At 40.7% G+C, this 72089-nt stretch overlaps 3 protein-coding genes across 7 annotated transcripts; 2 read left to right on the top strand and 1 right to left on the bottom strand.

The window, feature by feature from the left end:
* Positions 1-23569: 23569 nt before the first annotated feature.
* On the bottom strand, positions 23570-29894 carry cmpk2 (cytidine monophosphate (UMP-CMP) kinase 2, mitochondrial). Its single transcript, XM_086127324.1, has 5 exons — positions 29287-29894; positions 28023-28143; positions 27538-27739; positions 26360-26593; positions 23570-24764 (listed from the first exon to the last, which is right to left on the bottom strand). The coding sequence occupies exons 1-5, from the start codon at positions 29866-29868 to the stop codon at positions 24644-24646; spliced, it is 1260 nt and encodes a 419-aa protein (XP_085983450.1). The 5' UTR covers positions 29869-29894; the 3' UTR covers positions 23570-24643.
* Positions 29728-34587, top strand: rsad2 (radical S-adenosyl methionine domain containing 2). 2 transcript variants are annotated; one of them, XM_086127326.1, is made up of 7 exons: positions 29728-29871; positions 30838-31064; positions 31141-31302; positions 33004-33233; positions 33313-33462; positions 33928-33960; positions 34106-34587. In XM_086127326.1, the coding sequence occupies exons 1-7, from the start codon at positions 29852-29854 to the stop codon at positions 34268-34270; spliced, it is 987 nt and encodes a 328-aa protein (XP_085983452.1). In that variant the 5' UTR covers positions 29728-29851; the 3' UTR covers positions 34271-34587. The 2 variants fall into 2 exon arrangements, with proteins under 2 accessions (XP_085983452.1, XP_085983451.1); XM_086127325.1 differs by lacking the exon at positions 29728-29871 and having other exon boundaries at positions 29922-31064.
* Positions 34588-35129: 542 nt separating this feature from the next.
* Positions 35130-64169, top strand: rnf144aa (ring finger protein 144aa). 4 transcript variants are annotated; one of them, XM_086127648.1, is made up of 10 exons: positions 35142-35258; positions 35336-35451; positions 35551-35716; positions 48909-49059; positions 49558-49662; positions 50493-50553; positions 52688-52904; positions 56546-56693; positions 57264-57353; positions 59884-64169. In XM_086127648.1, exons 4-10 carry the CDS (start codon positions 48925-48927, stop codon positions 60013-60015), a joined length of 888 nt encoding a protein of 295 aa, XP_085983774.1. In that variant the 5' UTR covers positions 35142-35258; positions 35336-35451; positions 35551-35716; positions 48909-48924; the 3' UTR covers positions 60016-64169. The 4 variants fall into 4 exon arrangements, with proteins under 4 accessions (XP_085983773.1, XP_085983771.1, XP_085983774.1 ...); XM_086127647.1 differs by having other exon boundaries at positions 35130-35451; XM_086127646.1 differs by having other exon boundaries at positions 35336-35716.
* Positions 64170-72089: the final 7920 nt, after the last annotated feature.

The raw sequence follows: 72089 nt of genomic DNA, 5'->3' as shown, positions 1-72089 counted from the left end.
CACTTTGTACAGTACATGCGCTGCTTGATCATCTGGCATCTTGAGTTTGTAGTTTGGGTTTGAAATTCATTGTTTGTGACACCAGTCCTGGAACCTCTGTGACAGAAGTGCCAAGAATGATGCACTACTGCAATCAGTAACCAGACCACCATCCCTCTGCTCCGCTCCGCACAACACACACACACACACACACACACACACACACAACAAAAGGATACTGAAAAGCAGGATGATTGGGTTCAGAAAAACTAACTTTAGAATGAAATGAGCATGAATTGACCCGAACCAAACTGTAGTGCTTTGTGATTGATTGATTAATCAATTAAATGGTCAATAACAAGAATTACCTTAAAGGTCGACAGCCAAGTTTTCACCAAGTTGTGTAGTTCAGTTTGATTCCCATAGAAAATGCAAAGACATTTAGTGCAGCCCCATCTCGACGAACGGCAGTACGGAGACGAAAAAGGTGTGTGAGATAATGTACGTTACTTTAGGATGTCACTGAGGATTGCACAAGAGCTCGTAAACAGTTGTTGTTTCAAGAAAGACGATGTGCACCTGTTCAGAAAATACACACGGTGCTTCTAATTTGATAAACATCTGTATACTGTTTGCTTCAGTAATTTGCAGGGTTGAAGTTTTGGACTACTTTTTCTTTTCAGTTTTGGCAGTGAGGTAACCGGTTTTCCCTTCTCGTTAATAAACTCAGCCGTATCAAACCCGCAAAGCCACTCTCATTGTTTTGCAGTATAGCCAGAAAGTGAAGCAAAAGCCTCGTTGCTGGCTATTGATTTACGTGTCGTAGTGATGGCTGAGTGATTGCCTACGCCTCCAAGTGATCCAGGAGCGAGTTCAGGATTAAGGAAGGCATGGATTGTTATCGATCAGATACAATCATTTCATTTGGACTCATCTCGTTCCTGGTGCAGTGTGAACCAATCCAGAGTGCAGATATCTTAATACCTCCCGCTCGTCTTCCCCTTTCTCCCCTTTTAGAGGCCACTCTACTAACAGGGTTAAAACCTCGTGTTGTTTTACCATTACAACCGAACATATCAATTAGGGCCAAGCAAAAGACTAACACCAAGGTTCCCTCAGCCTCCTGAGACATCAAAGATGAAATTAGGTCTCTCACACTGGACGAGCCACTAAGTCTGCTGGGTAATTCGACATGGTTCCACAGTGGCAGATTTGTGTGAATTGCAGGGTCATTGACCTGATTGATTGGTTTTAGACACAGAATGCTCCATTTTCTCCTGAAAATAAGGCCAATTTATTTAACAGTGTCTCACGGGTGTCTGTTTTTAATCTGCTGTCTCTGATGATGAAATGAATCTCTGCTACTGGATTTATGTCCTCAGCTCATCTCACACATATACTGTAGCTAGAGCACATGAAGATCACAGAGCATACTCTGACAGATGTGAAATGAAAATGACGTGTGATGTACTGCGCCATAAAAATATCATTTATTGGGCAATAAAAAAATAGGAATTGATTTAGTTTTAATGTTTGATGGCATTAGGAAAGAACTAGAGCAATACATACTTTCATCATCAATATCATAAACTGCATGGTGAGATTATTATAATGGATACACTAAATAATTTTCTACCATTATTTTATGATAAAATTAAATTGAATATGTATCCATCAATCCATTTTTTTAACCGCGCTCATTCTCACTAGGGCGAAGTGGAGCCTATTCCATTTGACTCTGGGTGAAGCGCACGATACACCCAATCACAGGTTAAACATATATTAGTATTTAATAATAAATAATTAAGTATTAATTTAATAATTTTTAAAAACATTATTTGAAATGTGAATACAACCATAGTGCATAATTTAGCGGAGCAAATTAAAATGTCATTTTAATATTTTTTATAATTAATAAAGTAATCAAAATTATATATATACTGTAGCTATTTAAACTGTCAATGTGGTTACAGTATTTAAAAAAATAATATTTATAGCAAAATATATTTTATTTTTTAGTTACATGTATACTTGCCTTACCTGTGTTCAGGCAAGATTGATTTCATCCAACTTCCAGAATGCAACTGTACTCCACAAACGTGAACTCGGAAAGAATGAACACAATTATTTTTGACAGAAAAAACAGGTCCCAAGACCAACAAAGCATATGAAAAGTCGCTGGTACAACACCAGAATAATGAGTGAAACAAAAACAATTACAAAGGCAAGAAACTAAATATTATCGAAATATTGTTTTATTATACAATTTATTTTTACACTTGTAATATAGTATAGAATGTTGGAGGTGTTTCTGCAATCATGGCCTGCACACTTAACAAAGGTTTAATGGTGTCAGTTACAAAAATGATTTAATTTTTTTTTTCAGCGCTAAAAAACAGCATCCCAGAATAGATCTTTGAAGTTTCATGTTTTTATTTGTATAAGTCTTACTTATGAGCATGATCTGTGCTGATGTATTTCCTCTCATGTTGTGTTTACCTTTTCTTCTTAGAGGTTCTAAAAATCACTCACACGGTATCATGCTCACACGGGGATGCTTGATGGAATGTTTGTCTCCCACTGTGTTCTTCAATTAGTTCAGTTTTTGCAGCAAGGCCCGGATTCACCTTCAAAAGCAGGGGTGCAAACAGCCAGGTTTCTATTGATTTTCTCCCCTGCTTTTTCCTCTCAGCCATTGATTAAATCTCTGCCATTATTTGCTGTACAAGCCAGGGGGTGGCTTTATTGCACTGGTTGGCTGTTGCGTGTCTCTTTCCTGCCTAGTTCTGTAGACTGAGAAATAAGGCCACCAGAGGTAGAGATGTGATGAAAAACCCACAAGGTAACCCCCAGCCCCATGCTTGACACTTCCTGCTGTTGTTTTTTTTTAATAACTCCAGAAACAGATTTTTCCCCTTAATAAAGGTGTCAGTGAGGTAACAAGAGTGGTCGAGTGGGGTCATCGAGGTTTCAGGAAACGCCCTCTTATCCTGAACCCACGTACCTCCTCAGCCGCTGGGGATGACAGTGCCCCAGTCCAAGAGTTTGACCCCACAGATTGATTTATCGTAATCAACTGTGGAGCAGAAGAATCCGGGGGATGCCTGTGTAGCGAGGAAAGGCACCTTGGGACCATCCAGACAATCATGAGACCCTTCATCAATTTACACATGACATGAAGCAAAGACAGAGATCTGCTGCTGGTAAAGGTGAGAGAGGGGAAGGCTTGAGGGGTGAGCAAGGTGGGGATGGTGAGATGAATGTGGATATTTGTGCGTGGGCGTGTGTGCGGGGGTGGGCAGCGATGGCAGGATATAGGATGGGGGGGGGGGGGGGTCCCCTACGGTGGAGACAGTTAATTAGCTTTGCAAGAAAACAATCACACTAACAAGCCAAACAAACATATTAGACTCCTTCCATTATCCTTGCTATCCTCCGAAGGCCACCCTGCCAAAGTGGCAGGCTGAGAGACGGCTTTGTGTCTTCCGCAGTTGCACATTAACGCTCTTTGCATGACAATTTTTTTGTGCAGGACTAAAGAAATTGCTGCCCTATAGAAAGCTTTTTGAATTACATTTCTTCCCACCCCCATTGTAAAACTACACCATAAATTAATAGAAATATCTGTGTGGTAAAGGTGATGCAGACAAATATGGAATACTGGACATTTGATGAATAATGTGTTTTGCGGGGGGAAAGAAAACAACAACAATCTTATCCCTTGATTGAAGTGCAGTTTGCTTTGAACGGCACTCGTACTATAAAGTATCACGATACAGGGTCAATTTGGACAAAGTCCATGATGTTATCAAAGTAATAGTTTCACAATGAAACCAATCACAATCCTTCAGCGAGCCATTTCATTTCTGGGTTGCATCATTCAGACCCACCAGCCATCTATTTTCTACCGCTTATGCTGTTCAGGGTCACAGAACCTCTTGAGAGACGCGCTGCCCACACGCGCCGGAATAATTTGGTGTTTTATATTTATTTTATTTTTAATAACCCAAGTCTTTTGTTTTCATCATGAGTGAATTTCATAATCTCAGTTTGTCTGCAGTTTATGTACTTGTATTACGACAACACAACCAAAAAAATGATGAGTGGGACTGGGAGCCTTCATTCTTCCTTTACAATGGTATTCAATCACTTTGTTTGGTTGTCCAATGAAATGATTATCTGTGAATGGGCCGTTCTGTAATCGAGAGGATGTTATGTAAATGTCCTGATGTACATTCTCTAAAAGAAGAGTTTCTGTCCTGCGAATACCCACTTCACCAAAAACCTACTGTAGAGCAACAAAACCACAACAAATGGCGAATGGATGAAGATGTATGATGTGACGATTTAAAATTCTGGGGTAGGAAACTATAAACTCTTCTCACGACATGTAAAAAAAGACAAACAAAAAAAAAAGCCATTATTTTTCTTAGTTTCTCTGTCCATATGTTAGTTAACGGGCTTCTTTCTGGGTCGTTGAGAAAGATGTAAGGTGATGAAACTGACAGGATGATAAAATTTTCATTCTGTGACAGGTGGGAACATTGTGTCACCCCTCCTGAGAATGTCATGAAAATTGTTTGTGTGGTTATTGCGCAATTCTATTTCTTCACAATGGAACAAATAAAAGCCAGTCAAATGTATACCTCCCGCAAATCATTTCACTCGTGTACTTGGGTGTTGACCTCAAAAGACTCGATGATGGAGGACGATACAAGCATAGTGTAAAAAATAAAAAACAACAATAAGATTTCATCAGACATTGACAATAGACTAAAACTATGAAGCACCCTTGATCAGTTCTCCTCACACTTTCCAGTTTACACATAACAGATTTTACAAGCTGGCAGTTGTTTGGGCTGGAAACGAGTTCCATTAATGGCAGATAGAAAGTGAAAATGATACCGCAACCCCATTCTCGCTTCCTTCAGGCATGACTGCACCACTAGCTTTATGTGGCCAGTGTAAGCTCCACGTTGGCGAAAAATGAGCTCGGTGCATAAAGCAGCATCTGCCCACGCAATCTGCACCCCTTGCGAGCGGACACTCTCATGCGGCGACTCCTACTAGCGCTCACGCAGATTAAACAAGGCTTGACATAAATTGCCAAAGCAGGGAGGTGATCGTCACACAGGAATCAAATTGCAGCAGATATTAAAATTTCGGCTGTTTCCTCGCTCACCTATACTGGATAGATCGAAAAAGCTAACATTGACAACTCACCTCATTCTCTTTCTCCCTCTGTGGGTTCAACATAAAACATTCATGTAAACAATGAGAGATGGGTTCATTTAAGTTTATTCCCCGTGTGAACCTCCACCGTCGCATGTTAAAACGCATGTAGTGTAGTCGCGCTGGCATATGGCCGCAAGGGAGGATGTGTCGGGCTGAACATAAAGGGGCCACAGTGGAGAGCGAGAGCAGATGCAGTCCTCCAGGGGTGAGCCTGGCACCAGGCTGCTTTCCTTGGCCAATGTCCATGCTCTCCCACTGCTACCCGACTGCAGGAGCTGCCTTTAATATGGCTTTAAGTCTCATTGAGCAGCGGGGAACCCAGGGATCCAATTTAATACCGGCCAGCTGCCCAAATCGCCTTCTCACAGTTTGCCATATGTAGGTCTTAGTGAAAATGAGTGGGAGCAAGTTGTAACACCACGCTTGCATGTGTGTTTTAATGATGCTCGAGTGCATAATGTTAAGGATGGCGGGAACGGTGGGGCGCACGGTGGGGTGGGGGGGATGATGCAAATGTGCACATAAGACTAACCGGTAAACAGCATAAGAAGAAAAATAACCTGAGGTTTTCCAAAAGGAGCTTGCAATTAGGGACCCTTCAAAATGCTTTAAGCCGGGAACAGGATATAATATTCTTGAATAAATAAACACAAATTTGGCAGTGACGGTGGAAGTGATGACATCGCACTGACAAAGTCCACACTGCTTGTTTTTTTTATGCTCTTTTCCACAGGGTTTCACAAGAGTAAGTTGCACAAACTGGCATGACATGATTGGAAGGTCCCCACAGCCAAAACTGCCCTGCTCCTTGTCCAACATAAATGTGAGTCTGCATGACAGTGGACCATTAGAGACCTGCTACCCTAACCTCAACCCCGACCCCTAATGCGCTGCAGACGTCCTTCACGACAAGCATGACGGTGACATTTATTGCACTGCGAACTAGATCAGCATGTTTGTACAAAGCGGAGTTTGTTTTCGCGAATGTCTCATGACACGCCTGTGACAATGACAAAGATTGATGACTTCCTGTAGTTGGGGAGTTGAAGCCTCTAAATTGCCTGTATATGTGAATGTGAGTGTAAATTGTCTGTCAAAAGTGTCTGCAGCCTTGCGCAAAGCCTATTGGGATAGGATCCAGCTCATCTGTGAACAGGAGAAGTGGTACAAAATGGATGCATGGATGAATGTTAGGTGAATGTTAGCATGTCGACCTCACAGTGCAGAGATGCAGGGTTCAATTCTGAATCTTTCTGTGTGGAGTTTGCATGCTCTCTCCTTGCCTGCGTGGGTTTTCTCTGGATACTCCGGTTTCCTCCCATATTCTAAAAACATACATGACAGCCTGATTTAACACTAAAGATTGCCCCTATGTGTGAGTGTGAGCATGGATGGTTGTTCGTCTATGTGTGCCCAGCGATTGGCTGGCAACCGGTTCAGGGTGTCCCCCGCCTACTGCCCAAAGACAGCTGGGATGGGCTCCAGCACGCCCCACGACCCTTGTGAGGATAAAGCCGATCAGAAAATGGATGGATGGATGGATGTTATCAAGCACACTGGATTTGCAACTTGAGATACTGTACATGAACTGTTTCCAACCACGCAGATTGGTAAGAAGGGGTTTTGTCCAAGAAAAAAATGTTTTAGCAAGAACCATGAAATACAGACATTTTCTTTGCTTTAGTGGGTCAGACAAATGTTGTGTCAGGCTTGATCCTGGATCCTACATGTAAGACATGGATCCTACATTCATACAAAACACAATATAATTTATAGACGCACAGCTACAAATGCCAGTATAGGTATCAATGTTGTTACGGTAAACAGGAATGGCAGCACTTTGATAGTTGACTGCAAAATTGTTGAACTCTGCTTAGACTGTGCCCAACCAGCCACTGTCCCGTCAGAAAGTCGCTGCGGTGCTTCCCTAATTTTGTGCGTCCCTAACATGACTGCCTGGCAATCAGTCCAGAGTGTAGTTTGCCTCTCACCCCAGCTCACCTGTGACCCTGAATAGGATAAGTGGCACAAAAATACGGAAAGTTTTATGACACATAGGAGAGTAATGCAATTTTCCTCACATGTAGTCTATCTGAGGCCTTGGAGTTACAATGTTTTCATATGTTAGATGGTTGGTTGAAGAGAGACATGTCCAAAGCTGATCATGTGGATGTTACAGAGGCATGTCAACCAGGACAGAACCTTTCGGAATTTCAGACAGATCTCATCCACCGCCGGGGCAGTGCCTCTGAGGAGCTCTTTACCCACAGGGATTGAATTATTCTCCTGAATGATTCACAATGTCTCGAGTCAAGGTCAGCACCGTCCCGACCACCACTATATACAGTGTTGGTGGTGTTGTGCTTCCCCCTTCTGAGACACCGGATGATCATTCTCCATGGCCTTGCTGAACTCATCCCACTGCCGAGTTTTTTTGCCTGAGTGACCACCGAAGCTGCGTTCTGCTTGGCCAGCTGGTACCCATGACTTATGTCTGGGGTCTCCCAGAGGCCAAAAAGGCCTCATAGGACACCTTCAGGTTGATGGCATCCCTCACTACAGGTGTCCTGACAGTCACTGCTTCGACCGGCTCCTTTGGACAGAAAAGTGATTGATTTTTGTTGTTGTTATTTCATTTTTGGTAACTATAATAACCACGGACCACACAGTGGACTTTTTTGCCCTCGCTCTTCTGCCTTTTTCTCTGACATGCACACACTCATCGGTGACAAGACGGCGGTTTCAAGCGGCCGTATGCACAAGAGGGAAGCCACAATTCACATGCTGACGGTTGAGTCAAACTTTTAAAAAATAAAATAAATAAATCTCCCGGTCCCTGTGTCACTATTCTGCCTTTGTCTGTCCGCATGATGTGTGTACACTCATGGCCAACCGCGAGGCGCTCTAAACCCAGCAGATTATCCAAAAGAAAAGATGCATTTTTGGAGTGTACACTTTGGATAATCGCTCATGCAACTGAAAGTACTCACGTTCTTACATAGTCGCAGAGGGACGACTCATGCTGCACGCCCACTTGGCCCAGTATTAACCATGCACACAAAATCCATTAAAAACAAAAACAAATTGCAATGTTGGAAAGCACGTTCACACAGCAGCGCCACAAATAAGTGCTACACATACAGTAGTTGTCAGTATTTTTGGATTTGGAAAAACAACTCTACGATTTCACTTTACAGGGTCTTTAGGGTGAACCTTACATGTTCATATTGGTGTAACTTCCTTCTCATGTATGTCTACAGACAGAAATCTTTCAATCCTGTGTGTGTGTGTGTGTGTGTGTGTGTGTGCGTGTGTGTGTGTGTGCGTGTGCATGCACACAAATGCATGCGTGTGTCTGTGTCTGTCTATGTGCACATGGTACACCCTTTGCCAAAAGGCATTTTCTAATTTATTACCTGGCAATCGTCAGTATGGAGGATGCACACCAGCTCGGGATCCATAAATCTCTGTAAGATTGAGGTTATTGCTCTTTTTATGTTGAAATTCTGCTTGCCTTCGATTGTTGCAAACAATGTTTGTTTTAACAACACAATCTGTTCCACACAACAACCATTTGTTTTATGGACTTGGTGCACGTTTGAACAATTACAATCACAAGTCAGAGACACCAAGAGATGAAGCTGAGCAAAACTGTCTCTTTCGCCCAATCTTCCACACGGATAAACTTGAGCACCAAATTCAAGTTAAAATATATATAAATACTATATCAATATTATTTAAAGGCTCAATAAGTATTTCATTTTTTATATTGCTGTGCTAAATCATTCCGAACAATGTTGAGGTTGAGGCTGGAACAAAGACGGTGTCATGAATATTTACATATGTGTAGATATTGCATCCTGCATTTGTTTGGGGCAGTCTTTGAATAAAACATAAGATCAACAAATTCTCTCCATATCAATCATTATCAGTTGAGTTTGCATGTAAAAATTAATAAAACACACTGAACATTGACATTATTTTAGGGACTTGATAAAGTGCCATTTTTCATTCTTCTAAATTAATGCTTGCTGATGAAAGATAACGCCCAGACAGACACAGGATTACATGTTGGGCTCTATTTTCATGCCCAGCACGAGTCTAGCGCAAAGTGATGACTGCATGTGCACAAGGGTAGTATTTTCTTTCTTTTGGTATTTTTGTAAATGGGCGCAGTGAGAAAAGAGCGAATGCTCTATTGGTGTTTTAGTAAATGGGCGCTGTGAGAAAGGATCGTATGCTCTGTTGTGGGAGTGAGTACAACCGACTAGCTTTTTGGCCAATGGAAAGGGCTCCTCTCATTCCCTTTAACCTTTCCTCCCATAAGGTGAACACCACAGCACTCTGCCAAAATTGCATCTGCGTTTAACTTCCCCATGGTGAATGTGAGGGTTCAACAAATATGTCAAATGGATACTTCTATTTCTCTAAGGCAGCTGTAGATACAGTAATTGTAGTCACAGTTGTGCTCTCAGGAGTGCTGCTTCGCTCTTTTCTGCTCTGTAGCCTCATGTTAATGGTGCCATGAACCGGCAATAGGTACTAGTGGGAGAAGACCAACATTAGCCAACTTGTGTTGAAGCTCCCCAAACCAAAAGCTGTAGCAATTTGTTTCTCTTTGCAATATTGGATGTTCAGCAACTAAAATCCACTTTCTGACACAAGAGTCACAGGAATTTGGAACTAAAAAAAAAGTTCAAGTAGAATTTCTCATTCTATACTTTTGACTGTATATGAAGGAATTATTCATATATTTCTTTTTTTTTTTTGGGTTGCCACATTGCTCGAAGGGGTGCATAGGCATCAAAACTTGGCTGGCCTCACAAGTGGAAGAAATGAGCACTTTAAACCCCCGGCCAGGTTCTGCCTGGAACAAGGCAATCTCCTTCGCTCGCAGAGCCTGCATTTTTAATGAGAACATCTGCTCCGGTGGCCCTCTGGTGGAAGCTAGGCTTGCTTAATCACACAGTCGAGCCCCTCAAGTCCCTCGCAGCGGGATTTGCCGAGTCCGGTGATCAGACGGAGCTGGCCACTTGGAGGATAAGGTTGATTGGGGGAGGGAGGGGCACGGATGTGAAAAATATTTTAAGAGTAAGAAAAGTCCCCGCAGAGTTGACAGAAGTTCTCAAAAGACGAAGAACGGTAAAGAGTACTTGAGCTGTAGTGGATGTCACCTGCTACAGGTGGTCTGATTTCTCTGATCTTGGTAAAATCACTTACTTACACTCTCAAATCAGGTGCATCAGGTGTTCAGTCTTCAGCCGAGTTTGGAAGATCACTGAGCTTTTACTTAAAAAAAAATTAGATGTACAGGTATATATACAGTATATATATACTGTATGTACACTATATTTTTTATCAAGTTTTCTGAATATATATATATATATATTGTCGTGAGACCATGAATAGGTCAAATGACAGATGAGACCACACAACTTACCATGTAAATATGTAAAGTGCATTTTGTTTAATTAATACAAGAGAAAGAAATCTCAAGTATATGCAATTTGTATTTCCTTATATTTAAGTCTTAATTTGCATGGATAAATACAAACGTGGGGTTTCCACCAGGAGATTAGATTACCCTTATTCAAACTCATGGTTGAAAAATAAATAAATTTGACTTTTGGAGTGTTTCACCTTGTAAACATTTTTTTCCTTTCATTGAGGATATGAGGAGATAATAGCTTTTATCTGATTAATAAATACGTTATGCCATCTTAAATCTCTTTTAAGTATCGATTCAAAATTTTCAATTATGGAAAATACGAAAGAAATTTGGTTTTCCACAAATATACCCATAATGGCATTTTATTATCCAATCCACAGCATATTTCGTGAAGGTAGTACAATTGTGTTCAGACTGAATGCCCATCCCTCTCTGCTGGTTATTTGCAAGTACTGTAGTGTATTCCATTGTACCTCATTTGCTTCAAGATGTAGATGATGGCACAACATAACCTTTACGCTAACACTTGATGAATACAATTCCACGCAATCAATCAATGAATTGATTCTTCCGCGGTCAGTCTGAGTTTTGGCCCTCTTCCAGCACAAGCACAGTGAAAGCAGCGATGCTGTGGAACTGGTTGAACCTGCGATGAGCCCCATCTGCTCCGACACAGGCGGCAATTAGACAGAAGCCATAATGCATCCAAAAAGATGCACTGAGCCAGGAAGCTTGACAAACATCACCCCACATACAACTCACTGATTTTTATTTTCTGATCTTCATTGCATTATTTTTTGAGTTGACAGATCTTCCTCCTCCTTCGAGATATAAAGCCATTTTGACAGTCATCACTCTCCCTCTCCTGACTACATTATCTTATCTGATTACTCTTTGTCGGGATGCACAGACATGGCGGAGACTACAGTGTAATATAACATGCCTCTATATGACTTGTGGTTGCTACATGAGATATGCCGCCCACACACATCATGCCAGCGGTAACATCAGCCCTGTCTGCCTGCCTCTGAGACCTGACAGCTTCATTGTTATGGAGCGTGTTCAAGAAGCAAGACAGCGTAGCATGTCAATGCTGCCCAAAAAAAAAAAAGGGGCGTAATTACTCAGTAAATCAAAGCAATCTCCGGCCAAGGCTCTGACCAATTTATCTACAGGCTGAGATTTAATGTGCCCAGGGAGGTTGCCGTGACTTCTGTTCACCTCATAACACAACAAGAAACTAGTGAAAGGCATTAGTGTACAGCAGTGAATAATGGCTGTACCTCATGCATTCTCCATCTTTGAGGCTGAAACGCAACCACTCCTAACCATCCTTCTAAAGTTGGGCTGAAATTGTATCCCTGCCATCAGTATACAGCGCTATTAAATAATCCTGTGTTTCTTAGTGGCCTGTAGGGATGACACAGAGGATGGTATAAACATCGGAGTGAGGAACAGCCCTCCAGTAAGCCTTTTGTTTGCCATGTGAGCAGGTGTGATCTCTGACGTGATGCTTTCAAACAAGTGTTGGAAGGAAGAAGAAACATGACGCTGAGAATTGTGCTACAGGCGGCCAACACATATTCTTCTTGAAGTGGTTCCAAATGATGGTTTTCTTTGAGCGCAGCTTGTGCGTATCAGACTATAAATACTGTCTGACTATTAAATTGTGTCAGCAACACTGAAGATCCTTCTTTGCGTGCACAGAAACGAGCTTCCGTATATCCAAATATTCCCTGCACCACCTTTTGTCATTTGGGTCTCAGGTGAGACGATGTTGGGTGAGACTTTAAACTACAGCCCAGAGAGTTTGCTAGTCAATCTCAACCACTAACGGTCACGTTTCAAACCTCTGGAAATTCAAGTCTTCTATGAACAAAAATACATGCTTTGCCTGTGTGACCAATTCGAAAGTTTCAAAGTATGTCGAACATGAAAACTCACAGGAAGGCCAACGCAGATTTTAAATCTTGAAACCCTGAAACGATGATGCAGATGTGCTACCAACTAAGCCTCTGTCCTACCAATATGTATGCTATTCCCCATGGGGTAATTGTTTGGACATACATACTTTATGTATACAGTGCATTACAAATGCAGCAGACGCACACGTATTGTATATTATACGATACAGAATATACTATCACATATATACGATCGTCATTTTTTTTGGGTGGCAAGGGATTACCATCCATCCAGCCATCCATTATCTGAACTGGTTTATTGTCTTTCATTATTCACGGGAAACATACATTTATATTTTATTTTCTGGAACATGACAAAAACAAAACAATCGACTGTTTATATTGCAAAATACTGTCAACGGTATGTATGATATGCATGATATTCATTGTGTCGGCATCTGTCTAACACAAAGACAAAAAGAACGGTTACTTTTCGCTCCAAAAAAACATCAAGCTAGTAGGTGTCTGCTCAACCAAACCTCTGCGGCAAAAGGCAAAATTTATTCGTACTCATTTGCTCCCAGCCTCCAACTCGCTCATCCAATCACAAATCCGATAGCCGCCATGTTGTATTTGGGACTCACAATCAGCAGGAGTGGATCGATGCTTTGTCTCATGATGGTATTGCCAAACTAGAACTAAACATGACAATCAAAATCAGTAAAACCCGTGACCACAACTCAACGGAAAACCAATTAAAGTATCTATGACTCCCATTATGTGTTGTCACAGCAAGGATTCAGCAGTTTCGGGTCAGACAACATGGAAGCGCCAACCGTTGCAGAGCCTACGAAGTAGTAGACCGTCATCAGAATTGGCACCATTGGCGCTTTGCTGTGCAGTGAAATGATGGTTTTATACCGGACTACACCGCTACAGTAATTCATTCATTCTCTATAGAATTCCCACACTTTGCACAGTTATTTATGTTAGTTGCAAAGATGTACAAAAAATATACTTGTCATTTGTGATAGAGTGTGGGTCTTTCTTTTTTTTTTCGCTATGATGGCGTGGCACTAGATAAATGCAATGGACCAGTGACTTCACAGGGTGATATTCATTAAGTTTCTTTGTTTAGGAAGTGTTGATTTGCACTTCCATGTTTAAAAAAAAAAAAGCACGGTGGTGAACAGATCAACTTTATTTTCACAGTTTCTGTCTCCCTTGTCTGTTTTCGCTCTGCCTGTAGTGCTTGTCAGTAAATGCCCCCCACGCCTCGTTACAAATGGCTGCTCATGTGCTCGTAGGCATGTCTGGCTGTGCAGGTGGAGGGCTGGAGGTGCAGGGATCAGGAGATCGTTCCAAACTTGTAACAGTATCACTGGCTTTTGTTGCTGTATGCGTCCTCTGGGGTAAGGCAGAGGTCACTTTTTGTCAGGTGATTTGGACATTCACCAGTTACGTTTTGCTTTGAGCGTTTTCGAGAAGGATGACTCTTCTGCTTTTGTACTCCCAGCACTCTACTTGTGCTCTTTTGCCTCTCCAGATTAGTTTATTCATTTTTTTGCGTTTCAAGTGACATAGATGCACACCGCAAAGGAGCAGTCACCAAAGCGTCTGCAGCTATATAAAATGGTGTCTATTTAATGAGTGGAGAAGAAAGCAGAAGAATGTGATTGGAATTTTCAAAAACACCATAATTTTTCCATGCAAAATGTATACTTTTTCCAAGTTATCAAATTCCTTGAAAACGTTACGGAAAAAAATAATGGTAACAGTTAGTCATTAAATGGAAACAGGATTTAGTGTTGGCTCTTTAACCACTGAGAGCGCTTGAACTCCTTGAGGGTGCACTCTGTGCGTGTACGGTATGTGTCTGTGTACGTCGATGTGTGTGCAAGCGTGCATGTGCGTATGTGGGGGGGATGTCCCCTCGGTAATGTGTGCTAATGATGCATCAGTCAAAATTCCGGTGCCAGTCGACAACGTAGTTAATTCTTTAATAACGCAAAGCAGCGCCGCCACCCAGGTTTGTACAGTATAATATTAACATGTGAGCACTAATGACTTTTTATGTTATGAGTAGCATTTAAAGCTGCTTGAAAACATCAACTTCATCAAATGATGAATGGAATCGACAGATGGATGGAAAACACCCTTGTAATCAGTAAACTACTTGTTAACAATGTTCATGGAAGATAATGCCATTTTAATTTTCCTCAAATTTTTATTCTTCCTATTGTTTGTTTGTCCGATTACCGGTCGGTATTGCAACAGCAAGTCATTCACATGATAATGAAACAGTCATGAGATTAATTAAATGATCCCTTATATTTTAAATTGTCTTATAAACTAACAGCAATGTTATAAATGTGACTTTTTTTTTGTTAGCATATGTAAATCATCTATGAAGGAGGGGCGCCATATAGAATCTCGCCTAGGCCGCCCTGCATGTGTTGGTGGATAGTGACAGATTTGCTTTGTGTTCATGGCTAGATGCATTGTACATGTGTTAGTGATGAAAGGAGTGATTTCCAGTGCTTATACACCAAACAGTTGTTGGCTATATCTGTGTAGGCACGAAAGGCGAGTTGTCAAGTCCATACGGCGTCTCTGACAACATAAGTGTTTGCTGCAGCACAGCAATTGCCTTATGATGAAAGAAAAAAAAACACTAACCAAAGCATGACGCTGCATCCGATAGACAGGATTAATAATTTCCTGGTTGTACAGTGGGCTGCTCCGCAATGCCCAGGGGGGATACCAAACGTACCCTACCCGACCCCCCCTCCCCCACACCCCCCCACCACCCTTGAGAGAGGCAGAGATGGTTTCGAATGGCCTCCGGTATAATGCAACTCTCTGCGGAGTCCATATTGATTACACCTGCCACCGGCGGCTCGATGCAGCCGTGTGCTGTGACAGCTGGCAGTGCGAGGCAAGATGGATAACCGCCCCAAGTAGCTACATCATCACTTGGAGAGGTGGAAGGGCAGATGATTTTTTTTTTCTAATTGGATTTGTCACACAACAGTTTTCCTTCTTTATCTAAAAATCTAAAATTGTGACAGTTCCTGCACATTCAAAGTGCAGCTGTGTGGAAATATGGGGGAATGCCTGCAAAACAAACACACTCCCTATTTTAAAACTACAAAAAAAAGCAATTCGAATTATTAATAGATCAAAATATACGGAACCCACAAATCCACTATTTATCAAATTAAATACGATGAAATTGTATGACCTGGTTGACTTTAAAATCGCCCAATTAATGTACAAAGCACACAATAACCTGCTCTGCCAAAACATTCAGAAGTTTTTCGAAATTCGAGAAAGCAGCTATGATTTAAGAGGTACCAACTTATTCAAAAAACTCAAAACAAGAACAAACATCAAGCAAAGAAGTGTATCTATCAAAGGTGTTAATCTGTCGAATAATTTCGAAACGGACCTGAAAATGAGTAAATCGCTAGCCGAGTTCAAAAACAAATTCAAAAAAATAGTACAGACAACCTACATCAATCAGAGTTAAAATGATAAATTCTAAACATTAAATATAATGATAAATCCGAACTAAGTTGATAAATAGAGAAAGGTATTGAAATATCCATTATGAATACAAGAGAAAATTGACACAAGAGTGCCAGGGTGTGGATTTATATAATCCCGATACAAACCAAAAGTTGTAAAAATATCACGGTTAAGGGTAAAGTATGAGCCTTAATGGAGACTTCTTTCTTCTTACTTTTTTTCTTTTCTGATTGATATAAAAATGATTTATTAGATATAAACACATAACGGGGTAGGACTAGATACGTTTTTTACTTCTTCCTACTCCCTTGAACATAATAACTGTGTTGAATGAAGACTGATTTCTTTCTTTTTACTATTTTATCTACCTTATTTTCTGTCAAATTATTACTGTATATGTTGTTTATGTTCCATAAACAACAACAACAACAGCTGCTGGACACAAAATTAGGTACTTACACAAGAACATGAGAACATTCAGATTTTACAAAGCTCGCTTTTGATCTTTCTCAACAGTTAAGAAAAATAAGACACAAATGGGGGGGGGGGGGGGGGGGGGGAATGAAATTCTACAGTACTGTAACCCAGTTCACAGATTGTTCAGGCAAAGAGTTCATTTTCGAGCCTACATTTGAAGTCTGTTGCTCACCAAATCAGCAGCACATTATCATACATGAAAACAATCTTTCTGAGGAATTTAAGTATGAAGACTTACACTTGTTGTTACTGCATTATATGGAGATGGTTGTGCTCCAGTGATTAAAGTTACCCAATATACAAGGCTATATTGTATTTCTAAATAGAGATAAATTGTAGTTGCACTGATCTAAAGATATAAAACATGTCTTCTGGAAGGGCATGGCAGTGCGATATCAGTCCCTGGTAAGTCTCTAAAAAGAGGTGAGTTTATGGTTGTTGATTACGGAGAGAACTTTAAAAGTGGATATTTATCCATCAGCGTGAGAGGGTAAGATGGTAGCGTGTGAGTATGGCTACGCTCTCACACAGGAGAGCCATTGAAGAAGCAAGCTAAATGGGTATAAAGGGATCGAGATGGCTTAGTCAGGATAAGAGATCAAATGCTACACGTGTGTTTGTGTTAGTGCCGCTCTCATCTCGCTCTATTTCCAAATACCGAAGGCTTGATTTACCATTTTATTCTCATAGTAGATGCATCAAAACACCCCCATGAAGTTTGAACACTCATGTGACAGTATTTCGCACACAGTAAAACACGCTGAATGTTTTATCCTCCTCACTATTTTCGCTAACTCTGCCAGTCTAATATTTCTTCCATGGCTACAAGAGCATCTTCTCCAAAACCATCTACTATCTGTCATCTGTCTTTGGTAGTGTTTAGCAAATAACCATCAAAATAATTGATCAGATCAAACCCCCCTCGTATTTTTATTCAACTGTTTTACTAAATTTATTGAGGATGCAGGACAACCTGTCGTGGTTTTGATTTCTGTTTTGTTGACAACCTCTGATTTGACTGGAAAAAAAACACATTGCAACTGATAAAAATATAAAGAATCTGTTTCACACCTTTTTGTAACACATGCTTACAATACAAATGTAAAAATAAGTTGTCAAAGTAATACCGAGAAAACACTTAGGTCTTAACTTTAATGCACACAAAAAATTGTTGGGTTGCTGCCCTACCCCACTCGCTGCGTACTCAGTAAAATTGCTCGAGTAATTTTTACCGAGTGCCATTTTTTTCCTCGAATTGAGGTCGATTCAAACATTTTGGGGTAATTTTTTTTCCTGGTCACTCATTTTGGGGTAGCTTTAACTCACCGCTATGGGTAATTATTTGTAGCCTTTCTTGGATCAAAATCTCGACCTAATGTGCTGAGTCAAATTCTCAACCCGATGCGCTGGGTAGAATTAAATAACCCAGCACTGACTCGGTCCCTTTTGGACCCAGCACTGGGTTAACTATATTCACCCAATTTGGATTGCTTTTGACCCAGCAGTTTTAAGAGTGTGACAAATGAGTAGACTGTGATATGCATTTCCGTACATAACTTTAACATGAGTGTAGAAAGGAAGTTAACCACTGTCAATCATGTCAACATGCAGAAAGCCCTGTTAAATTTGATAACAAGCACCATTGCATTGTATGAACACATGCTGGCTAACAAGTGCTAGCGTGAAGTCTGCTGAGGCCTGATGTGATACCGTGCATGATGGATGTTTGAATTCTGAAGTTGTTGGTTTCCACTGGAGGTGTAAATATTGTTTCACTTGCTCTGTGTTGCTCCCAGGCAGTATTCCTGCAGTCTGGACCATAGAAACTTTGATAAGAGACAGATAGAATCAAAGGCCAAGGAGAAAAGGGGTTGGCATAGGTTTGCCTGTAACTCCTCAGCTGATGAGGTAGGAAACAAGCTGAAGCATTAATGGACGTGAAGCAAAAATAAACCGTTTTCAAGTATGAGATAAGAGATGCACAAGCTAAGCTGCTTGCGGAGCATTGCCTTTGATTTATTTCTCTTGGGGGAAGAAAGATGGTATTATTGTGTTTGGATGGGCTGGGGGGTGTGGAAGAAAACATGGCAGCAAGGAACAATCCAAGTTCACCACAGGAAGTCAATTTATTTGAGAGGGCAGCCCGAATAAAAATAGAGAAGCGCCCCCCCCCCCCCCCCCTTTCCTCCCAACAACAGTGTTGGAATAATTGCCCCGATTTTTGTGTGACTCCAGAGAAAAGAAAGTTTGTTCTCTGCCTTGTTTCCATATATATGTTATGGAAATATTAGCCTGGTATTGTTGTCATGTTATTTTGTTCCTGGCACATTTCCTTGTGTCTGCAGCTGTCAAAACACAACAGAATCTCAATCATTTTTCCCTCCCAGATATGTCGACTTAGCACTCCAGTCAGGCCGACTGCCAGCTGCTGTCTTTTGTTTGACAGGATGTGATGATTTATCACAAGACCTACACAGTAAATAGACAATAACTGTTCAGTGTCACACTCGGCTGGGTTCTAACTAGGTTTCGGGGGAGTTTGTGAGGGAGTGCTGTGCGGGCCTCACGGGGGCCGATGTGCCGTCTTTAATGAGATCTCGCAGCGGTGTTTAAATATTTAACCGTTCATGGCGAATCCTCCCTAGCAGCCGTCAGCCAAAACCGGTGAGGGGCCTGCAAACATCAGAAAATAAGCACATCCCGCATATGTAATTCAAGAGACTATACCCAAAGTTGGACGGCAAAAGTCAAACGGCAGGAAAGTGGTGCTTTTTGGGGTTGGAAAATAAAACTCGCGATCGTAAAGCCTTTCAAAACTCTGGCCATGTCAAACCTCTGGTCGGACTCAGCAAAGTTTTGTCTTCAGCTCTAATTCTTACCATCTTACCATCGTGTACTTGAAAAAAAAAAATTAATTATAAATGACACAAAGACTGAACGGTTTACTTCCGATATTCACAGGCGAGAGAGCCAAAGCCCTGCCATGAATAGCCAAAATAATAATTGACCCACCAAAAAAGGGGTTTCTAATTGCATGTAAAGTCCACGTTGCAGTTTGCCAACGTTGACTTTCTCTTGCCTCATACCTCGCTTTGCTTTGTTTTGTAAAAAAACGTTTCCCCAGTTCAGGCTCAGCCAGCAGCCGCCGTTCACGGGGAGTGGCAGTGGGGTGTCTGCCATCCCCCGCTGGTTTGAGAGAACAAGTGGTAGCTTGAGTATGCTTGTCGCGTGCTATAATGTGTGCAGCCATTGAGGGATGGAGGGGAGGGAGGGAGTGAGGGAAGGGGTGAGCAAGAGATTTACCAAAAAATGGAACCAAGGGAGTCTAACTGTGATGATTTGCTTGCATTGATTATTCAAATTTATGAAAGTGGAAAGGTTAGAATGTATTTTTTCATTGTCCCTTATAAAAATATATTTTTTTCATGAATGTATTAAGGAATTCCTCAGCAACAATCAATTCTTATTTTTGTACAGATTTCAAACAAGGAAGTGTATAAAAGTCATTTGTGACTTTAGAATTAAAGGGACTTGAGGAAATGCCACAAGCAGATTCAGCAGATGACACCGTTTTCTTTTTTTCTGCTAAGAGTTATTATATTTAATGTATAGTATCTGAAAGTATAGTTTTAAAAAGTACAGGATAGTCTTGTGGCATTCTAGTGATTAAAGTGATTAGGTCTCCCTATTTTTAGTCATGTACTGTATCCCTTCTGTAATGCCTCTCGAATAAGATGTTGATTGCTAAATGCCAGTCGTCCTCTTCAATACATTTGTTTTTGCAGCGTCGCAGGCTAATCCAATTCTGTAGAATTCAATTCAGACCCACAATGTTTTCAAGGGTGTTTTAGAAGCTCGTGCTGGTGAAAATATACCAAATCTGCCTGGGAAACGCTACAGATGCTGCATTTTGGGAGCTTGTTGTGTCTGCCAGCTGGAGGAATCTGGACGAAGTTAAACCCACAGACTGCAGCGTAGGCAGCAACTCTCTTGCCCGCCTTTTTAAACACCCACTCCCTTCCTCTCACCATCCCATCCTAATTCAATTCCAGTTTGTTTGTTTGTTCGTTTCTTTTATTCATAGAGTAGCAATAACACCAAAGGTATGAGAAGGCTTAACACCATGGACATGGATTTCCTCACATGAGCATGCTGCCTTTTGTCGGAAGTAAACACAACTCAAGGTATTTCTTTGAACTTATCTGACATTCGTTTCAAAGAAATGTTAAGTATCACAAGTACTAGTGCTATCCGTTACATGGCGTTCGACGATTTTGATGAAAGGTGGTGGGTGAGTGTGTTCCAATTGTTACGTGTGTTCTGTATTTATGGTGCACTGTGCAGGACGATCCAGTTTGACGAGGGTGGGCTGTATACAGACATTGCTGTGGGCCGTGGCAGGCTGTTGGTGCCAAATCATATGCATGATTGCCATGCAGCTTCATGTGGCAGCCAAATGAGGCCCGCTCGAGTTCTTTGCCAGGGAACCAGAAAACTATTCAAACCCAAATGCACACACATACAGTAAAACACCTTGTGCATGCCCAATCTATACCAACCCCCATGCCTCCACTCTCGTTATTTCCCTGCACCCCTTCAGTCTCCACAACCCACTCATTATTAATGATCTGAGGGACAGCTTTCATTTGATCTATTACTTAGGATGGGACGGCGGCTACTGTGCTGCCACATCCCTGCTGGATCTTTAATTATTTCATGGAGGGCCTTCCTCCTCACCGTTGTGCAGATGAAATATTGAAGTTGAGGAGTGTAGTGCAAAGTGGAACTGCACGGGGTGAGGTGTGTGTGTGTGTGTGTGAGAGGGGGGGGGGGGTAGTCTAGCAGGTTGTCTGCATGTGTGTGTGGGGGGAGGTGAGTGGGGGTGCACGGGATTATAATGCCCAACCTATAACCCTTCGGCAGATTCTGAACATAAATGTGGCCTTGATTTCTGTCGTCGTGAGATGGGAAGCAGATAGCCATGCCATGCATGTATGTGCACGTGTGGGTTGTTTTACCAAGACCGTAAAGAATATCCCGTCCTCCTCCAAAAAAAAGAGCAACTTTCAAAAAGGAAAACACACGATTTATGAACGTATGAACAATTATTTCAGTGCATATGTCATATATGGTGATTAAATTCTTGTAAAAGCCATTTGTAGCACAGCTGTAATGGGGTGATATCACTGCTCACGTTTTGTTTGCCAAGAATAACAAAACAGAGCAATGTCTGACATGGAAATACGGTTGCCACCACGCGCACACACACACACACACCCGCACGTTTACATTTGGGCATGATGTATGGTAAAAAGCCTAATTGCTTTGCTTTCTTACTTCATAAATGTAACCCCTCCTGAGAAAGAGGCTACTGTGTTAACAGCTATCAAAAACTCTGCATTCATTTTGTCTCACGCAGCACATCCACTGTGTCGCCAGGCGGCTGGTGACTAATGAATTCAATAAACTCCATTGTGATACTTGCCACATGCGGGGATCGCATACTCAATAAACACTTTATTTTACTTTACGGGATTGCATGCGATGGTTCTGTTTTGCATCCACGGTAGCATAATTGCAGGGAGGAGTAATCCACACGCTTATGTGGGGGAGCAGCGGAATGACATTGATATACAGCGCTCCATTAATTGCCATATGAATAGGGTGTGCGGTGGTCTGTGTGCTGCTGATGCATCACAACGAAAGAGATGGGTCACTCTGTCTTTGGGAGCCTCCGGCTTTGCCAAGCTCATAATTACTAAAACCCCCAATTAATCTTTCCATCACATAGGCCAAATATGCACTTCCTCTCTGTATAAATTACTTACAGTATGCACTCTCGCGAAATGGCCACGCTGGTTCACGAGGTGGACCATTCACGTTGTGCATGTGACCACCTGCACCCATGAGAACAACAAATACAAACCTTTTACTTTCACTGGCTATGATATTGGCAGCCCAGTGGTTGAGTGGTTAATGCATCGGCCTCACAGTGCAGAGGTGCAGGGTTCGATTCCGACCCCGGCCTTCCTGTGTGTCGTTTGCATGTTCTCCTCTTACGTGCGTGGGTTATCTCCGGGTACTCCGGTTTTCTCCCACATTCCAAAAACATGCATGGCAGGTTAATGGAACAGTCTAAATTGTCTCTCTGTGTTTATTGTTAGCATGAATGGTTGTTTGTCTATGGGTGCCTTGTGATTGGCTGGCAACCCGTTCAGGGCGTCAACACCCAACTACCCGAAAATAGCTAGGATAGGCTCCAGCACGCCCTGCGGCCTTTGTGAGGATAAGTGAAAAAAATCAAATAAAAAAGGTGTTACTGCGATTCAATAAGCATAAAAACGCATAAAAAACTTCAGATAATAATGCTCAAGGAGGTGTGAATATGACACAGTGAAACCCAGTTATTAGCAAAGGATAGGGCTTGAGCACTGCTGTGTGTAGTTTACATTCGTGAATTACGGATGGTGATGGCAGCAAAGCATTTAGAACAGAGAAGACCAACTCCATACATCTACACAATTGTACGCCCATGCTACTTAACTGCAAATGACAGTATTCAGTAAATTATTCCAAACTAACAAGTCTCGGGCAAAACGAGGTCTCACTATGCGCATGGTTGGAGTTTTCTTTCTTTTGGTATTTGCTTAGATGCACACTTAGAGACGGGCGTTTGAACCTAGTGAGCGCAGCCGATTTGCTTCCAGATATTAGAAGCGGCGCCTCTCATTCCTTTTAAATTCAGCGCGGGAAAGGTGCACGCACAGTCTACATGGCGGGAGCAGAATTGACTGCTGGAGTCCATGTGGGAGATCGATGCGCGTAAAGTATCTTTCTTTACAAGGAACTGCAAAAATATCTTTGTCCATATGTGTATGCAGTATACTGTACTACCACCCACGCAGCCAGACAAACCTGAGTGGACGTTTGTCATAACACGATGCACGGAACAGTCTCAAATACACATGCCCACAATAGAATAGAATGACAGTCATTTTGGGAAACGTCCACCAGGGTTTGTACTTTAATTAAATTCTATAAAAGAAACCAGATGAACCCCGATCAGAAGCAGTTGGTGATGGAAAGCATGCAACAATGATCGTTGAGGAGCGGGCAGTGAAGTGCCGAATCTCCATAACTTTAAAAAAAAAAACATATTAATCGAGTCTTCACAGTTAGATTCCGGCGTTTACCGTGCAACCCCAAAAGAAAGCTCCTGTGAACTTCAAGATGTCAACTCTGTCGGTAATCATTAACAGCTGACATAGAACTAGCTGAAAGCATGATTATTATTATTTTTTATTTTTTTGCAATAGAACAAAACTGTGTGTGCATGACGGGAATTCAGAGATAAGAAAATTGAGAAGACAAATTAAATTGATCAGTAAAACATTGGGTGATGTTACTCAGAAAAATTTGGGTTATTTTGATTATTAAGTTGGTTTGATAAAGGTAGTTGAGTAACTCATTTTATTGCAGCTTCGCTTATCACTATTCACTGATGGGTAGCTACAGCATTGTGAAGCTTCATTTAACGTAGAATAACTTGTGGCTTAGCTTACTGCATTTTCTAAGGAGTTTGCTCAACACCGGTCTTGAATTCACATGACAGTTATATTTTAAATTGAACGTAAATGTCTAACTCTTGAATTTATATTGCAGTGATGCTTTCCAGTTTTTGCTTTAGATTTTACTTGCTTTTAAAGTTTGAATTTAAGTGCCTATAGCTCTGTCCTTTTCCTGTGTGCCGTCATGAGTGCAAGAGTCTGCGAGCAATGCGATGCTCCACAGGGCCTGCAGGATACCTGATGTGATTTCTGCGAGCTCACAACAAGAGTTAAATCCACTCTTCGGTTTAGGGATTGCGTGTATGTGTGTGTCCGGATGAATATGTATTTCTGATTGGGGCAACGTGAGTCCTCTGGCTCCTTGTCTGTAGCATCTCACTGGACTCTTTTTTTTTTTTTTTTTGAGCAATCTGTCATTCACATCCCTTGTCTGGCACCCAGTGGCCACATGTGGTAGCGCATGCACTTGATGCTCAGACGCCAAACACGAGAGAGCTGTTTTACAAGTAGCGTTTGGCCTTAATTAAAAGCAGCACTTGTCGGAGAACTTGCTCGGCAGAGGAGCTCGCGTCCACGCTGATGCAAGTTGGACCACTGATCCTCTTGTAAGCCTCCTCCACTCTGCAAATACACACACACACACACATTCGCATTTGTCAACAGATTAAGAAAGCATTCAAAATAAGGAGCACTTTACATCATTAGTGTACGTTGGGAAAACTCTTAAGTGAGCCCCTGAGTGATGGTGAATGGATAAGACAGTGATGAATGGTGTGGCATCCTTGAAATATATGAGAGAAGAAACACCACAGATGGCCCAGAGCACAGCCATTTCCAGAGACAAATGAGTCCTTGTGATAGTGATTGACCAAGTCTGCGCAATCTCTCCTCCGTTTTCTAATTGCGCTGGCCCAACATCTGGCTGTCCCATGTGGAAAAGCGATTATGTCAGAAGGAAAGATGAATGCAAGTGGCCATCGACCTGTCTGCGCAGCGGCCTGCTGGCCTGGCCGTGACTGTTGAGTTTTGACTTGCTTTAATGGAGCACAACGCTTTGACGACTAATCACCGGCGATTCCTCATCAGCGACCCGCTCCCAACTCCTCCACTCTCACTAGAAAGTGATTAATAAATGTTTGATGTATCGGAAGCACACTTGAGATAACTTGACAATGTTCTCTGTCTCTACACTGTCAGGTCAGCTCATCAAAAGGGTAAAATACTTAACGTCCATTCTTGATGAAATATATTGCGCTCAACACTTCTGTGAAGTCGGAAATATCTCACTCTGACCGCAAAGCTTTCGAGTCGAGAGTAGAAATCATGGCTGACAACTGTGATAAGATCAGACAGTCCATCTTTTTCAGCGGTCTGAATCTGTTTTTGGATAAATGTTATCAAATAACTCAATACAGACATCCATCCCTTGGAGACCCAAGCCAAGCTGACTTTCGTGGAGAGATGGAGCACACCCTGGAATGATCTCCACACAAGCACGGGGTACACACGGTAGAGACACACAAGCACACTTAAGAAACATATTTTTGGAATGCGGGACCCGGAGTAAACCCAAACGAGCAGAGGGAGAGCATGCAAACGCCACACAAAAAGACTAGATGAAGAATTTAAATCCCAACTTCAGAACCATGAAACTGATGTGCTCACAAGTAGACTACCATGCCAGCGCAATAAAAACATGTCACATTAATATCGATTTGCTCATATCAAGAATAAACAATAAATAGATGTACAGCAACACTATTTACAGTATATTCAATACATCCATTTTCTCAACATTGTTAGGAGTTGTAACTTTCCGCAGCTTACCCTTCTGATTTCCCTTCTCCTTCATCTGGACACAAATATTCTCAAATGCGATTCTCCCCAGAGCTCATTTCAGACTGAAAGGGCTCAATATTCATAGACAGCGCAGTTGCACTCAAGCAAAAAAAAAAAACTGTCATAACCGTGCTGACGCAAGCATCGATGCACTTGTTTGACACTTTGGTTCATCTCTACGCCATGCTGGGTATTCCGAGGAAGTTTCTTTTGACAGGCACCCAGCAAATCTGACAATTTGTTGGCTGGAAGTATGCGAAACTTTCAGCCTGATGAAACCACGATTGCTAGCTTTGAATATTTAAGCAACAGCGCTGCGACAAAGTGCTATTAAAACAAACAGAACATTTGCTCCCACGGATATTTTTTTTCATTACCTGAGTCGAAAAACTTGGTTGAGATCTAATTCATGCTCCTCTTTGGTCTCCCCTTGACCTCTGTCCTTCAGCCTCCTCTTCCTCTCCTCAGGGTCCAGCGAAAGGAGGAAAACGACACAAGGTTGGAGAAGGTCACTGGGCCAGCGGTACAGCTCGGAGCCCTCTGCCGGGAGGTCACACACTGGTCCGTTTACGGCTGTGGCGATGGCGTAAGCCGCTGTGCTGTGCCAGAACCTGCGAACAAGCAATGGTCACCCTTGTGCTGTTATCTTCTCTGCTGTCCTTTGCGTCTTAAATGGGCTACACACATACTGTACATTTAATTTTTTTCCTCCCTTACGATCTAAGTCAGCGAAGGCTCGATTTTCAGATCACTCTTGAAAACGAGACTTCGGTCTCAATGATTCTTATTTTCTGATTGAATAAAGGGGGCGGCACAGTCGTCGACTGTTTATCACGTCGTCCTCACAGTGCAGAGGTGCAGGGTTCAATTCCGGCTCTGGCCTTCCTGTTTGGAGTTTGCATGTTCTCCCCGTGCCTGCGTGGGTTTTCTCTGGGTACTCCAGTTTCCTCCCACACTCCAAAAACATGCGTGTCAGGTTAATGGAACACTCTAAATTGCCCCTAGTGAGTGTGAGCGCGGATGGTTGTTCCTCTTTGTGTGCCCTGCACATGGCTGGCAACCAGTTCAGGGTGTACCCCATTCACTGCCCAAAGACAGCGGGGATAGGCTCCAGCACGCCCATGTCCCTTGTAACGATGAGCTGATTAGAAAATGGCTCGATCGATTAAATAAAGGTTTTGATTAATTCGCTGATTTGATTGATTGGTTGACTGATGTTGACTGTTTGTAGAAAATATCTCCCAAGTCACCCACCACAATCAAAATAACGGGTAGAGTTAGCAACTGCAGTGTCGTTAATCACATAAATTAACAGTTAGTGAAGCTTCTATTTCTTCTTTTAGTGCAGTGGACCTCTGTTTATAGTGCGGGGATAAATTCCAGAGGCAACCGTGATCAAGAAAAATCATTAAAAAAAAACTTTTATTGTTTTACCTGTGTCATTTTTTCCTCTTTATTGTAATTACAAATCAGTTAAGATGTAGAAGTTTAGGCATACACAAATGTGACCTGTATTAGAAGTGAAGGAAAGTCACCAGACTTCGAAAGGATTTACCTGTCAATGATGACAGGTGTCTTGGAGGTTTGGCTGTAAATTTGTTGTGCTGTGATGTAGTTGCCCAATGCGTAGAAGGCCCTTCGTAGGATGGGAGGTTCCTGATCAAAGCGGGCCCTCCAGGGGGAGAGACACGGTGGAGGGGAACGCAGAAGGGTGGCCCCCAGCGCATCCCTGAGAGACTCGGTCAATGTGGTTTTACCTGTGATGGAAAAAAAAGAGGTAAAGTTGCAAAGTTAATGACCTAAAAAAACCGGCATCCGAGATTTTCATGAGGCTTGCCAAATAGTATTGCGTGAGTGAGTCATTCAATAAAGCATTCTCCCGGTGACGTTCCTCTTCTGGGGTCACGATACACGATATTCCATTAGTCCCAAGCTCACTGGTAGATAATAGCTTCAGCAGCCAGTGAGCGGCCATTGCTTTCACATTCCATCTATACATCACGGCGGTCATGTCTTTATTTGTGGCCTAATGGCATTAACCTGTGGCATCCAGGCCTTCCAAGACAATAATGGGGAAGTCTGGTTTACTTCTGGCCTCCACATCACCATCACAAGGCAGCAGTTCCAGTACAGATGCAGCCTCCGGAATGATGTCAGCACACTGCAAGACAAACACAATCACTTTGCTGGTTTAAATATAAGTGCAGAGATAAAGGAGTCAAGTAAAGAGCAGACCCCCAAAGATGTCAGACAATTTATGTGTTTGGATCTGCTTCCAATGGTATACCATCATGGATACGTATGTTCTCTGCATATGCGTTCAAGTTTTTCCTGTTCATATTTGTCAACATTGCATTGCAAAATCTTTCAATGTTTAATACAAGTTATCTGGTGGGACTTAATTTAAAAAAAAAATCAACCAATCACACAAACACACAATTAATGCACCTAACATGCATGTTTTTGAAATGTGAGAGGAAGGCATTTCAAGTGAATAAGATTTGGTACAAAAATATGTTTTTCATCCATCCACCACTTTTGGGTCACTCGTGAGGTGAAGTCTATCCTAGCTGACATTGGGCAAGAGGCAGAGCACCACCTGTTGGCAGCCAAATGGAGGGCATATACAGTACTGTACACAGCAGAAAATCAAACGTTCAAACTCACTTCAATCCTCGGGAGAATTTAGTCTTCCATGAACCTAACATTCATGTTTTTGGAATGTGGGAGGAAATCAAAGTACCCAGAGTAAACCCACCTGAGCGTGGAGAGAACAAACAAACTCCACTCTGAAAGGAAAGAGGCCAAATTCAAACCCAACATTTCTGTGAAGGAACCAACTCTAGCACTGAGCTGTCCACATTGCAATATAGTTCCAATTGATTACATTTGCACTGAATAAACCTTTACACAAGCTATGTTTTCAAGTCAATTAAGTTTTGATAAATAGTTTATAGTACATTTGAACAACAAAACTTCAAATTGAAAAGCGATTATCTAATGTTCAACTGCATTAAAAAAATGAAAAAATATGGCTGAAATGCGCTTGAGTGCAATTTTCTGAACACGAGTGTTTGTAAAAAATTGAGTCGTATTGATCGAAAATATTTGGTTCACGTAATTTGATGTATCGCATGAGGGCGCCATAATTTCACATTCACATGAAATCCAATTACAAGTCACTTGATTCTCACACACACACACACACGCACACAAATTTAATACTATTATTATTGAAATTGTGGATTATCGAATGAAGTATCCAGTGAGTGTATAATTTAGACACGACATAAGCATCATTAACCTTCTTAAAAACATCACGGGCCGCTTGGAAACTGTAGAAAACATCGGAGTTGATCAGGTTGAGTGTGGCCGGGTGGGACTCCGGCGCTTCTGACGGTACTATGTCGTGATTCTGTTCGTTGTTCCACAGATGCTGAATCCAGCGTGAAGTGTTCTTCTCATGCAAGTATGAGCACACCAGTAAGGGGTCGTCAAGCCGTAACCACTGTCGTAAAAGTCGCTCGGTAGTCGCGGAGCTCTCAGATGAAGGAGCTTGCAAAAAATAGCCATGTACGAGGGAGTCTCGGACGCCAGGCAGAAACGAGCACATCGACGAAAAACGATATTGAGGCGGAAGAGCTGCTAACAGTTTGTCTTTGAGTTTCCAGTGAAACCTTGCGGTGTGGATTTTGTCCCCGCTGGAAACAAGCAGAGAATAAAAGCTGGCATCCGTTTGAATGTTACCAAACATTCGCTGCACTTCTTTTCCTCCTTTTCCAGTTTGGGTGTCATGGATTTTGAAGTAAACCGTCTCCCCGTCCATATCCACGGAGAAAACACGCGAGGTCCATTGAGAGAGAAGTGCCATGGTCCGCCTCGACATTGCGTATGTTTCGCTTTCCAGGCTGCGTGAGGGAAAACGAAAGTAAACACTGCACTGGCGACAAAACTCTTGGCCTGAGCGCGGAAGAGGTTACGCAATCAAAAGCATGTTTACAACATTACAAACGGCCAACGTTAATATTTCAAGATAATAGCCTCTTTGCTGAAGCCTGAGCAATAATATCTACTTAAAAAAAAGGAAGCAGCATTTCAAAGAAAGTGGAGCACATCTTCAGATTATATACACTTTGTCCAATTCAAGACGAATAACAATGTTCCGATGGTGACATGATATGACATCATCACTTTTCCAGTATTGACGTTTAAAGTCTGGCCAATGTTTAGATGTTACCTAGAAACAAAATTTGGTAAAACTTTGACAAATGGTTATTACTATAGCAGGCAGTTGTGCTCAACCACATTTAAGACGTGTGACTTTAAAAAAAAGTGGTCTAATAGCAGCATGCTGGTTAAGCTATTAGCATGTTAAGTTTAAATCGCAGTTGGGACATTTTGCGTGTGAATATTGCATCCATAATAAGGATAATCATCAAAGAATATGGATGGGGGAAGAGTTGGCAATGATTAATATTGCAGAAAAAGAAATAAGTGAAACATATACTCTATAACACAGTAATAGTTTTAATGTCTTTTACTCTTTTACTAAAGGACATTATTAGAAGCTTGAGGTGGTCTAACAGTGCTCCATATGTAGATTCCAGTTGAGTGCACGCATGCTCACACCACCAGCAGTAAGTTTCGTTTTCGTTGTTTACAAACAGAAACTATGAGGTCAGCTGATCTTCCCGGGCTCTATTTAAGGAGCAAGTTCGGCGTGCGTGTAAGATCACTTCCATTGAGTGTAAGCTTGAGCCAGAAGTACTTGGGCAATGAATTCGTCCACCTTCCTTACAGGTCCTCTGCAGCTCCTGCAACTTTGCGTCACGACAGTCCTCTTCTTTTTTGCCAGATTACTGGATAAAACTTTTTCCTGGACAGTGGGAGCCTGCGAGGGACCGGGCTCTGACCCAGATGTCAACAAAGCCAGTCCAAATGCTGTGACTCCAACCAGTGTAAACTACCATTTTACACGCAAGTGTAACTACAAGTGTGGTTTTTGCTTCCACACAGCAAAAACGTCCTTTGTGCTGCCTCTGGATGAAGCAAAGAGGGGCCTGAAACTCCTCAAGGATTCCGGTAAATAACACCAAGCAAGTTTTTTTTTTTGTCTGTCACTTACCTGATGTATTTAATTAAGATCTGTTTTTCTCAGGTATGGAAAAGATAAACTTTTCTGGAGGTGAACCATTCTTGCATGAAAAAGGAGACTTTCTTGGAAAGTTAGTCCATTACTGCAAACAAGACTTGCAACTTCCAAGTGTCAGCATCGTCAGCAATGGAAGCATGATCAAAGAACAATGGTTCCAGAAATATGGTAAATATGGGTAGCATGGTAATTTAATGGTAAGCATGTCTGCTTCACAGTCCTGAGTCGGGGTTTGGATCTCTCCTCCGGACTTCCTGTGTATACTTCGCATGTTCGCCTCATGATTGTGGGGGTTTAATCCAGTTACTCTGGTTTCCTCCCACATTCCAAAAACACGCATGGCAGGTTGATTGAACACTCCCAAATTGTCCCTAGGTGTGAGTGCGTGGGTGGATGGTTGTTCATCTCTGTGTGCCCTGCGATTGATTGGCTGGCAACCGGTTCAGGGTGTCCCCTGCCTACTGCCCAAAGACTGCTGGGATAGGCTCCAACACGCCCCGCAACCCTTGTGAGGATAAATGGATCAGAAAATGGATGGTAAAATAGTGGTAAGCATGTCAGTCCTGAAGTTCGGGGGTTTGAATCTCTCCTCCGGACTTCCTGTGTGGACATTGCATGTTCGCCTCATGTTTGGATGGGTTTTCCCCGGCACTACGGCTTTCTTCCACATCCCACTACATACATGTTTGGTTGCAAACCAATGTGGTGATGAATGCCATTGTTCAATATGCTTTTTATGATTTCTTTCATCCAACTCCCAAGGATAATTGCAGCATGGGAACAATTTTCAAGTAACCTTGTTTTAATCATATTTGTTACATTTTAAAATGAGTGCGTAAGAGTACTTTTTTTATTTTTATTTTTTACATGGCCTTGTACTTCTGCTGTTTGGTTTATTTAGTCAAATTCCAACAAGTCTAGCAGCATGGTAGGTTTCTTTTTAAGTAACTTCGTTTGAAACGTATTTGTTACATTTTAAAATGAGTTTGTAATAACGTAGGCCCCAGGTTGAAACACGGTATCTTTTGTTATTCCGTTTTATGTACATTTTATGATTTTGGCAGTTGGTTAATGACACGAAAAGTACCAAAACAACAGTTATACGCCCTCTCACACATTATTATCATAATACTGTATTGGTGTATTATTTTTTCTGTCCACGACATGTTTTTTTGCTTGTCCTTTTAAAAAGGTCGATACAATGGTTAACCAAGTTCCCCACTAGGTCGAGCCCCTGCGCTCTGAGGAAAATGCCTCATCGTCAGAATTTTCAATACCTGTACTTAGGAGTCTAAGTATTGAAAAGTCTGATGATGCCTGAAGGTTTAGCTGCGCAGTAGTTCATGTTTGAATACAACGGTGCATTTTTAGTTATTTTGATTTTCAAAAAAAGGACTCGAGTACATTTGTGGTCCAATTTACAGGTAGTAAATTGGTACTATGTAGAATTGTCATGTTCCAACTTCCGCACTTGCTATATTGTAACTGTAATTTCATCAACTCACTATTGAAGCGTATGAGAGGCCTGAACAGTTGTCTGGCGGTGTGCATTGTGATCTTTTACAACGATACCATTTTAGATTGGACTAGATCATTTTTTTGAAATAATAGAAATAAACATTTTGCTCTCACAGCGTGCTACAGACAGTGAGCCATCGTGAGTTATCAAATATAGCCTCTCCCCTAATAATAATAATAATAATAATAATAGATTTTATTTATAAGCGCCTTTCAAGACACCCAAGGTAAAGGGTGACTAAATGATTTGGGAACATAAAACGATAACGGATCAAAAAATGATTTCTGGACCACAGTTCAAAGTTTGTGCTCAATGTCTCTGTCGCAATCTTCACACTTCTTCTGTCATAGGCGACCATCTTGACATCCTGGCCATATCGTGCGACAGTTTTGACGAAGCGACCAACCAGCTGATTGGCCGAACTCAAGGCAGGAAGAGCCACCTGGACAATCTCTACAAGATCCAGAACTGGTGTCAGCAGTATAAAGTGGCCTTTAAAATCAATTCGGTCATCAACACCTTTAATGTGGATGAGGACATGACAGAGTGTATCATTCAGCTCAACCCAGTCCGATGGAAGGTACTCGTACTGAGGTTGAACTGTTTATTGTATTACCATGTTGGTTGTCAATGCAATGTTGTTTTTTTCTGTACTTCAGGTGTTCCAGTGTCTGCTGATTGATGGTGAAAATGCAGGAGAAGAAGCCCTGAGAGAAGCCGAGCGGTTCACCATCAGTGATCAGCAGTTTCAGGATTTTTTGGACAGACATAGCAGCATCTCATGCCTGGTTCCAGAGTCCAATGAGAAGGTACCAGTTCATAGATTTCATTAGGTATGGGCATGATAATCAATTAATTGACTGCTACAAGTAGTGTGGAATTCATTGTGTAAATTAATCATGTCTTGAAGCAATTAGTGCTAAACCGAGTGTACTTTTTGACTGCTGATGCAGTCAATTCAATCTCAAGAGGATTGCAGTCTGAAAAAATTTAGATTGATTCATACATGGCAAAGGTTCCCCAGGTAGCATAATTCTTCTTAACACTGGCATGGAAATAGGAGTCCAGGACATTTATAAAGTTCCCATGAAACAATAAATCCATTATACATTTTTAAGCATCATCCAAAAATGTATGGATTTTATATATTGCAGTCAAAGTGTGTGTTATGCAAATGTGACCAAAGGGTTATATCTTTTAATAAGAACCATTTGCTTACAGTACTTCTTGTGCCTCACAAACTAAAACAAATGTTTGTGGTTTTGTCTTCACAGATGAGGAATTCTTACTTGATCTTGGATGAATATGTAAGTAGTTTGTCGCGTTCCACTTGGCATGCCTGATGACGTGATTCATCATGAGCAACACTGGATCCATTTAAGTTGTTGTGGGGCGAATAAATTGTATGCATGATCTCTGTTTAGCAATTTTTTCCCCCCTTCACTCCCTCAGATGCGTTTCCTAGACTGTCGTGGGGGTCGAAAGGAACCATCCAAGTCCATCCTCGACGTTGGCGTGAGCGCAGCCATCAGCTTTAGTGGATTTGATGAGAAAATGTTCCTAAAAAGGGGAGGAATGTATGTGTGGAGTAAAGCTGATATGAAACTGGAGTGGTGAAGTTTTACCACTCAACAACTGTATATAGTACGAGCATTTTATTACATTTTTTTGTGTGCTTTCAAATGCTTTTAGGTTGATCACAGTCTTAATTCTCTGTACTATGTGGGTTCTTGCACTGCAAAGTAGGGTAATTGTTGAAACCATAATAAGGTGTAATGGTGACGGATTGATGTTTTGAAACATTAGTTATCACAGTGAACAGCACTTTTCCTCCAGGGCTGTGGAATAACGATGAGAATATAAAGAATATATTTTTGTACTTGACGTGTTGAAATTTCATGCTAAAAAGCAATAAAATTGATGAGAAAAATGTTTATTTAGTTTGGTATTTGAGTTGCATGTACTGTATGCACACACACTATTTCTATCTATCTATCTATCAATCTATCGATCTATCTATTGACAGTTCTCCAAAATATTTCATTAGACATTCATTTTAAAACTAATAACATATTTTAAAAGACCACATAGCTTTTAATATGAAAAATTAAATTGTGATTGACATTCAAAAATAATTGAACTGAATAAAATACTTCATAAATAAAATCACAAATTAAAAACGTCATTTTTTGTTTGCTTGGGTTGTCTTTGTGCAAGGAAATAACATATAAAAACGCACATTGCTGACATATTTATTTGCATCCCTCCATCCGTTTTCTTTCCCTTATCCAGGGGCACAATCACAAGTGTATACGTATCTAATAGAAGCAGAATTTTGGATATCGTCTTTGGTTATAAGAATTAGATTCCAACAGCGTCTGGTACGGAAAACAAAATCACGTGACCACAGGATCGAAGTAGTGCGATTGCCACATTTTGACCTGCAGGGGGCGGTGTGGCTGATTTAAAAATAGCTGCCAAGGGTTTGTTCTAAGCGTCCTCTCAGCAAGCAGCAAACAGGAAACCTCTTCTGCACATCGACTATGGCGTCCCAGCAGTGGGCACATTTCCTATTGAGGTTGGCAGCAGCAGGCGACGGTTAGAGGTAAAAGCACCACCTCCTATCTCCGTTTCTTTCTTCGTTTTTTTTAAAGCACCAGGTCGGACGTTTGCATGTTGCAGGCATTGGCGAACATTGCGCACACTTGACGGAACCGAGAGACGAACGCTGCCACTGCCGCCGTTGTTGTTTTTAACAAACAACCTGACTCTCAAGAAAATCACTATTACCAGGCATCGTACGTATCTGCAAGGGGCGACGATATATTAAGGAGCTGTTTTGTCAGTTTGGACGCGACTGTTTTCTGATACCGATGTTCCTCAACGTCACACACAAGGATCGTGGATGGGCATCAGCGCGCTTGAAATAACCCCACAAACCCCCATCTTACTCGGTTGGCTGGACGTCTTTTTCCCCCCTTCTAAATCCAATTGAGGAGATCATCTCCACGTCCCCCTGCTGAGATTTCACACCATCACGACGGCGTCATCCCAGGGAGCCAGGTAAGGTGTACTTGCCTCACACTCGTGTGGCGCGTATAGAACCGCAATGTTTTCATCCCCTCACCCCCCTTCATATCTGCAACAATGAACTAAGATCTTTTTTTAGAGTCTGCCACATGTATTAGTGAGCAGAGCTTCACATCACACGTTTAGCTGTCATTTCCATTTTTAATTACCAGCTTGCCCACTCAGGGTGCACTCACATTATAGACAGGCTAGTGAAAAAACAAAAACAACAAGCTTGACAGTTTCACATTCTACTGGCCCGGGATGTGTGTTCACATGAATATGGCCTCATTTTGTTGTGTTTCTAGTTTTGTTTTCTTAAAGCGTGACGATACATAATCTGAACCAAATCGTGGTGAAGGTCAAGGAAGAATCTCCGCGTGTGCATTCTGTGTGTGGTCATGTACATGAGAAGGCCAACACGCCACAACCCACATATAATGACATCTCCACAAACCCTCACTCCACACTTCCAAGGAGAAGAGCCTTCCGCCAAATCAGATGGCTTGTCTTGCCAAGAATGACCTGTGAAAGGCACCACGTGCGACAGGGCACCCAGACAGCTGACAAATGCAACAAAGGAAAAGTCAGTCGTAGGTAGCTAGGCCAACTGTTTGCTTCTTTGATAACTAGTTGTAAACTATTCTCCTTGAGGTTTTGCGCTGAAAGAGTTAAACACAAACATTATACAAACACTCAATGAGACCAGTTGCTCCACTGTGTCCGGCAACAACACAAAACATCTAATTGGTCCTCGTTCTGTCTCACTTCGCAGTCTGAGAATCTGTGCCTTGTTTGTAAATAGCGAGTGGAAATATTGGACAAGTTCAACAGTCATTATTGTCAGCCCATGCCATTTTGATAATCACTCAGGATATTATTCTGGAGATTGGGAATTGGATTTTGCGAAGTAATCGCAAGGCAACGCTCAAATTTTGCCCAGTTCGTGGAGCCCAGCAACAGCACGAGCTTCAGGTCTCGTCCTAATTGGTCATCATTCCGTTTCATGTCACAGTGTCTGCGGCTTGGCCAAACTCATTGTTTGTCACCTGAGCAGAAGTAATGAACATGTGTGACATCACCACGGGGTAATTGCTCAGCATAATCTTTCAGACACCTAAAAATCGGTCCTTTCCTGAATGATGTCGGGGAGGGAAAATGCTCAAATTTATCATTGTTGTCTGTTTGTGCATAGAGAGCTAAAGCCAAGATGATGTAAATCAACACTGCTGCAATATATTTTTGACAGCACCCAGAGGTCCACCCACGCTGACATGATGTTATATAATCCTCCCATATTTTGTGCCATTGATTTTCTCTCAAGTTTCATTTTTTCAGCCATTTTGTTATGGGCTGATGACTGAAAAGCACATTTATATCGGATATTTTGTTCAGCCACACCTTCGTCATGTTGGCAACTTCTGTTGTGGAGAAAGTGTTCTTGAAACTGGGAATTGAATGCACCAAGCCCCACTCTGTTGCCAATAAGTAAAAAAGATGGCCCACACAAAACGGAAACACCCGGTGGCTATCGACTCACTCCCACAGGAAAGGCGAGTTTACTTAAGATTCGAGGAGGAGGAAGATTGTGATGCTTGCAAAACTGGATGACTGAATGCGAGTCCGAAGGGAAGACACATGGTAACAATACAATGAATGAATCGGCATAGATAGCGTTACGCTAACACACTGTATATGACAAAGGAAGTTTTTTTTTTCAGTTTGACTGAAAATTTTTGTTTGGCTTTATTGGATACTTTTTTCATCAGCAAACCTGGTCCCCTTCCTGGGAAAGTTAGCATGCTAATAAACGTTTGCTTGGCTGTGCTAATGAGTGTGTCTCTGTCCTGGCAGATTTTCTGAAATACTGACACGTCTAAAAGAGTGTTTTAAAATCTACACAATTGTAAGTGATGCTCTCATTTTGTTGGCCAAACGTTGGTGACTTATGACTGGCTGCTCATTGTAGCGGTTGTTGATGTTTTACAGTCCGACCTAGGCAACATCAGTGTAGCTACCCGATATTTTGGAGCATATCCTGTCTGGGGTACGAAAATATTGACCACTCACAGCATGACACAGCTGACATGAGGACAGCGAAGCGGATTGTTCCCAAATAGGTTAAATATAACGGCAGCTTTGCGAAAGTAGTTCACTCTCTGTCTCCAAACTGAATTAAGCCACCTCTAATTAATGAATCAATTATATTTTTGCCATGTAATGTTTTCAAAGTGGGAATGGATGGATGGGATCGCTTTCTTTAACAGATCTTTTTTCTCCTTTTAATTGTATGTACTTGGAAGCTCCAGTCCCCTGAAAGCAAGTTCTGCCACACAGTTTTGCCATCACTACTTACGTCACTGGGAAATCCTTGGTTGCCTGAAATGCGTTGAATATTGGAGCATAACAATGCTAATGGTATTGTTTGTGTTGCTTTTGGAATGGAAACAAAATCTTTTAAAAGGCTCATGGTTTTTCACTGGAGACTGCATTGACGGCTGTGGGCGGGGCTTAAATGTAAACGAGTGAGCGGCAACTTCCCCTGAGGATGTTACGCCACGTTTTTTGCTAAAAGAGTATTATTCACCACTTAGTGACCTGGCTCAGTCCCCCCGCGAATAGCGGGGCTCCACTGTATGCAGAGAGAACTCGTTCAAGCATGGGGAGAGCATGCTAACTCCACACAGGAGGTTTCGAACCCATTACCTCTGAATTGTGAGGCAGATATGTTAACCACTCGCCGACAGCGCAGCTGAATTTTGGATGAATAAATAATAATTGAATAATAAATGTACATTAATTGTGTAATTTCATGGTTATTTCATGGCACAGTAATGTGCTATGACACCCTGTTTAGCGTAGCACTGGTGTCATGCCTCTGAGTCCCCCTACTGGTTTATGAGGGAGCTATTTTTAATCCAGGTGACATTGAGTTTTTCACAACAGAGCAGGACCCCCCGCCCCCCCAAAAAAAATAGTTTTTCTAAACATGATTTGCATGTTCTAGTTCCATTCCTTGTGCCAGAAATTCTTTGCAATTAATTTGGAACGGAATTACAGAGATATTTCAGATGAGGAGATATATATAAATATTTTGCCTTGGCCAAGTTCAGCTCAGTTCAACAACAAACTGGGTCTTGTGTTCACACATCCTCTTAACTGGGGATATGCCAGCCCGTTGCTCTGACAATGTGTGTCTCTATCACTGAAATCTGCCGCCTACACGTCACATGAGGGTGTCCAGACTTGGTCTGGCGTCATTTGGCAATGAGTAACCACAGTAGAAATAGATGAGTCAAGCGGTGGGCATAAATCTGGGAGTGTCAGCGGGTAGGACTTGGTGCAACCCAGCACAAGCCGAGACCATTCGGGGTTTGGAATATTTGAATCACTTCTTATCTAATAAATGCATGTTATGAATTGTGCTTGCTTCTCCGTTCAACTTCTAAAGTCAAATACGTTTGGCTGGTGACCTTCGGATTAGTTTACATTGTGAACATATTATTTTTTCCATTAAAAAAAAATAGACATTTCATTCCAGTGGATGACCTTTAGCCATTATAAAACCTCTATTTACTCTACTGCGAATGTTTTATGTAACATTTCAATACAATACAATATACAATACATGCTGATTTATATAGCGCTTTCACAACAGCGGCAGCTGTAACAAAGCGCTTAACAAAACAGTTAATATAAAGTAAAATAATAAACACAACACATAACATAAAACACAGACAGTCGTGCAGTCCTAACCACTTTTCCGTCACACGCTTTGTTGTTTGAAGCAGTTTGAGATGAAAGAGGAGAGAATCAACAAGATAACGGTCATACAAGTGTAAATAGAAGTTAATCTAAACAACAACGACAAAGAAAACTTGCTCAACAGTAACTCAAACACCCAACTCACTGTATGCAACATTATATGGGGGTGGGATTAAATTCAGGTTCATCTTTAGATAATAATAATAATAGATAGATTTTATTTATAAGCGCCTTTCAAGACACCCAAGGACACTTTACAATAACAAAAAACACAAAACAATACGGGTTGAGCAGCGGCAGCCAAAACGCACCAGCGTTCACTCAACCCGAAAGTCAGAAAGAAACAAGGGAGGGACAGGGGGAGAAAAAAAAACCCACGCTCGAACTACCCTCATTTGAGGATAATTTGAGTGAGGCAAAAAACTCACACTAGATGTCCGAATTTAGTTGATGGAAAACAGCAATTTAAAAAAAAAGATAACTGATGCGTGATGCCCAGCATCTTATTTTGTCGATCGCATGGTAAAATATCCGCCGCAAAGTTTCATCGGCATTCCCTCTGATGTTAGGGGAGAAGGGAGTGCTCTCTGCTAATCTCTGAAAAATACCTAAGACTAAAGAAGGATTAGAGACGGCAGCTTTATCAGGTTATCCCAGCAAACTTTGGGTCGGGGATCCTGATAACAAACTCCCCTGTTGTTTTCCTCAGTGGGATCTCTCAACCGTATTCGCTGCAGTTGCTATTAAAGGGAATCAACATCCTTGTTTTTGTCGTCGGCTTTAAAAGTCACAAATACAACGAAGAATTCCCCCCCCCCAGTCAGTAACCTACGCAAATCAACATTGATTTAACGCTTTGTACAGTATGGCCACATTTCAAAGTATCAAAATAACATCTGGATGTCCAACCATTTTCACCAATTTGTTCCCAGGAACCTGTTCCACACCTTGCTTCAACTTTGTGTGGAATTTTATTCAGTGGGATTTGCGTCATCTTGCGAGCCACCGAACGAGGACGAAAACCCTTCCTAAGTGAAAGTAATAACAGCCCTTAGCGCTGCTACAATTTTGAACAAGGGGATCATGGGTTTCACTTTTTTGGGGGGGTTAGCCACACAGACGTCAGCCTTTCACATTTGTTTCCTCTCCTTTCTTCTGTCCTTTGTGTTTGTAAAAACAAAGTCAGCAGGATGTGAGCACATTTCCTCCTGCAGTGGGAACACCATTCTCGATTTGCGTTACAATCAAGCAGGTGATAAGTACCAAGATAATACTCCATTTAAAACAAAACAAAAAAAATTGACTTAAAATGAGGTCTTTGATAGTTGTGCACGTGTATCCTTTCTTGCCATATGTGTGGGTTTAAATTTACTGGATTTAAGAAAAAACCCGCCCAGTCTTTAACAGATTTTCAGTTATATAAACACAAAAACAACAGCAAATGCACACATCAATGAACTTAAGTCCTTTTATGTCTCCACACCCTCCCCATATGCCCCCTTCCCCTCACCGCCTCCCAAGAGCACAGAAATGCTAAAACATTAACATATAACATATAAACATTATAATACCAATTGTAACAATGAATTCAACACTTTCAATAAATAAATAAAGCACATAAACAGACATTGATGTCAAACAAAAGCAGGTAAATAAATACAGGAGCTTTTTTTTTTCCCCCGCAGTCAATTACGTGAGAAACACAAACCCAGTGGCATCCTTGTAGCCACCATTGTCATTTCGGTTGCATTGTACTTACTTAATCAACATTAAACAAGCATGCATGGTTATTTTCAGCATTTGCACTCATGATAGTGGCTTAGTTTTCCCCCCCAAAAAACTTTTTGGAGGCCCAAATATTAAACGTTTACGATTTCAGGCTGTCAAATATGGTTGTCGTAATAACAGACCACTACAATTACCTCTTTTTTAAAAAAAAATGTAATTGGATAGAAATTCTGCATATAATTGCACATATTGCGTGACTGACAAGATTCCTAGCATTCTTCACGGCAATCCCTCATTTGTCTTGCCTGTGTTAGTTATGTAATGGTGGTAATAAGAAAATCTTCGAAATGTCAGTTGACCGTTTGTGAAATAGGCTGCTGCATTCATTCGGCTCAAAGTGTGTCTTTGTCCAGGCGTCTCGCTCCATCTTTGAAATAAAAACACCATTGTCACTGTTGGCGTTACAGCAGTCCTTTTGAGTTCATTTGAGAAGGTCTACGTAATATCTCTTTAATAATTCATGGTTGAGGTCCGGGAACGACATTGGTGTGTAGTGGATGCAATAGCCAGCCAACAAAATTCCATTTTGTTGACCTTCCATTTTGGAAGTTTTACGCTATATTCGCACCGCAGGCCTTTTTTTTTTTTTTTTTTGGCCCATATCTGACATTTTTGCGGTATGGACGCACAGATGATGCATCATCGTCATCATCTGACCTCTACATCATCAAAAGCCAAATATGAGCTGTGCGTGGGCGAGGGTGAGTGCTTGGGATACACTGCTCATTGTATCTGCAAAATTGTAGAGTTTGAGTAATCCACTTTGAGGACCCCAACGACAACACCCCAAACGTCACACCACACCACGCAGATGACACGCCCCCTCATTTTATCCCCAGCAGAGGTGAGGAGAAATATGCCAAGGATTAATCTGCTGGCCCTGTCAACATTCTATGGCAGGTTACTGAGGTCACCATCTGACCGAGGTGCTAACAATTTTTTTTCAACACCTCTTTCCCAACTTCCCTGAAGGCTGCTTTGTCATGAAGTACTTTGAGAAGCTGATCATGGCTCAGATCAAAGACTGCACTGATGTCGCTGTGGTACCCTCACCAGTACGCCTAATGGAAGAACAGCTCCATAATCATCAGTAGCTATGTATTCCTGCAATAGCGACTTTGGAGAACCGTAATGTCATTAGGATACAGCTCTTTTCTGTGTCTGAACATTAACAAGCTGAAATCCCACTAATATAGGGTATTAAAGCCAGTGTGATACCTGTCGCGAATTAAAGGATGATGGGAGGGCACAACCTGCGAGGTGTTTGTAGGACATCCCTAAATTCCTGTTAAGGCTTAAAAGACATGAGCTTCTCCGAAACCGGGAGCATTAATTCAGCGGATTTGTGATTTGGCATGTTTATCAAGAGAAATGACTCCCTTTGCAGTAACCTCACTGATGTTTTGGGTTAATACAAAGACAGAATATTTATCATGTATTCATGAGGTGATGTTGGTCATAAATGGGTTTTGTTGAGGGTTATAGTGGATGCAGAGGAGATGGTGAGTGAGTGGCCTCATGTTTGGGAATGGCTGCTCTAATTAATGAAAACACACCCATTTTTTTTACACCTCAAACGCTTGCTGCAACTACAGGATCCATTGCACAGTTGACTTTGCTACGAGCAACGACATCTTCCATCAGTGCTTTTGCAATATGTGATGGAAATTGTAATTCAAAGGTGCCGTGAAACACATTGTATTATGGTACCACTGTTGTTGAACTGTTCCCCACGGGACATTTACTGTAGTGTGCTGCCAAAGTAAATAAAACAACAAAACAAGATTAAAAAAAAACAAAAACAACAACAACAACAACAAACACATCACCTCACCAGTTTGGTTGCTCCATTCAGATGTGTGACATTGGTATATGTCTCACTACTTGGGATGCCAAAATCTATCTGAGGGTGATTATGTAATTCAAAGAGAGGGGTCGGGGCATGGACAAGCAAGGGCTATCGCCACTCATGGCCAACGACATCGGTGTTGCCCCTCCTTGTCAAGGGCAGACTGATACTATCCGCAACCACTGTCACTTGCCATCTTTCATGCCCAAAAATAAGGTCTTGCATGGGTGATCAGCGCAGTGCATTTTAGTGTGCAACCTCCTAGTAGGTTACGGCATTCGCTGTATCATCTGCTACTGCAGTCTAGCCACTGCTAATTAATCCACATGCTAAAAATAGTCACTTGGATGATTCCACTATGTTGGTTTTCCCTTCGCTCGATTATGATAACGGTGGGGTAACACCTATAGGTCATTTTCACAGTCTTTATAATGCGCACATGTTGTTCTTCGCCGGTGACAGCAAATTCTTTGGGTCGGCAGGAGGCAGCGAAACGAGGAATCTGAATTGAAGAATATGAACAGTTGCAGCACAATTGGAACGTTCATCCCAGTCCCAATTGATTTTTGAGACTCAATGCCTAACCCTACCTACAAACTTTAATGTGGAGGCTATCATTGGAACATGAAATAAACGAACGGGAATGTCGCTTTTCCCTGTTGCTTCCAAGAGACATTATCACTCGCTTCATCGTGACTCTTATTATGCAATAGGTTGTTATCCATTTGTGCGGCTTTGTCGAGTACCATGAATGCTTCCCCAATCAGCCAAACAATGAGTGGATTCCCGACAGACTGAATGCATGTTCAACCCGATTCACAACAGTGCAGACACTGGCTTGCTTGTATTTAAATCCCTTGCAGCAGAATCACTCTCTACTTCAACATTGGGAAAAATGTCACAAATGACTTGAAATGTGATTGAACAACATCTATGAAATGCTTTTATGTAATCATGAAAAAGAACGTAGAATTGATTATGTGCATCCTGATTAGGGCTGGGGAATATGGCTGAAAGTCTATCACAATATACAGTAGTTCATATTGATCGATATTGAAAATCCATACATCCATTCATTTTCCGATCCGCTTTATCCTCACAAGGGACGCGGGGCATGCTGGTGCCTATACCTGCCGTCTTCGGGCAGTAGGCGGGGGACACCCTGAACCGGTTGCCAGCCAATCGCAGGGCACACAGAGACAAACAACCATCCGTGCTCACACTCGAACCTAGGGACTATTTGGAGTGTCCAATCAGACTGCCATGCATGTTTTTGGAATGTGGGAGGGAACCGGAGTACCCGGAGAAAACCCCAACAGGCCCGGGGAGAATATGTAAACTCCACACAGACCCTGCACCTCTGCACTGTGAGGCGTACGTGCTAACCAGTCGTTCGCTGTGCCACTCAATTTACGTTGGTTATTTGATATGAACGTATAATGTTTAATCTTATAATAAGAGGTCAATTAAACTATGAAAAATTCAATCTGGTCAATATAAAGATTAAAGAAATGCCTTTTTAAAATATAATTTGCTAAGCAGAGCTGGGTGACATGGCTGAAAAATGTTTGTAATAAAAGTATTTCATATCTGTCAATATTGATATTTTTATTCATTAATTTATATTGATATAAATGTATTTAGAAGAAGAAAAAATCTATGAAATTATTCAAGATAAAATAAAAGCATTTATTCAGTGTTCCTACAATGTAAGTATAGCGAGGTAATACTCTCCGGGAGCGTTTGCATTCCAGTTGACCAAGCATTTTAGGACTAATTTATGTCTTGAGCAGGCTGAATGTTGCCAGTCGTGCCAGAAGTGACAGTCCACTCATGTTTCACCTGCCTGTTTGGGACTTGAGTGCGATGCTGAGGATCGCAGATGGCTAACACCAGAGCTATAGCACGTCAAAGACAGGGCGCTCCTTTTCTGCTTCACCGCGTATCCATCCAAAGATGTTAATGTGCATAATATAACACTATTGAAAGAGTTGTACTGAGTCAATTGGTCCGTTGTTTGAACAAAGTTAGGCCACAGTCTCTTAATTGTTTGTTCCTGCTACTAATTACTATTAAAGCTTAAAAAGTATCAGTTTAAAAACAAAACAAAAAAACTATCAAATAAAAACAGTTTCCCGTAGCCAATCAAGGAAATATACCTTTGTCAATTGCCTATTCCAAGAGTGTGCGGCTCTGTTTGGAAATGCGCAGAGAGCAAGCGCACATGCTTTGAAAATGCCAGGGATAATGGACCATCTCGTTAATAATGCAGCACTGGAATTGCACTGCACCACCCTTTCTCCTTGAGTCGCATTATTAGTCGTGTTCTTGTCGCTCTCGTCTCCTCAGCACATCCTGACAGTGCTTTTAAAAATGTCTTCCACTTTGTACATCCAAATTGGTCTGCTATACATTTTGGGCAAGTAAATAATAAAATGTTATTCTCTTGGCACTGCTGTTATTGAAATGTCCATTGATATACCCTTGTGAGATTTGTGGTACAACAGTATTGAGTGATGTCACATTCCCCAGTCATTAAGTCTTGTGTCTTGAGAAGCATTGGTGATGTCCAAAGAAGGCGGATTAAGCCATGTAATCTGTGCAGCCACATTAAATCATTTTGACGCTTAAATGACAGACAGTGTTTCACTCTTTGGAAAGCTGGTAGGGTCCATATTGCTCATCTGATACTGTCTTGCTTCTCTGAGAAATTTGTGCTCAAACAGAATGATTGCAGAGAACATGAAAATGTGTAGTCAGCTGTTTTTAAAGAATTTTGGCAGTCATGTCCACTTGAACTCAAAAATATTCAACTTTTGTCTATTTACTTTCAAAAACCACAAACGGAGAATTTCTCAGTCTGTCAGCGAAACAAGAGCAATATATTCTTAAGATCGAAACACAACTGAAACGAGCATTCTCTTTTTTTATAGTTTAAAAGTGGGCATCTTTTGAAAATTAAAAACAAACAAACATGAGAATAGTTTTCAGTGCATCCGTATAAACAAATTGATCCAATCCTATAGGGACTACTCGGAACGTCTCCTGCCTTCCTTTCTGTTGACATCTTCAGTAATTTCATATTTCCAGCTGTCTAAAATAATGATACCACATTGTAAATACATTTTTTTCCCGTCTTAGCATTGGAAATTCTCTCAGTTTTTAAACAATGATCTTGCCGTGCTCTGTGTGTTTTCAAACCACAGAAGCCACTCTCTCACATGTAGTGGCTCAGCACTCGATAACAAATTGCTATTTAAGCCTCGGTTTACGAGTTCAGTGTGTGCATAATGGAGAGTCGTTTCCGCTCAGTGCTTTCCGGTTAATGTGATGGATGCAGAATAGATGGATGGATGCCTTGTGATTTCAGTGAGTCAGAGATGAGGTGCTCATTTGTCCTTTCACTTTTCCTCCTCCTCCTCCCACATAGATTTGATTAAAATTATTTCATGGAAGGCGTAATGAAGAAAATTAGATCATATTGAATGAATTTGTTTGGGTTGACTTCCCCTTTAAGTGTCTTGACATGCATCACCTTTTCAAGTCATCAGGTGAATCTATGGTGGGTGGGTATGGCACAAATGTGGACATGTTTTCATACGGCCACGTGTTTACAGAAGGCAACCTGGACAACTCAAAAGCCGATAAGCCAATCTTTTTGCAAAGTTGAGCGAAGAAAGCAGCCGTTATATTTTAGTCAGGGTACCGATCGAATTAGATTTGTTCCCCTGCTATAGTTAAAATTAGGGATGGGCTGGATAATCAACTACCGTATTTTCCGCACTATAAGGTCCACATAAAAGCATTCAATTTTCTCAAAAGCCTACAGTGCGCCTTATAATCCGATGCACCTTATATAAGATAAGATAAGAAAACCTTTATTAGTCTCGCAATGGAGAAATTCCCAATTCACAGCAGCAAAGTTATGAAAGGAAGAAGTAGAACAACGAAATATATGGATCAATATTCTGATTTCTCGGACGTATTTTAAATGTTCTGTAAAGCGCTTTGTAACAGCTGCAGCGGTTGTGAAAGCTCTATATAAATAAAACTGTACTGTATTCTATTTTCTTTAACATAGCTCCATCTAATGGATGCATAACGCAATCCAAGCTACTATTGTAGCTTCTATTCTATACGTTTTATAATGCTTTGCGCTCTATAGTGGATATGGAAAAAGTTTTAAAACAGGCCATTCATCGAAGTTGCGCCTGATACTCCAAAGTGCCCGATGGTGCGGAAAATACGGTAATTGATCCAGGAATACTGATGATTTGAGTATCATGAAAAAGATGATGTATTTCAGTAATACTATTCAAAAAGTGTAACTTGTGTAATGCATATGTTCATTCAGTCTGTGTGACTGATACATTTCAAGTGCTAATTCATCTTAATTTAGATTATATCTGAAATCTAATTTAAAAAAAATCACTATCCCAGAAAATTAGAACAATACTTAAGACTGTACAAAGAAACAACATTCTCCGATCTCAGAGTGTTTTTGAACATGATCGTTATTCAAACAAAAAGTCTTCATAAAATATATAACCGATGCTCTACTGAGTATCTAGTTTATATTTGGAGCATTTTATGTCTCTCTTAGCTCAACTATATCACCGAAGTTCTACTTTGTGCTAAATTAAGACGAAACCAAATAAAATAATAAGGATCATGAAAACTAAAATAGATCATTTTGTAGCATGTGCCAGGAAAGCATGACACTGTTTTCAGCTAAAACAAACTATAATGTCTTAGTGGGTTTTTGACTCTCCTCCATGATCCCTCTAATTATCCTTCAGTCAGTTGCTAAGCAGCAAGGCCAGAGCTTGATACAAGTGTTGACGTACATGCGAGACCACTTCCCAACCCTGATGAAAATAAACCTTTTGACTCTGCTGGTGTAGAGACGCATTGATGTGTAATGAATAAACAAACATCCAGTATTGAAGGGAGTGGCAATTTGGAGGGTTTTTTAAATCTTTTTTTAATCTTTTTTTTGCAGAATACAAAAAATGAATATGTAGGGCCCATTAGATAGAGTTTTCAGCTGTTTGTATTGTACTGATCGGAAATCAGGCCGGTCATGTATTGGTTGGCATTTTATTTTATTTTATTTATTTATTTTAAGGTCAAAATAATTATGAGGTACAAAGTTATTGCCAAATGGAACAGCAGCATCTTAGTTTAATATTACACAAGGTAAGGTTTCTGGTTCATGTTATGGCAAGAAAAAGGCTAGACTCAGGGTAAAATAAAGAAATAAACACATGTACAATTGGCGGGATTCCCCAAAAATCCTGGCCATTTGTTTAAGCTGCTACTTTCTAAACTCGATTATGCAGCATCTATTGTTCAAATAGATATCCAAAAAAAAGGAGCCTGCCATCTGTTAGAGGCTAAGTTGATTGGCAAAAGACTACACAAATGACCCATTATCTCAGAAAAGATGCGCGTGTTGTACATAAGGAAAAGAAAGGAAAGAGGGCTCAACATTGACACGAAAGCCAGAGCTGGCATTCCAACCAAAAAGAGCCGTGTACCAGACGAGAGTAACCGCTTATGCGTCATACTACCCAAGATATTTGGACACTTGCAATTCTACCCATCATACACTCTTGAGTGAAAAATAAACCTTTGTACAGTATATGGTGAGGTACTGTTTGCTGATATTGTAGATTAAGCAATTTTTAATTTCCTCCCAATAATATTTGACCCCATTAGCTCTTTTTTTTTCTGGCTCGTGCTAATGTCTTTTTGTCTTTTTTTTTCTTTTGTCTGTTCAAGCTCTGTGGCGGCGAAGATGACCGCGTCACGGTACCGTCCCACGTGGGAGCTGGCCGTGGACCCCCTGGTCTCATGTAAACTGTGCCTTGGAGAGTTCCCCGTGGAGCAAATGACCACCATCACACAGTGCCAATGTATCTTCTGTACACTGGTGAGTAGCAACCAGTCACCTTCCTATGAATAAATTGTTCATGTCAGAAAGCTACGATCAATTGTCCGCATACATTTTGCTGGCATCTTTACTTATGCCTACTTTAACCTCCGTTAATAGAATGATTCCCTGAATATTTTTGGGCTTATGGATGTACTCACAATGCTTTGCAGTGTCCATTTCTGAAGGTTAGGAACTCACAAATAGTGTTTCTGTGATCACACAAACAGGAAGTTTTTCACTGAAACATACCAATATTTGATTCAGTGTGAAAAATGTGCTACAGTATTTAAAAGCTGCTCAGTGCTCATCTTTTCAGTTAAGATTTTAATTCCAAATTGTATGTCATCAGACCTTTTCATTCTCAAGGTAGAGCAAAACTCTTGGTCTGGTGTTAGCAGACTATTCGCTGGGATGATTTGTTTCTGTTTGTTTTTGTTTTGCATTCATTCATCTACCCAGACTGTCAAACTGGTATTATTTGTCTCTTCCCTGCAGTGCCTGAAGCAGTATGTGGAACTATTGATCAAAGAAGGCCTTGAAACTGCAATTAGCTGTCCAGACTCAGCCTGTCCAAAAAGAGGGCACTTGCAGGAAAATGAGGTATTGACACGGTCATTCAACGTTGTGATGACTCCTGGCCAATATAACCACATGCTTTGCAGTTTGTTAGGCTTGTAAACATGACATTTAGCCAATATGTCCCCAATTTGGTTTTGTAAGCAGTATTTTCCTCAAACAAATGCAATAATTTTATCTTCAATGATGTGTAACAAACATTTGCACATGAACTTGTACAGAATTAGCATGAAATCAGGAAAGTAGTGGCTCACCAGTCTTTTTTGTTTTGTTTTGTTTTGTTTAGTTTTTTCCCCTGCGCCAAACGCTGCTCCTGTTTTGCCTTCATGTGGATGTCAATCGGAAAGTGAAGCATTGTTCTCTCCATCCTCCTGGCACTGCTCACAGCAGCTGTTTTTAAACCAAAGTATACCCTGAAATGTTTGCCAGCCAATCGCAGGGCACAGGAACAAACACTTGCCCTCACAATTATACCTTGGGACAATTTAGAGTGTCCCATTAACTTGCCATGCATGTTTTTGGAATGTGAGCGGGAACCGTATTACCCGGAGAAAACCCACGCAGGCACGGGGAGAACATGCAAACTCCTCACAGGAAGGCCGTAGCCGGAATCGAACCTTGCACCTCTATACTGTGAGGCCAACATACCAACACCGTGCCGCCTGCTGTCTGTGTAATTTTAGATAGTTTGAGGAATGAAATTAGTGTCTCAGTGTCTCATTTCCTCTCAAGCCATTTTGAGTAATAAAAATAAATAAGAACAATAGTATAATTTTGTCATCTATAAATTAAAAATATGCACGATTCTTAAATTTAACTGGATATTATTCCTTCCTTTTCTTCTGACCCTGTAGATTGAGTGCATGGTGGCCACGGAGATGATGCAGCGATACAAGAAGCTTCAATTTGAAAGAGGTGAGTAAATGCAAATAAATAAATAAATAAAAGGGACAAAGATGTCACTATTTAGCTTGTGCGCGCCTCAGCAGGGCTATGGCGTGCTCGGCGATGGCCAGTCTCACAGGCACGTGCATCCTCTGAGCCCCTTCTGTGCTCCTCCCTCATCTACTGTATTGCACAGCGACACACAAAAGGGATGACGACCGTGGAGACTGGACACGTGTATCTATACTGAGTCAATCATTTACACACGTTGGGGATGGTTGCCGGCGAAGTACACACACACACACACAGCAGGGCTTCAGGCAGTTCAGACGGGGCTTCAGCCACATAAATCATCACCACTATCAATGTGCTGTATTGCTTCCTCTCCACATTAGTGAAATCCTTGCAACCTCGAACCCGTCTGAGCTGTTGTAGTCATGGAGAAGCATGTGCAAATGTGAAATGTAAAAAGAAAAAAACTGTTGAAAGGTCCAAATTTTACAGTTTTTACAATTTAGATTAAGTCGATGGCAGGTTCCGTGTTCTCGCTGACTGCTTTAATTGCTTTCGTGGTAATGACCACATTTGCTGAGACCTCTGCCGCTTTGGAGAACAGTAACCAAGCAACGCATTCATGCTTTTATGGCACTCAACCTGCGGGTTCACCGCCTACACGCCAGCGCAAACTGTACATTGTACTTGGCTCCAGGAATACATGCATGAGAAATTAACAAATGGGAAATCAGGAGTCAATGACCGGAGAACAACACATGATGTTGAATGTTAGCGTTATAGCATTGCTTTAGACTTCACCTTGCTCTAAAAATTTTTTTTTTTTTTAAAACGCGGTACTGTAGATCATACCTAAAATTTGAATGGATTTATGATGAAATGTCAAGTAAAAAGTGTGTGTTGAAAAACAAAATAAAATGTATAAATATTTATTTTCTCATAATCATTTAATATAAACCAACATTTGGAGATACTATACTTTTTTTTTCCCCCCTATTTGGATGGTTATGATAAACGATGTTGACACGAATGGGGGTGTACATACGCACAGTACTTGGGTCCATAGTTCTCCAGATCTGGTCACATGATCCGAAATCTGGGCCGACCATGTCATTTTCAGTTGACCAGTATCGGTTGGAAACTTAAATTAAATTAAATTAAATTAACGTAAATTAAAATTTAATTTACGTTTCAAAGGCCCTAAAAAAACATATTAATCCTGAGGTGCAAAGATGTTGCCAAATGGAACATGAAAAGCTAGTTTGATATTATTTACACAAAAAAAACCCTTTAGGTTTTGTGTGGCGGCATACAGTAAATAAGACGATTGGCAGAAGACCAGTGCTTGTTGTTTTTCCAAGGAGAGTTGCACAGCACCGACCCCCCCCCCCTCTTATATATGAACCAATAAAAGGACCACACATTATTTAGCATTATAGGGTGAGTTGAGTGACAAAAGAAAATCTGTGTTCATCTCTAAGCATGCGTCATCAGACGGCTTATCAAACATTGCTTCGAGGTGACTCACACAAAGAGAACTGCAATGCCAAAACAACTGTTACAACATTGGTATTCATTGTTTGATGTACCTCAGTTATCATTCATCGACCGTTTAAGATCGTTATTTTGTTGCTGCACAAAGTGCAATTTATGTTCTTTTATTTTGCAGACTGGTTTCTTTTTTTGGAAGTCAGTTTTATTAAATGTAATTTGTTTGGATCCTTTTGTGTTGCACCAATGATGTGCTGTAAAGTTTGTATTTACTTGGTTTGAACTACTGCTGCTCACAACGTCAGGAACCTGTAAATGTACCGTACCGTTCTGCATATTCATCGTTTTTCTTCGATTATAATGTTTTAAAGTTCGAGACAAGCCAAAATCGAAGTCCCAGCTATATTTTGATGAATAATCCACTCCTGTTTACCTACCAGTTGTAGTTCTCGCTTTGATTGCAGACATAAATTAAAACAGCAATACACAGCTAAAATAAAGATAAACCTCTGAGCCATTCTTGGGCACGTTTTAACTGTTTGTACTCATTTGGACTCGTAATTCATTAAAAATAGTGTGGGGGTTTTTTTGGGCTGGGAAATGTATCCATTTTTAAAGGGCATGCGTCAATGATGGTGGCCTGTTCATTTTGTCCCAACAGAGGTGCTGTTGGACCCTTGTCGAACGTGGTGCCCGTCCTCGACCTGCCAGGCTGTGTGCCAACTGAAGGAGGCAGATTCACAGGCACAGCCCCAGTTGGTCCAGTGTGCCGTTTGCACACTTGAATTCTGTTCGACCTGCAAAGCCAACTGGCACCCTGGTCAGGCCTGCTTGGAGAAGAATCTTCCCATTACCGCTTTCCTGCCAGGGGAGAACAGGTATCGTTTCTTATCTCCTACATTTTAAGTCACAGGCCTGCACGCTCCTGCGCAACGTGTGACCTTGGCTTCGAACTTTTTACATATTTTAAATAACAATCTCATTTTCCAGTTGGAACAGAAACTGAACAAGTGAATCAATGATAACACCATGCAGCAGAATCATGTGTCAAAAGGCATTAGGGGCGTTCACATGGCACACATTTGCTCCGGCGCTGCACCGATGTATTTTGTTGCGATATATTTTGCACCGCAGCAAATTGTGTGGAGCGTTCACACGTACAAAGCCGCTGAGCGTGTCTGCACCGGCACAGCGTCGGTGCAGCCCCACTTGCGTTCACACGGCAGTTTCTGCAGCGGGGCAAAACGACAGAAAACAAATGAGCTGTCGTGTTGGTTCTTTTTAAAACGTATACACAACTCAAGCGACTACTGGACAGGCACGTCCTTCTCCTTCTCGGTCTCCGTGCCTTCTGCTCGAGAGTGACCGCCCCCGAAAACCTAAATCAACGATGACTTCAATGACACTCAGAAAAGCAAACACGTAATGCGCCAAACAGAAAATCAAGAGAGGAAATCACAAAATAAATTATATAGGGAGCGGGGGGGTTGTGAACACACAACAAATGAACAAACTACACAAACAACTCCGAGACAGTCCAGTCTTCTACAAAAGGAAAGATGTTACCAGCCAAGTCTTGTGTCGTTATTAAACAAACACATGACGGAAGTCCGACAGAGCACGAAAGCAACGCATTCTCGCCGTACGTAAACTCTTCACAAGCATTTGCTCTGGAGCAAATTTAACCCAGTTGCGTTCACACGTGCAAATTTACACCGGTGCTGCTTCGCTAACGAGCATTTGCTCTGGAGCAAATTTTTAAACCACCTCCCTGAGGTGGATCAAATTTGGTCCGGTGTAAGCTGTTTTCCGGGGCTACGCCGGAGCTAATTTGCACGTGTGAACGCTCTACTGGGGCAGCCCCGGCGTAGCACCGGACCAAATCTTGCCGTGTGAACACCCCTATTGTTTTGTCATAACTAAAATCTGATCGCTTCTTCGAAACCTACTTTTACAGAGATAAATAAAACGCACTTTTGCAAACATAAGTTTGACATCTTTACCCAATATTTATCGCTGTAGCAGCAAGAAATAGACTTTCATGAACACATTTCTCGTTTATAAAATGATTAAAGGCAATCTATTCATTTACTCACATCTCGATAATCTAAACAGGGAAAATATTTAAACCTGATTTTTTTGTTCAAATTCAAATGTCAAACTGTAATCCAATAAACAAGCAATATGGTGTATAGAATGAGCATCTCATCGTAATCCACCCACAGTTTCAACGAGGACAAGCACTATTCATAAAAACAGATGGATCAATAACATGTATAATTAGTTTTTTCTTTACGTTTAACTTGACCAATCGAAAATGGTGTGCAGTTAACTGTGTTGTCACTTTCCATTCCAATGTTGTCCATAGGTTTGCTGAATTTGAGGAATTATTGAGTTTCAAAACGGAAGAATTTACTTGAAATTTACACAATTTCAAATATAGGAATTGATTTCTGTGGAGAGTGTCCAACTTAATATTTCCATCTTTCTTTAGCTACACATTGACAGAACATTTGTCAAAATGGAACGGAAATGTCCTTTGCTGTGCTATGACAATCATGTATCGATTCTTCCCCCCCTATCCAATTTGAAACAGAGGAAAATCTACTTCAAAATTTGTGAATAGGATCTACATAAAGCATCAGTTATTGCCATTATAATTCTAAACTGTTAAAACAACGGTTGCATCAGTAAATTATTATGTAAATTTGAATCGATTTGTGATCGCAGTGACATAAAACTACACTCGCCATCCAACATGAGTCATTCCACTTGGAATGAGACGTTAAATATATTTACAAGTAGCGATCGGTGCGTCGTACTCTGCCCACCTTACCTTCGTGCCATTTGTCAATAAAGTGCTGGATTCATGAAGTGCATCCAGAGTTTGAAGCTGACAGCCTGCCTGACTGACTCTGCCATCCATCACTCCATCTTAAATTAATAAGAAAGCTTGAAACAATATGCGGCAACTAAAATGTGGTCTTACCTGGGCACTGTGCCCACTTTCAGCATGGAGGGGTTCCAAAAGAGTACTGCCCCGAGACGCGCCGCATGTAGCTGACCCATTTCTCTGTGATATCCTCTTACTGTGGAAAAAGTCATTAGGCCTGTCAAGGCTTCCTCTATCAGAGGCCACAGTGGAGGCAGAGAGGATTAACAAGTCTACTCTTAGAACTACATTCGTCGTCGGTAGCAAACTTATTCTTTGCACACCTGACCTTTTTTCGTGACTTTTAAGTTCGGTGTGAGGAGAAACGTATACCCGATCCAGCAAAACTTTGGATTATTGAAATTACCGAGGGTGATTCTGTCCTCTTTCTAAAAATGCTGCGAACACACACTGACCCGTGTTTAGCAACAGGAGTAGTGCAAAAGAATGTTCAAAGCTGCCAATTAAATAAACATGCTAAAGTAGATTTTTTTGATTGGCCTTTGTAGAGATTTCTCCAGAAATAAAAACTATGCAGAGCATACAAAAACTCGAACAATCGCTTCTTGCATTTTCAGAGAACGTGAACAATTTAATGCAGCGTTTGAGTGAATAGTTTTACTGTCTGTTGATGATGAAAAGGTGTCCCGTTTTACATCTGTCTTGTCGTTAAAACGACTGTCCTCCAGGGCGTCACTTGGTTTTATAAGGTACCACTAAAAGCATTCAATTTTTTTCAAAAGCTGACAGTGCATCCATAATCCGATGCGCCCTATATATGGAGTTAGTCTCTTTATATTCCCCATTGAGTTGTTTCCCTGTTAGTGTTCCTATGCCATCTATTGGTGATTATTAGCAGGAGCCATTTGTAACCTGAAAGGGTTCTGCTCGACAGTAACTGACGTGTGCATTCGCCAACACACACTCATATAACTACTTGGTGAGCTCTGCGCAGCCATTATGAAACAAAGATAATACCAAAAGCATAGTTAACTACTGACTATATGAAAGAAGAAGGAGTCCAGCAAGAATTCGAAGGATATTTAGCCCATTGTGGATGTGATCCCACGAGGTTTGTTGAATCGGTAGTCTTCATAACTTTGGTCTTTTATTTATTGTTTTGTAATGCCATTTGTATTTAGATTTTATGTCCGTGTTTGTGACCAGTTCACATAGCTTTGTTAAAGCTGCAGCAGTTGTGAAGGCTCAATATAACTAAAGCTGTATTGTATTGTTTTCCTGTTAACGTAGCACCATCTAGTGGATCCATAGCGCAACCGCAGCCACCATTGTAGCTTCTATTCTTTGCGCCTTATAATGCCTATATATGAAAATAATTTTAAAACAATAATAATAATTTTTAAAATAGGCCATTCATTGAAGGTGCGCCTTATAATCTGAAATGCTTTATAGTAAAATACGGTACTCAAAAATCAACTTCAAAAGCTCCCCACCACAAGGGTGCCGTCCGCTTTGTCTCTTTAGCACAACCATCTTGACCACCTTCCCTTTGTTCCCTTTAACACCCACCACCTTGAACTCTACTTCTTTGTAATTAACCTTCTCGTCACTCACTTTTTGCTGCAGCTCTTTCTATAAGAATAACGAGGACAATGCCCCCATCAAACGCTGTCCGAAATGCAAAGTGTACATCGAACGAGATGAGGGCTGTGCACAGATGATGTGCAAGAACTGCAAGCACGCCTTCTGCTGGTACTGTCTGGAATCCCTTGATGTGAGTTGGCCCTCACCCTCTAATAATTCAGTCATGTTTTCTCGAGGAAGATACAGCTTGAAAAGCAAGGAAAAGGATTTCATTGCATGTTTATTTTTCTGCAATCCACTGGATAATAGCAGGAGAACACTGCATCTTATGTAATAGCACAAGGCTGGGGGAGGGGGGGATTTATAATACGTTAGCTTAGCAATTAGCAGGGCTTGTAGCTTCCTTGTCGAGTCGAAACTCATTGCTAACTAGCGCCGAGCTTCCCTCGACTGAGTGCGTGTGCGGGCGCACGCGTATGCCGTACTACACTCTCTTGATGTGAGTGACACACGTGCGTGCAGCCCAGCAAAACTTTTTGGCACCATCTCGGCGGTTGATTGTGAATATTGCTATTAAATGTGTTTTGACGAGATGCGAATTTAGCCTGACAAATTATTTTGAGCCTTGTAGCAGTAGTACATGTACATCCATCTGAGTCACATGGGTCCTTTTCAGCTAACATTACAACAACAGTTGCCCACGCCTTTTGAGACCGCTCCAATGTAATCTGTTTTGTGTGTTTGTGTGCGCGCATAACAGGACGACTTCCTCCTGATCCACTATGACAAAGGGCCTTGTCGAAACAAACTGGGCCACTCCAGGGCGTCTGTTATCTGGCACAGAACACAGGTGAGAAATACTCCTCCCCTGGCTCGCACTCTTAAGGGCACCAAGCGGCTATGCACGTGCTCTGTCCCCCGCACCCCTTTTCTTTCTCTATCTCTCTGTCTCGCACTCTCTCTCGGCCCGCCCGAGCTGGCTCATACACGTGCATTCCTTCTTCGTTATCTTTAGAGCACAATGGGAGAAATAGGACAGCTTGCACTATGTCCTGCCATCTCTATCCTAAGCCGATTATGTGCACCTTTTCACACATTCGCAAGGTTTACATAACAAAGGTTTTGCTCTGTCTATCGGCTAGAAAATAAATCAGAAAGTCTAAGGCTAATATTAAAAATGTTTGATAAATCAATTAGCGCACTGCATCAATCTTGAATGGTATTTACTCTTTATTTTTTCCTTAAAGGAAAGAAAAATGTAACTGAATGCATTCAGTGAATCGGCTACGTAGTTTTTACATAATACTATATAACCGAAGCCCCAAATTTACAAAGAAATCGGTTATGTAGTTTTGTGTACTTTTTAAACAATACAAATTTGAATGAAAATGGGTTATGTAGCGGTAATTTTTTTAAACTAATTTTGTAACGTTTCATGAAATTCAGTCAGGATTTTTTGGTGCATGAATATTAAATGTCTGACTAACTTTAGGAATGCATTAAATTTCAAATCTGACTTAACATGTTACAAATGTCGGATATAGTTTGTCATGTGCTTTTTAACATTTAATTTAAACTCAGAAGTCATGGAAAATAGTGACAACTGTGGGGAAAAACCAATTCTAATAGCCGTAAAAAAAAAAAAAAATTAAAAAAGGAGGAAAAATGTGTGATGTCAGTAAAACTATTTGCGGACATGTTTGACGTGCATGCTGATTTAAACAAGATACTCATAGGGTACTGTGTCCCTTTTGTCCAGCCTCCTTCCTTTGTCATTATTAGCATACACAGTGGCATCTGTTGCCCAGTGGGGCAGCCGGAGTCACACAATTACCGTTCAGCTGGTGGGGGAGCAGGCTACGGCATCACTTGCTTGTCGTGTGCGTGCACGCGTGTCTTTGTTTGGCTTGCCTCATTTCACCCCCTTGCTTCTCCTTATCCCGCTCTCACTCATTCATACATGCAAAAGATGCACCAGCACAACCTTGCCAATATCAAAATCGCCGCAATCTGTGAACTTCAATTGATAAGGAGCTTCTGTTGTATAAGAGAAGCATTCCAAGGCCCTTTCATTTTAGTGGAAAGAACATTCTGCTCCTTAAAAAGTACGGTTCGTGATCCAGTAAATGTTACCAAAACAAACATACTCTGAGTGATGAAAACACACGTGTCTGACCACAAAGAGACGAGCAATGGCATTGCAGAATAAGATGTGGTTGTTGCATGTGACTGCCTCTTTCTTGCGCAGTCCAGCTTTGTGTCCTCAATTTAGCGTGTGTCTGGCTCCCTCTAACGGTCATGTAGCTGACCTGCTCATGTCAAGAACACCCTTTGTTCATTCCAAGGCAGGTTAATTGATTTTAAAAGTAGAGTCATATCTTAAATAATCAGGTTTGTGATCATTTTTAATTTGATCATTGAGAATTTTAAAACATAACTACTCAAAAGGAACCTGAGTTCAAGGTTTACAGTTAGTATAATTAGAAACATCAATCCATCCATTTTCTGTATCGCTCTCCGTTTCACCGTCATTGGTGAGCTGGAGGTGATCGCGGCTACCATTGGGCCAAAGACAGACTACAACCCCGGAATGGTCGCCAGTCAATCTCGGAGCACTTACTATATAAAAATCTGTACAAGTACAAATTAACTTGCATAATTCAACATTTTACTAACATACAGTATGTGCTCATTCAGTAACACGGTGACCAACAAAAATTTGACCCCTCAGGCATAATGAATGTGAATTAAAATGTAAACAATCGTTTTTATTTGATGATACTGCATATGGCACTAAGCATTATTATTTTTTGCAAATGTGCACGATCAAAAGATCAGCCGATTGATTGATTGATTCGTCCGGTGGCTGCAGGCTAACTATTAGCGGCTAAGCCGCTCATGTTTACAGGCAGGGTGTGCACACTGTGGACACACTTTCATCCTTTCCGTTTCATCACTTGCGGCAAGTGCCGCTTGTTCAAATCATTCAACGGGTTTGTTGTTTTGCCTTGTTTTTGACAACATGCCTTGCACAACGGCTTCCTCCTCATTGCTCTGGAAACACCCCCAATAGACGTCTCTTGTCAGCATAGCTTCATAATAGCTTGGACACCGCTACACTACAATAAACATTTTCAATTTCTCCAGCGGAGCCTGTCCCAGTTAATGTATCTGGAACCTAGGAAACTTTTAATGTTCTCACACCCACAAAACAATATGACCACATACAATTACAATGCTATATATGCTCGATTTTAAAGTTTCCCCCACCACAAATATCATAATAATATGACCTGGGATTGATGGAGTAGAGTCATCTTGTTTATTGGTTTTTGAGCACCTTCTTAAGCTTTGTAGAAAACTATTTAATCTCTTTGCAGGTGGTTGGGATCTTTGCTGGGTTTGGCTTACTCCTGCTGGTCGCCTCCCCCTTCCTCCTCCTGGCCACGCCCATCGTCCTGTGCTGCAAGTGCAAGTGCAGTAAAGGCGACGACGACCCTTTGCCCACCTAAACGCCACCACCAAGAGCCGATCATGTGGAAAGCCGCTCAAAGAATAGCCCGTGTTCATTTTGATCCCTCCCAGCCCCACCTGCCCTTCTTGTCACACTGTTCTTCTTCTCCTCATACCAGCTTTGAGTGCATCATTTTTTGGGGCTGAGCCTGCACGAAGCCCAGGCTGCTTTGCGATCCATCCCTCTGCATGGCAAATAAGCGAGTTGACAGTGTGGCCCTGAAGAGAGGAGTGCAAGGTCAAAGACCCCACACGGGTCAGACTCGTCATAAATTGGTGGTTTGGGGCAGCAAGTCTGCGCCGCTTTAAGTGCTTTTGTTGTCAGTGGAATATCACAAACATTATGAGAGTGTTTCTCTTGTATGGACATTGAACTGCTCTTGTCTTATTGTACTCAACCCCATCCCCCGCTCCTCCCACCACATCACCCGATGTAGCTCTACAGGTTCAGACCAGTAGCATTTGAGGCGCACCACGCATGTTCGGTGTTCACTCAATTTGCACACATCAACATGATTTGTTTGTCGTGTTGATGGTTGAGGTAGAGACTACTTCGCTCAGATCTGTACAGTGCGTCCCTTCAGATGATGTCATTGTTTTATAACCTTGCGCTTTTAATAGAACTGAGTCGTGTCTACTGTACGTACTGTCTTGTACTTTGAACAACCTTGAAAGGGGGTCGCCGCTCCTCTGTGCACACGCATCATGGTAGAGTGGCACTCCCCTTTTTTTTCAAATTCCGTGCTGACTCACTGAAAAGCCAATCGGCGGACTTTCTTTTTTAAAATCTGTGTTTCTCTCAAAGAGATGTCTCTCCTTTAAGACACCAACTCCCCAAGTGGTGGTCTAGCCAAAACCGAAACGGATAGCCTTAGGATTGACAATAGCCAAAAGCAGCCATTTCCCCCACGTGTGGTAAATCCAAATATATAATCCCAGGGAAAATGTGTACAAAGACCTTTCAGAGTGTCTGTCAAAAAAAAAAAAAAAGTGTTCTGATGATTCTATGATGTCATTCACGTCTCACTCTGTTAATAGCCATAATTGTTGCGGTTGGGGGTGGGGGGGAGCAAGAACTTTCTTCACATCCATTCAACCATCACAGCACCCAATCAGATCTCCCGCTCACGGACATTTAATATTCCAAATTGCAAACTTGCATATATGTTAGTGGTCCGAGTGTTAATGTTTTGTCTTGTTGGTAGTTTTGACCTCCAGCAACAAGCAGCTACTCCCCTAAGGGGAGCAACAGAACAGCCTGTACAGTTGATAGAAACGAATGTTCCATTTTAGGGCACCTTACTATAAAGCTGCTCTGCGATATCACTTTATCTATGCAAGTTTGTACATTCCTCCTCATTTTTAATCGTCATTGATTGACCACCAACAACAAGTACAGTACTCTTACACAAGAACGCTGCAGAATGTCACCATACGTTTTGAACATCATTCATTCATTTACTTGGAATAAATTTGAAATACCGTATTTCCTCCTCTTTTCCCCTTCAGGAGAAAAAAAAGAAAAATTAAAAAGCTGTGCGGCTAGTTAGTAACGTGGCAGGCAGCACACCACAAACTGCCTCCAGAGCAGAAATGCGATATGTAATGGTGGAGTGTAATAGTTTAACCTTTCACCCTTGACCGAAAGCAAATTTTCATGGGTGGGGAAATACGGTATGGATGTTTTGTATCAGCTTTTCTATGCTGTAGTTGAATTTATCATACATCAGTTTCGATGAGTTTAGTTTGCCACATTATTGTAATCCCAGCAAAGTGACCTGGCCCATTGGTACGTTGTTGATTTTAAAGTTTGGTTGATTGAACATCCTTTTCACAACGTAGTATCTTGTGAGCCAACTCTCAAATGATCATCTACAAACTTTCAGGAATCTGTGCATGCAAACTTGAGAACCCAGAACTTTGGATAACGCCCTATCCATTTTTTCAAAGGTAATGCAGATCATGTCAAAATAGCGAAAGTCAAAGGTGAGATCACCCACCCCGGACCCAAAAAAGGTTATATGTACTTCATATTTTTGTGTAGTATGGTTGATATTGAAAATATTGAGGACCGTATTTTCCGCACTGCAAGGCACTTCGGAGTATAAGGCGCACCCTTCAATGAATGGCCTATTTTAAAACAGTTTTCAAATATAGGGCCAACCGCATTTTCTGGCGCATAGAATAGAAACTACAATCGTGGCTGCGGTTGTGATATGCATCCACTAGATGAGCCATGCTAAAGGCAATGCAATACAATACTGCTTTATTTATATAGAGCTCTCGCCGCTGTAGCTGTCACAATGCGTTTTACAGAACATTTAAAACACTACGTCCAAGAAATCAGAATATTGATCCATATATAAGGCACATCGGATAATAAGGCGAACTGTCGGCTTTTGAGAAAATGGAATGCTTTTAGGTGCGCCTTATTGTGTGGAAAATACGGCAAATGCTAAAATATTTTGGGTGTTCGAACTACACCCTAAAAATAAATATTCAGAATGATTTAATATAAAACATTGACGTCACCTGAGTAAATAGCATTTATTTAGCAAAAAAAATATATCTCCATAATAATGGAAAAGAGAAACATTGAAGTGCAGCAAGTTGTCAAGGAGTTGAGTGAGTTAAGCGATGCTGCTCAGGGCAAAACCCTACTGCTCTACTGATTTGGAATTATGCAAGATACAGTAATTGTGATCACTTTGCTGGGATGGCATGCACACACACTATTGTCCCGCCTAAATGTCATCTCTGGTATTACAATTTTTGCTAACATACTCCGAGATTCCCACTGTTGCATTACAATAATGCACTAGTATTAACCATCATTCTGGTGGAGTTCATGTAGCATCGAGTTCAAAATGTGTCTACGGTTACATTAACAAGCAAAAAAACAAAACAATGGTCACATGTTCTATAACGGTAGCTATTTTAAGCTCAAAAGTAGCTCAAACATCTGCAGCTCCCTTTCGTCCTCACAGATGGATCGTTTTCGTCGCCTTAAGTTCGTGCAGCACTTTTTACTACCGTGTATGTAACATAATTGGTAAAGCATTTTTCAGCCGTCAAGTTGTGGTTCCTCCCCCTGAAAGAGATTTGATTCTGGAACTTTTTTTTTGTTTTATTATTTTCATGACAATCGTGCCAAGCAGATTTGCTATAAAGAAGGGCGAAGTTGTCTACTGTATGTGCGTTTTGACTCTGCATTTGTAAAGTAATACCAATTTTTACAGGGTGGAAATATTCTCATGCTTCTTTAATGTGAGCGCTGCACTGTATTGGGGTTTAGTTGTTCATATGGATGTGTCATTTGTGTTCTTCTGGTGCCTGGTGTGTTTATTGGCGATAGCTTTCTAAAAGATAATTTGCTTGTAGGTTGGGTTTTTTTCTCTTTTTTTGTACGTATCAGGGTTGGTGAAAATTTAAAAATACATTTTGGATTATTTCAATACAAGAAATACGTGTCACATTTCCAAGTTGAGCAGGCATCAGTGGCGTCAAATAAAATCCTGGCCATTTCCAGAGACATTGTTTATTGTTCATTGCTAAATTTTTATACTTTTCTTGCACAATTACCCAATTGAATATGCAACAAAAACTAAAAAGGGCCAAACTCCCCAGTAACATTGCATTTTGCCAATCAGGAATTCTATCACGCATACTACTGCTTAGACATCAGCACAGATATTAAGGGCTTGCTTCTTAAATGTTTGAATGGAGAGCAAATGTAATGAGCGTTTTAGGCCCTCACAATTTATATTTGAATGTCGTGTCAAAGGATAAAGCTGCATGATTTTTTTTCTCGAACTTTTAATTAATAAAGCAATGTTTTCGTGTCTAGCGATCATGTTTTTCAAGAAGAAAAAAACTGCCATATTGTGTGCATTTTGGGGGTGGCCTACATCCCTCCCCTAGTTCGGCTCGGCCTGTCTTACAGTTTTTGGTTTTTTTTTTTTTTTTTTTTTAAATACGCAAGTGACTCACATCATAGTTGCATTCTGTGTTTGCATAGTTTGGTTTAGAAAATGACAGCTGATCTGGTTGCTAGCAAAAATTACATTTGTATCAGTTCTGTAAGACATAGGTTCAGTATATCTACAGTTCCACTAACACTGTGATACCAGATATTAAATGTTGTTTTTTGTGATTCTCTTCTCTTGAATGTTTTGATTGTAATACTGTCATATTACGGACGTCTTGATACTCTGATTTAGTTTCCTCTTGTAAAAATCGTTCAACACACACCGAGGCTTGAGCATTGGTGCATGAACGTAACGCCTGCTCATAATAATGATAACAGTTCCAAGTTTGAGGGGAGAAAAAAAAATTCAGGCTTTGGTATATTTTTGCACACTGTCAGGCCCAATCAAAAGATCACAGCTCAGACCGGTGACCAGTTTACTGTAATCTATTTAGTTAATCATCTTCCTGTCAATTAAATCCGTAGTGTAAAGAGTAATATTGTATAGAACACCTGGATAACAATAGCAATGTACAGTATGTTTAAAAAGCCGTCCACTGTCTATATTGCCGAAGCAATTATGACATTTTTTTTAAAAAAAAAAAAACAGCTGAAATGGGGTACGGGTAAATGCATTGTGCATACTGTACACTGGGGGAGAAAAAGATGTGTGAACTCAAAAACAAACTGATCACATTTAAAGTTGGGCAGTTCAATATAATCGTTCAAGATTTGCTGTTGTGAAAATTGGCTTTACTGTATTTCACAAAAAAGAAATAAGAGTTTACAGAACTTTGGTCCCTTTTATTGTGCCCCTCCCCAACTTAAAGTCATGAGGAAAAACAACTCCGCATATGACTTTGCATGCTTTACTGTACTAATCAAAAAGTTGATGTGACCATAAAAATAATTTACATTTTAAAGATATTTCAACTTAAATTACTGGTTCAGCGACTGTCCCCCCCCCCCCCTGCTAATCACCACTAGAGGGCATATTTGTCTGGTGTTTTGCAATACAGTAGTGTCTTGACAGTTTTATAGGTTGAAATCTGTAAACCGGCCCATTTAATAACAGCAGCACACGTCAAACTTTTCTTGTTCCAAGATATGTTTTAATCCTTCATCTTTTCAACATGAATTAAGTGAGCATGAGAATCTTAAAATGTTTTTTTTTTTTTATCCTGAGACATATTGGTCCCTTCCCAGTCAGCAAAATTGGTCTGGCCCAGCTCTGGGGCAGACACGGCACACGTACACTCGGCCCACATACCTCAATGAATGACGGTCCTGCAGTGGCCCACGTCTGGCATCCATGATGTGGGCCGCATTCGGCTCAGATCTGAGCCGCATTGTAAAACCATATCTGGCCCTACTCCGGCCCGACGCTGGGCCAGAACAGGTTCCTGATATCAGCCTGAATTCAACCTCAACTAAGCCACATCTTTCATGAGCCATATTTGACCCACATTAAAAAAAAAGTCTCAAAAACGACTGTTATAAAAATATGTTTATTGTCATAATTTGCGAACCTCACATATAACTCCACGTAATAATAATAATAAATGCTCTTGCGACGCGGAGGCCCAGTCTCATTCGGCTGGGTCGTCGCAGGCCAGGACCCACAAGGAGGATAAGTCCACATACACTGGAAAAATGCACTTTTCTTTATTTAACAGTGAACAAAAAGTCCAAATTGGGATGCAGCTTACTCTTGAACGGTATTTTTCTGTCCATCAAATTGTTGCGCTCTCCATGTCCTCTTTTCTTCTCATGCTCTCCTTCCTGTCACCAGCCCGATCAGGAGCCAGATGTAGCCTTTTTTTGATTGTGACATCAATTTCCTAGTCTGAGGCCCAAGATGTTAGGCTGTTAGGTCTCACAGCGGCTGTAAGAACTGTAAGAAAACAAGAATGGACAGTGTGTTAGGAAAACAAACATTTGTACATGTCATGAACAATGAATAGTCAGTAAAAAAAACCCCTGAAATTTCTTATAATAATAATAATAATAATACATTTCATTTATAAGCGTCTTTCAAGACACTCGAGGACACTTTACAACCAAAACTAAACTAGGTGTGACGCTGTGGGGTGGAATATTTGCCACCAAAAACTAAACGTGAATAACTTTTAAATAGTTTATACGGAATTTGAATTACGTGAATTGAAGGTCAGTGGCTCGGATAATGGATGGATTTGTATATTTTACTCTGAATCATATTGAATAACTGAATCTGAATTGTACAATCTGAATTTGAAACGATAGACTTTTTTTTCTTTGAAACTGTATTTGATCCTCACTGAAAATTAAATTCTGTTTATTTTCATATTCAGTCTTACAAATACAAAACGACGTTTTTTTCAACGTCAGATTTTGTTTTTGAATTGAGGTACTAAGTTTTAAATTAACTTTATGGTCAAGTATGAAGTATCCGGTTTGTATTGCAGCAAACGGAATCAAAATTAATATCATTGTATTTTAGTGCAGAAAGGGTTCTTTTTGGCAGCACCTCTGACTGTTCAATCACCGACATTTTCAGTAGTGATGTGTCGGTCGCGAACATGCCGGTACAAAGAGCCCTTTGAAGTAAACGATGAGCCGTTTTTAGACGAAAAAAACGACCATGTAGAGTAAGGTGTTTTTAGCCAAAAAACCCGACCATGAATAGTAAGGCGTTTTAACAACAACAACAAAAAAAACGACCATGTATAGTAAGGCGTTTTTAGACGAAAAAACCGACCATGTGTAGTAAGGCATTTTGAGCTGAAAAAAAAAGGACCACGTATAGTAAGGCACTTTTAGCTGAAAAAAAATACCATGTATAGTAAGCCGTTTTTAGCCGAAAAAAACGACCATGGATAGTAAGGCGTTTTAACCCCAAAAAACGACCATGTATAGTCAGGTGTTTTTAGCCGAAAAAAACAACCATGTAAAGTAAGGCGTTTTTAGCCGAAAAAAACCCGACCATGGATAGTAAGGCGTTTTAACAACAACAACAAAAAAAACGACCATGTATAGTAAGGCATTTTTAGACGAAAAAAACGACCATGTGTAGTAAGGCATTTTGAGCTGAAAAAAAAGGACCACTTATAGTAAGGCACTTTTAGCTGAAAAAAAAAGACCATGTATAGTAAGCCGTTTTTAGCCGAAAAAACGACCATGCATAGTAAGGCCTTTTTCAACGAAAAAAAACAAACATGTATAGTAAGGCGTTTTAACCCGAAAAAAACGACCATGTATAGTAAGCCGTTTTTAGCCGAAAAAAAACGACCATGGATAGTAAGGCGTTTTAACCCCAAAAAACGACCATGTATAGTCAGGTGTTTTTAGCCGAAAAAAACAACCATGTAAAGTAAGGCGTTTTTAGCCGAAAAAAACCCGACCATGGATAGTAAGGCGTTTTAACCCCAAAAACGACCATGTATAGTAAGGCATTTTTCAACGAAAAAAAACAACCATGTATAGTCAGGTGTTTTTAGCCGAAAAAAACAACCATGTAAAGTAAGGCGTTTTTAGCCGAAAAAGATGACCATGTAAAGTATATATTAAGGCGTTTTTAGCCGAAAAAAACTACCATGTAAAAAGTCAGCCGTTTTTAGCCAAAAATCATGACCATGTGTAGTAAGGCGTTTTCAGCCGAAAAAAAAAAAAACGATCATGTATGTATAGTAAGGCGTTTTTAGACTAAAAAAACCACCATGTGTAGTAAGGTGTATTGAGACGAAAAAAACGACCATGAATAGTAAGGCGTTTTTAGCTGAAAAAAAAACTGACCATGTAGAGTAAGGCGTTTTTAGCCGAAAAAAACAACCATGTATAGTAAGGCGTTTTTAGCCTAAAAAAAAGGACCGAAAAAAACGACCATTATAGTAAGCCGTTTTTAGCTGACAAAAACGACCATGTATAGTAAGGCCTTTTTAGCCGAAAAAAACGACCATGTATAGTAAGGCGTTTTTAGCTGAAAAAAACGACCATGTATAAAAGTAAGGCGTTTTTAGCCGAAAAAAACGACCATGTATAGTAAGGCGTTTTTAGCTGAAAAAAACGACCATGTATAGTAAGGCGTTTTTAGCTGAAGAAAAACTGACCATGTATAGTAAGGCGTTTTTAACCGGGAAAAAACGACCACGTATAGTAAGGCGTTTTTAGCCTAAAAAAAAGGACCGAAAAAAACAACCATTATAGTAAGCCGTTTTTAGCCGAAAAAAACGACCATGTATATAGGAAGGCGTTTTTAGCTGAAAAAAAAGGCCGAAAAAAAACGACCATGTATAGTAAGGCGTTTTTAGCCGAAAAAAAAGACCATGTATAGTAAGGCGTTTTTAGCCCGAAAAAAACGACATAGTATAGTAAGGCGTTTTTAGCCGAAAAAAACGACATAGTATAGTAAGGCCTTTTTCAACGAAAAAAAACAAACATGTATAGTAAGCCGTTTTTAGCCGAAAAAACGACCATGCATAGTAAGGCCTTTTTCAACGAAAAAAAACAAACATGTATAGTAAGGCGTTTTAACCCGAAAAAAACGACCATGTATAGTAAGCCGTTTTTAGCCGAAAAAAAACCGACCATGGATAGTAAGGCGTTTTAACCCCAAAAAACGACCATGTATAGTCAGGTGTTTTTAGCCGAAAAAAACAACCATGTAAAGTAAGGCGTTTTTAGCCGAAAAAAACCCGACCATGGATAGTAAGGCGTTTTAACCCCAAAAACGACCATGTATAGTAAGGCATTTTTCAACGAAAAAAAACAACCATGTATAGTCAGGTGTTTTTAGCTGAAAAAAACAACCATGTAAAGTAAGGCGTTTTTAGCCGAAAAAGATGACCATGTAAAGTATATATTAAGGCGTTTTTAGCCGAAAAAAACTACCATGTAAAAAGTCAGCCGTTTTTAGCCAAAAATCATGACCATGTGTAGTAAGGCGTTTTCAGCCGAAAAAAAAAAAAACGATCATGTATGTATAGTAAGGCGTTTTTAGACTAAAAAAACCACCATGTGTAGTAAGGTGTATTGAGACGAAAAAAACGACCATGAATAGTAAGGCGTTTTAACAAAACAAAAAAACAACCATGTATAATAAGGAGTTTTTAGATGAAAAAAATGACCATGTGTAGTAAGGCATTTTTCGACGAAAAAAAACGAACATGAATAGTAAGGTGTTTTGAGCCGAAAAAAACGACCATGAATAGTAAGGCATTTTTAGCCGAAAAAAAACGACCATGTATAGTAAGGCGTTTTAACCCCAAAAACGACCAGGTATAGTAAGGCGTTTTTAGCCGAAAAAAACTACAGTATAGTTAGGCGTTTTTAGCCCGAAAAAAAAAGACAAAGTATAGTAAGGTGTTTTTAGCCGAAAAAAACGACATAGTATATATAGTAAGGCGTTTTGTAACCGAAAAAAACGACATAGTATAGTAAGGCGTTTTTAGCCCGAAAAAAACGACAGTATAGTAAGGCGTTTTTCAACGAAAAAAAAACAACCATGTATAGTCAGGCGTTTTTAGCCGAAAAAAACAACCATGTAAAGTAAGGCGTTTTTAGCCGAAAAAGATGACCATGTAAAGTATATATTAAGGCGTTTTTAGCTGAAAAAAACTACCATGTATATTAAGGCATTTTTAGCCGAAAAAAAGACCATGTAGAGTAAGGCGTTTTTAGCCCAAAAAAAACAACCATGTATAGTAAGGCGTTTTTTTAGCCCCAAAAAAACGACCAGGTATAGTAAGGCGTTTTTAGCCGAAAAAAACGACAGTATAGTTAGGCGTTTTTAGCCCGAAAAAAACGACAGTATAGTAAGGCGTTTTTAGCCTAAAAAATGACATAGTATAGTAAGGCGTTTTTAGCCGGAAAAAAACGACATAGTATAGTAAGGCGTTTTTAGCCCAAAAAAAACAACATAGTATAGTAAGGCGTTTTTAGCCCAAAAAAGAACGACATAGTATAGTAAGGCGTTTTTAGCCCGAAAAAAACGACATAGTATAGTAAGGCGTTTTTAGCCGAAAAAAACGACATAGTATAGTAAGGCCTTTTTCAACGAAAAAAAACAAACATGTATAGTAAGGCGTTTTAACCCGAAAAAAACGACCATGTATAGTAAGCCGTTTTTAGCCGAAAAAAAACGACCATGGATAGTAAGGCGTTTTAACCCCAAAAAACGACCATGTATAGTCAGGTGTTTTTAGCCGAAAAAAATAACCACGTAAAGTAAGGCGTTTTTAGCCGAAAAAAACCCGACCATGGATAGTAAGGCGTTTTAACCCCAAAAACGACCATGTATAGTAAGGCATTTTTCAACGAAAAAAAACAACCATGTATAGTCAGGTGTTTTTAGCCGAAAAAAACACCATAGTATAGTAAGGCGTTTATAGCCGAAAAAAACTACCATGTAAAAAGTCTGCCGTTTTTAGCCAAAAATCATGACCATGTGTATGTAGTAAGGCGTTTTCAGCCGAAAAAAAAAAAACGATCATGTATGTATAGTAAGGCGTTTTTAGACTAAAAAAACGACCATGTGTAGTAAGGTGTATTGAGACGAAAAAAACAACCATGAATAGTAAGGCGTTTTAACAAAACAAAAAAACAACCATGTATAATAAGGAGTTTTTAGATGAAAAAAATGACCATGTGTAGTAAGGCATTTTTCGACGAAAAAAAACGAACATGAATAGTAAGGTGTTTTGAGCCGAAAAAAACGACCATGAATAGTAAGGCATTTTTAGCCGAAAAAAAACGACCATGTATAGTAAGGCGTTTTAACCCCAAAAACGACCAGGTATAGTAAGGCGTTTTTAGCCCGAAAAAAACGACATAGTATAGTAAGGCGTTTTTAGCCGAAAAAAACACCATAGTATAGTAAGGCGTTTATAGCCGAAAAAAACGACGTAGTATAGAAAAGCGTTTTTAGCCGAAGAAAACGACATAGTGTAGTAAGGCGTTTTTAGCCGAAAAAAACGACATAGTATAGTAAGGCGACATAGTATAGTAAGGTGTTTTTAGCCCGCAAAAAACGACATAGTATAGTAAGGTGTTTTTAGCCGAAAAAAATGACATAGTATAGTAAGGCGTTTTTAGCCCGAAAAAAACGACATCGTATAGTAAGGCGTTTTTATTCCAAGAAAAACGACATAGTATAGTAAGGCGTTTTTAGCCCGAAAAAAAGACATAGTATAGTAAGGCGTTTTTAGCCGAAAAAAACGACATAGTATAGTAAGGCGTTTTTAGCCGAAAAAAAACGACATCGTATATATAGTAAGGCGTTTTGTAACCGAAAAAAACGACATAGTATAGTAAGGCGTTTTTAGCCGAAAAAAACGACATAGTATAGTAAGGCGTTTTTAGCCCGAAAAAAACGACATAGTATAGTAAGGCGTTTTTAGCCCGACCAAAACGACATAGTATAGTAAGGCGTTTTTAGCCCGAAAAAAACGACAGTATGGTAAGGCGTTTTTAGCCGAAAAAAACTACATAGTATAGTAAGGCATTTTTAGCTGAAAAAAACGACAATATATATAGTAAGGCGTTTTTAAGCCGAAAAAAACGACATCGTATAGTAAGGCGTTTTTAGACGAAAAAAACGACATCGTATAGTAAGGCGTTTTTAGGACGAAAAAAACGACATAGTATATATAGTAAGGCGTTTTTAGCCCGAAAAAAACGACATAGTATAGTAAGGCGTTTTTAGACGAAAAAAGCGACATAGTATAGTAAGGCGTTTTTAGCCCGAAAAAAAACGACATAGTATAGTAAGGCGTTTTTATCCCGAAAAAAACACATAGTGTAGTAAGGCGTTTTTAGCCGAAAAAAACGATATCGTATAGTAAGGCGTTTTTAGACGAAAAAAACGACATAGTATAGTAAGGCGTTTTTAGCCCGAAAAAAACGACATAGTATAGTAAGGCGTTTTTAGCCCAACAAAAACGACATAGTATAGTAAGGCGTTTTAGCCCGAAGAAAACGACATAGTATAGTAAGGCGTTTTTAGCCCGAAGAAAACGACATAGTATAGTAAGACGTTTTTAGCCCGAAAAAAACGACATAGTATAGTAAGGCGTTTTTAGCCGAAAAAAACGACATAGTATAGTAAGGCGTTTTTAGGCCGAAAAAAAA

Source organism: Hippocampus guttulatus, chromosome 13 (genome assembly GCF_054856545.1).
Source record: "Hippocampus guttulatus isolate MCC_2025c chromosome 13, RoL_Hgut_1.0, whole genome shotgun sequence".
Classification (NCBI taxonomy): Eukaryota; Metazoa; Chordata; class Actinopteri; order Syngnathiformes; family Syngnathidae; genus Hippocampus; species Hippocampus guttulatus.
The sequence above is the reverse complement of the archived record's forward strand: the minus strand, read 5'-3'. Positions and strand labels throughout refer to the sequence as shown.

What these genes read in the sequence shown, in the direction of transcription:
- rnf144aa (XM_086127647.1), top strand. Translation starts at nt 48,925, where the DNA reads ATGACCGCGTCACGGTACCGTCCCACGTGGGAGCTGGCCGTGGACCCC. An exon ending in AATGTATCTTCTGTACACTG is followed by an intron (nt 49,060 to 49,557) that starts GTGAGTAGCAAC and finishes TCTTCCCTGCAG; the next exon opens with TGCCTGAAGCAGTATGTGGA. An exon ending in TTATCTGGCACAGAACACAG is followed by an intron (nt 57,354 to 59,883) that starts GTGAGAAATACT and finishes ATCTCTTTGCAG; the next exon opens with GTGGTTGGGATCTTTGCTGG.
- rsad2 (XM_086127325.1), top strand. Translation starts at nt 30,758, where the DNA reads ATGAATTCGTCCACCTTCCTTACAGGTCCTCTGCAGCTCCTGCAACTT. An exon ending in GAAACTCCTCAAGGATTCCG is followed by an intron (nt 31,065 to 31,140) that starts GTAAATAACACC and finishes TGTTTTTCTCAG; the next exon opens with GTATGGAAAAGATAAACTTT. An exon ending in TTCCAGAGTCCAATGAGAAG is followed by an intron (nt 33,463 to 33,927) that starts GTACCAGTTCAT and finishes TTGTCTTCACAG; the next exon opens with ATGAGGAATTCTTACTTGAT.
- cmpk2 (XM_086127324.1), bottom strand. Translation starts at nt 29,868, where the DNA reads ATGTCGAGGCGGACCATGGCACTTCTCTCTCAATGGACCTCGCGTGTT. An exon ending in CCCGTGATGTTTTTAAGAAG is followed by an intron (nt 28,144 to 29,286) that starts GTTAATGATGCT and finishes TTTGTCTTGCAG; the next exon opens with TGTGCTGACATCATTCCGGA. An exon ending in AACCAAGTTTTTCGACTCAG is followed by an intron (nt 24,765 to 26,359) that starts GTAATGAAAAAA and finishes GTGTATTTGCAG; the next exon opens with AGTGGAGGAGGCTTACAAGA.